This window comes from Centroberyx gerrardi, chromosome 11, assembly GCF_048128805.1.
Source record: "Centroberyx gerrardi isolate f3 chromosome 11, fCenGer3.hap1.cur.20231027, whole genome shotgun sequence".
Lineage (NCBI taxonomy): Eukaryota > Metazoa > Chordata > Actinopteri > Beryciformes > Berycidae > Centroberyx > Centroberyx gerrardi.
In genome coordinates, this window is record NC_136007.1 from 30199475 (window position 1) to 30271563 (window position 72089).

The following is a 72089-nucleotide window of genomic DNA, read 5'->3' on the forward strand; positions in this document are numbered from 1 at the left end:
CGTTTGTGAGTCCAGCTTTCTCTGGACGAAGCGCACTCACTGCTGTTTAGGAGACACTTTGTATTTCACTCTTAAGTTTTGGTTCTTCACTTATAGCGTGGAGAAAATTTCCCACCAGTGGCCATACCAAAACCAGATTTTCATTTGGGCAAATAGAATCTACGGCGTCTCAAGACCAGTATATACTGTTAGTTTAAGGTTCCATATCAACCCACATAGTGAAAGATTTTGCCCTGAAGAAGACTCACCCAACTTGTGTCTCTGTCTGTGTGTGTGTGGTGTTGTGTGAGCTGTAGCTTGGTCTAATGCTTCAGGAGGTGTCTCAGTAGTGATGAATAGTCCAGGCCAGCATGGCTCCCAAAGACTAAAGGAAATCAGCACCCAATCAGTAGAACAGAGCAGCACTGCAGTTCATGAGACCCAAAGCTCTTCATCTCGATGTCGTCGTGGATCTCGGACCTAATTGAATATGTGGGTCTTGTCTAGGTTTCTGGTATCGAAATTAGAATTAAACATGCCAATTTTTGTTTTATTCATTTTTTATGTCTTTTATCAGTGACTGCCTGCGTCTTGACATCTTTCCAAAGTCTGAAGAGATGGGAGCTGGGGGAAGATTGTCCTCTGTAGCTGGTTCATTTAGGTTGACGTACATTCCTTGGCAGCAGTATTTAGGCCACATTGTGTACCATATGAAAAACTCAACACATGCCTTTTAGTGTACTGTGTAGCAATTTTAAAAGTTCTACTCTGAAAGTTCTTTTTTAAAGGTACTATTCTTATACTGGGCTCAGAAAAGACTCATAAATGTTTTAAAGGCCTTCCCCTTCTCTGCGAGCTGCAAGACTTTTCCACAGCTACCATTCCGCATCAACGTCAAGTGTTGTTTCTTCGCTGGGGAAGGTGTTGGCCTGAGTGAATCACTCACTTGCACCCAATTACTCACTTACCCATCTCTGTCATTTAAAGTCGGTGTGTGCGCAGAGGCAGATAAGATTGCTCACCTCACCCTGAGTCACGTCGATTAGAAACCTCTGCGACTGTCGCCAGCTTTCAAGCTTCATGGTCAATCTATGGGGTATGTAAAGATTGTAATTCCACTAATGCACTGTTTCCTCTTTTTCTCTCCTTCTACCATGCGGTGGACCTGAATGGCCTTCCCCTTTCGTCATAATAAGGTAAGGGAACTATTCTGTAATGCCAGTTAGATTCTTGTAATAAGGGATTGAAAGTTGCTGCCCGGTGCTTTTCTGAGAACACGATCGATGACCTGTCACACAGTGAGAAAACTGAATACCTCACATTCTTCTGACAACCAAAGTCAAGCACGCGTTGCTCCGAGATGTCCTTGAAAACTACACAAAAGTCTACCGCGCATAACCGTACAGGCAAGGGCGAGTTCAGTACTGTTAGGGTATTCATTGAGGAAACAGGTCATTGTCTCTGTTGCCCAAAATATCTGCCTGTAAACCTCATCAGACAAGTTCAGAGAGGCATTGATCCATTGCCGGGGTTAGACTTACAAGCACACCTTCAGCATCTTCATCCTGCTGGCTCTGTGGGAATTTGTGATGTTCAAAGGAGTCCTATTTTAGCTTCTCCTACATGACTTTACACAGAGAGAAGGGGGGGGGGGGAGGGGGGGGATCTATCTTCCTCCTCTATTTTTTCCTCCACCTGTGAATTACTACTATTTGACTGTGAAAGTGGATACTGGATGGAGGCAGCGATAGTGATGGTGGTGTGTTTGTTCTTGGACTTTTATCATTGTGAAGACCAGTTTGAGTTTGAGACCTTTTTAGACAATGTTTGCGAAGTGTGGTTATTTCGGCCGGTCCTCTCTTCTACAAGGGGCTAGTGTAGGATTAGGATGTGGGTTTAGGGTTAATATTAGAATTAGGATTGGGGTTAGGGTTAGGTTTAGGTTGAGGGTTAGGGTAAAGGTTAAGGTTAGTTGGAGTGAGCCTGAGCATTAAAAAAGAGAGCATGCAATTTATAGAGAAGGGTGTGTCCATGTTTGTGCAAGTGTGTGCGCATGTGACTGTGTGTGCATAATGTGTATGGCCTTGTATGGCCTGGTTGTTTGTCCTTTCAATTCTCAGAAGGTTAGATTGAAATTCAGGAGAGGTTTTCTTTTTGCTAAAGGCAAGTGAGGATTCATTGTCTTCAACGGGACAGCGCACGGTTCACGGAGGGCAAGGCCGCTGTTGTTTTAATAAAATTGCAACTCAGACTGGGCAGCCCCCGCCGGAGCACGTTGCATTACAAGATCCCCTTTAATTTTCCCTACATTCTGATTCCGTTTTATCCGCTATTTTGTGGTATTTCACATGTATTTCTTTTGGGTTCTTTTTGTTTGCAGTTTTAAGTGTTTTTGCATTCAAAATAATCACATGATTTTCAATCTTCAAGTTTTTCGGCCATCATGATGTTTATACGGCAGCGCTCCTGGGAAACTGAAGCTACATCAAGCTCTACAGTGAAGAAAGTAATGAAATTCTGAACACAATCAATCGTCATGATGGCAAAAACCTCAGGTTGAAAATTACCGGAATTATCCTTTAATGAATCACTCCTTATAGCAGGCACACAACATGCCTTTCTTTTAATATTTGTTAAGTGCCATCGCTGTAATCTGACAGAGCCTTGCTGGTGACTTTGGTGGCACACAGCCTTGTAATTCTCCATTCTCTTTTCAATGTGTGGCGAGGGAGGGAGAGAGGGGGAGCCAGGGACGGAGAGAGGAGGATAAAGGACATAGTAAATGCAGATATCTCTGCTGTTGGGAGGACTACTCTCTTTTCATCTCCTGTTCTCTTGGAGAAACAATAGGCTTGATTCTGTTTGACATGGATGAGTATACATATTCTCTTTCTCTCTCTCTCCCTCTCTTTCTGCACGTTTTCTTTCCCCTGAATACATTTCACAGCCGTCCAAGCAGGCTGAAGGGACCTCACTGCAGATGTTAGCAGTCTACTGCCATCAAGTTTTAGAAGATCAGATAGACATGTAGACCTAGGACTAGGTAATTAGGACTAGGACGGGATGTTACAACTTTGAAGTGTTTAACTTGTTGGATTGCCCACATCCAAAATCATTTGTATTTATGAATCAACCATGAATGAACTACCAGCATCGGTGTATTTGCTGCCGTGTTTACTGCCTGTGTTGATACACTTTCGCATTTGACGCCAAATTGGAGATATCGGAGCCTACAGAAAATTCCCACATCCTACTTGTAATCACCACTAGGAGGCTGACATGAACAGTTTTTCCCAGTTGGCAGCTCGAATTTATGGTAAATCAGACATGAGGTGAACGTAACTTTAGATCCTATCATTACAGATATATCAGAGTGGCATTCCCTCTAAAGCCAACCATGCCTAACCGTACAGGCAGACCAAGCACAACCACTCTATCAAAAGTTGTCGGTCGTGGGCCTTTCACTGGGTGTGTTCTGGGGTCAAGCCTCTGAGCAATTTCTCAATTTCTTTATGTAGACCTATTTGTAAGAGGACAGAGACTTGAATTTTCAGGCCTCAAACTGCTCAGAACGTTTGAAGAAGCTGTTCGGGTCCGAGAGGTGCGCATTTTTACTGACGTCACGTTACATGATTTCTGGCTAATTAAGGCCTTCAGAGTTTTAAAAATTCATTTTTATCAACCGTTACACTCTGTCAGTTTGTCGACACACGCAGTCTACACCCATATCTACCCACCCAGCAGCTGTCTAAGGACCTCTAGATGAAGGAAAGGGCGGGGAGAATGCATTTGACAAAAGAGCGGAGAAAGAGAAAAGAGAGGGGCACAAAGATGTCTGTAATGCAATAAGAATGAATTAAGGGCTTTGTGATGAGGAGGCCTCCCCTCCCTCTGACTCTCTCTCTCTCTCTCTCTCTCTCTCTCTCTCTCTCTCTCTGCCGTTGGCCAATCCAATTGTTACATTATTCCGACTGGGGTAGTAATAGCAGCAGGGCTTCAAAAGCTGAGGTTCGGACTCGCATATACAGCAGAGTAGAGAGGGTAATTGTCCCTGCTTTTATTGCTGGCAGGTGAGGATAGTGGATGGTCGGAGGGGGGAGGGGGGAGGGGGGAGGGGTGGGGGTTGGGGGGGGGGGATGCCCACTAAGATTGATCGCTTCCATAGGGGAGTCCAATCATCTGAAGTGAAGGTTAAGAGGGTCAAAGCACAATCAAATGATCAGTCAAAAGGACATTTTTATGCATTAATGTCAGCTAAAGGTCGTGCCTAACCCCTGGTCCAGCAACATTCACCTCATTGTTTTTATCCTTTTTTTCTCTATTTCATTTTTATTTATCCTGTAAAGAACTTTGTCACACTGCTTTGGTAACTGCTCTATGAATAAAGTGTTAACATAGCGTTCACATTTCCCATGTGAAAATGACATTTTCACCTGTGAACCGTGACATTTAGTTTTCACAAATATTTTCATATGCAACGGCAGGTGAAAACGTGAGTAAAATATCACGTGATGTCAGCATAGAACATGGAAAAAAAACAAAAACTTTTTCACATATGAAAACCAACGTGTCCAAAAACCACATGTGCTTTGAATTCACACGTGGGTTTTTCATCACCTGCGACTTTTTTTATAAGGGATAATAAACAGAATTTGCCTTGGCTGCTATTCACTGGACTCATTTCACCTCTCAGTAAAGAACATGGCCAGAGGTGCCTCGCTTGTCCAGAGCTTCACAGTCAAAATACTACCTTGAAAGCCCCCAACTGCTATTGTTCTTCTGTATAGAGTTTGGGGTAAAAACACATAGAGAGAGGGTATGATTTGCGGTTTGAAAATAAGCATTTTTGTAACTTTTTTTCCCATTCCATCACATACTGTAGAGATCTATTTTACTCCAGTTCTATCAATTCAATTCAACAGAGCTTTCCTTCTCCCAATTGTTTTACACAGAAATGCAAATGGCAGCCTTCGCAATTTCCTCAAAATAAAAATACTCTCACAAATGTGGCTTTTGAATTGTTTTTCAAAAGTTTCAAAATCAATTACACATGAATGATTAGCTGTCACATAGCCCTCAGTCAGTACTTGTATCAAGACCTCTGTCAATCCATTTGAGACTGAAAAAAACATTTCCAGTATCCAGTCGTTTGGATTTAAGATCCTTGCTTTAAAGCTGCAATAGGCAACTTCACATGTTGTCAGTTCCAAATGGCAGCGAGAGGTAACTGCTTGAAAACTGAACATCAGTACCAGGGTCTGAAATGAACACTCACCACCCGCCAAATGCAGGGTACATTGTTGGTAAAATTGTCAAGTCACTGTTTTCTATCCAGCCTGTTTCCTCAACATTGCAGTTGCCTCTACCAGTTCTGCGGTCTTGGGGCGAACCAGACGTTGTGGTCGCGTTCGTGCGGTGAAAACGACGCCGCTGTCTGTGGCGGTTTATTAAGATCTTATGGATAAATCGATGCCTCTGGTTACTGGTGTTCTCATCTACCTGCCACAGTGGCTGGTGGAGAAAAAAGTTAATTTCAGACCCTGGTCAGTACCCATAAATTATGTAAGGTGACGTCAGGAAACTGCACACAGAGCGCTCATTTATTACCAAACTGGTCGTTCTTTGATGATTTAATACCAAGAGTGGGACGACAGAGGCAAAAGATCTAATGTTGGTGACACCAGACACCAGAATTGAATTTGGGCAAACAGGCCAATCTATGGTGTCTCAGTTAGGGGGGATGGGACGCTCTTCTCTGCTGCAGCCCCACTTTGTGCTTCAGGCTGATAAGACGGCTACATAAAAATGTTGCCTACCGCAGCTTGAAGGTGTTTTTAAGGTAATAACTCAGTAATCACAACCCTTCTGGCGCAAGTCGCTCGTAACACTCTTAAGTTTTTTAGAAGCGGTTAAGAAAAATCCCTCCTCAGAGAAGCTTGCCCCCAGAGCCCCCTTAGCATTTCTGTAGATCTTCACCCCCGCCGCAGACGGGGGCCTATGCATTCACCTCACATGCGGTGGGGTTGTTTGAGTTTGTCTTTACCGCTCACAAAGGAATGAAGCGTTTCATTTTGGCGGTGAGGCCGCAGGGCATGGCTGCCATTCAACTGGATTGAGTTATCAGCCACCTTTGCCTTGTTGCACACCGCGGAGTGAGCAGTATGAATCACTCTATCGCACACGCTCCCCTCCCAGAGCGTACAGGCGAGTTCATCACGTTAATTGTACCTTGTCTTGCTGACCCATTCTGATGCGCTGTACTTGCAGTTGTGTCTGTAGCCTATAGCTGTATATCTGCGAGACCGAAGGGAAAATGAATACATGGCCGATGAGAAAAATCCCAACGCCGCAAACAAACCCAGTTATCAGATGACTATTGCATGTACGTATTTGCTGACAAAGCAGGGCCGCTTGGCTGATCTGAGTGCTGCTTTTGGCTGGAGCGAAACCTACCAAATCTTTGCCAATTTCGCTGTGCCATTATTCCCCGTGAACAGTTATTTTTATTTCACCTGAACTTTCAGAGGGTCAATTTGATTAGAATTGCTTTTGTGATTACTTTTTGGGGATGATAGCCAAGCATTCTTGAGTAGTTTGAATACTTTTACCGTGGTCATTTAATCGTTGCAAAGCTTTTCAGCGCTCAAACGTCTTTCTGTGTTTCGTTTTGGATAGTTACAATTGTTAAATTCATCATATTGGCTATTTCTGACATAAATTGTGATTATGATCGTCATAATTTTAAAGTGAATCAGCACTAAATCACATTTTCTGAGCGGTAAACATGGTTATATGGCTTATATATAGTGAATAGCTTTAATCCTGTACTTAATTTAAACATTTTTTGAATTAAGAAGTCCTGCAGAAAATTATTGTTGCACTGCTCTCTGTGGGCTGAAACTTTCAACCATGTTGCACTTCTGGCCACACCTCAATCTGTGATGTCAAGGCAGGTATTTTGCCCCTGGCAGCGTCAAATGCTTTTCGATCAGAAAATTATTACTGCCCTCAAGTAGAGATGGGTGATCCATTATCACAGACACACCCCCCGATTCGCTCTCGCTGCTCATCCCAGCTTTCAAACTTGTGTACTAGGCGGAGGCTAGGCTGAAAACAGTGTGTTTACACACCCTTTAAAAAGGAAAATATTCGATTTCTGAGATGAGCCAGATTCATGTCCTTGAAAAATTGATAACACCACTGCAAAGGAGATCTACTTACTGTATGGGGAAATTTATTGCTTTTGTGGTAAATGATTTTTGGCTGGGAACCAGAATAAATTAAGCTCTGTGGGGAACATATAGTATCCGATTTATGTAGCTGGAAAAGCAATATTGTGTTTATCATTGCCCTCCCATTTGAGGTATCGCAAGCAATAGGTCCCACTGGATATGCATCCTCTCCTCATAAACAGAATGCATAAACAGCAAAAATTGATAGCCACTTTTGTTTATGTATTCATATCCAATTTAGGTCTTGTTTTTCTAGCCGCCATTTGTTCAGACAGCTCACTACAAACCACTCTGAGGGATTTTTGTTCCCAAGGTTGAGTTCTACATGCAGATAAAATTCCTTACTTGAGCTCTCCAAAGGTCAGTGAGTGTTTTGATGTTGCTTGATAGCGGTGTGCACGAATAACCCCTACCTGTCCTAAGCAAGTACTCTTGACATTTTCCTCAAGCAATAGTGATGGATTGCCCGAGAAAGCAATACGCAGGAGCATATCATTCCTAGGTGAATGTGTGATCATGGCTGTGTTTTGGCTGCGGAAACACTGCAACCTGGAATATATCATGAAATGTAATACAGGTTCATTTCCACTCTGCTCATGGTACAAAATGTAAAAACACACCGTAAAAATGTTATTTACTGCAATTCCCTACTGTCTGATTTGCAAAAAAGAGAACCCCCCCCCCCCCATTCCATACATCTTTCAAGTCAGATTGTAAATGAACTGTAAATGTAAATACCCCATGCAGTGGATTTATTGCAGGCACCAAGGCTCCAGCAGCTTCCCCCTGCTATCTATGACTAGCAAGAAAAAAAAAAGTCAATTTGTAAATTCTCAAATCCTCCTCCTTTAGAGGAAAGCTACATCTGAGAGGGATGAGCCTGCTTTCTCTTCCTTTTATTATCATTCTCGTTTTTTTATCTGTCCCCGTGCCTTGCATCCTTTCCCTCCCTCCTATTGCTCCATTTTCTTTCCGTCTCTTTGTCCCTACCTTCTTTCTCTATACTTTAACTCCTACTTTTTTGCTGTTCTTTCCCTCCACCCCTCTTCCTCCTTCCCTCTCTGGGGGAGTTTTGGATCACAGAGGCATTTTGGTACCAGGCTGCGACAATACGTCATGTTAATAAAAAGGATGGTTGGAAGAACGGGGGAGCAGCACTTGAAGAAATTTGTCCGGCGAGCTTGCCGTAGCTTATTTTGTGTTAAAAAAGAGTCCACATCGTTAACAGCGCTGCTCCATCATCATCAAAGACAAGACTTTGTGATAGCACCGATGCTATTTTAGGTGCTCTGGAGTTATTTGTGAACTTGAAAATAACCTTTCCGGTAGTAACATGACGATAATGAAAGCAAGGTAAAGTGGAAATGGAAACAGAGGTAGACAAATTCACAAGATTGGCCTTTAACAGCCCTCATTTTGAGAGGAAAGGTACCTGCTAGGCAGCTACCTGCAAAATTGCACCTATTATCCAGTTTGTTCAAACCAATGTTAGAACATGTAGAGGTAATTCATCAGTCTGGTAAACCAAGAGTCAGTCTTTCAAACTTGAGTGAATTCTTATTAACCTAAGTGCTACCTGACACCGTCCTCGTCACAAGTCTGTTGGGGTGTGTCGGCAAGGTAAGAACCCCTCATTCCTCTGCCCATGCAATTCCTCACATCTTCCCCCACCATTGCCATAGCTAGGCTAATCTGCAATTCCAGCTCTTTAAAAGTGTTTCACCCATAGCGATGGTTTCACCATATTGGACACATTGGCCCAGCTCTCTACTACAAGCTCCTTTACATTTTTTAGTCACAGAGGAGCTTGTGAACTGAAAACAAGTGACAACTAGCTTAGCGCTATAGCTGCTAACTGTGAGCATTGTGACTAACGACTACAAAACCGAAGACAAAAACTGTGGCAACCGGCTACAGCTGACACTAACCAAGCTGAACACTTACAAACAAAAGCACACAAAACAACAGTCACCGCATTTTCAAGTTTTGAAATGTGATAACAGTGAAAAATAAAATCAAATTACTAGCTCACTACTGAAATTTAAAATTACAGCTAACATACACTTAGGCCTACTAGACTAATATCACATCCTCAACAAAGGAGTAAGCCACTTAGAATGAAGCTGCCCAACAAACAATATGCAAAACCTAAATCAAATGTTGTAAAATTACACGACTTACCTTATCAAGAAACCAAGGAACTTTAAATGAATGTTCTTCTAGCTAGCCAAAAGCTTCCACAAGCAATTTGAATTGTAGAGGAATATGAAATGGAGAAAACAATCTTCCAATGCAAGCCCACTGAAATAAAGCTACAGAAACCATCAGCTGGCCTACCACAGGCATTTCAGACCTGGCAGTTCAACAAGGACCTAGTGAAAATACTAGTCTCTTCTGGCTAGCACAAAAAGAACAAAGGGTAGATTGCCTTTGTTTATATCTTCAGTGTGTATAATTGAGGATGTGCAATCACACTCAAAGGCATTAATAGGTAAATAGATCCATTGAAACATTTTGCACTCAGATTGTAGGTAAGGTGATGTGGTTAGGTTATGCTACTAGTTTTGCACAGAATTCAGACAATATGAATATACATTAATATAGATATACAAATGGTTCTCTGTAAACTTTGAACTGGAAACATCCTTCTCAAAGTGGATATATTTAGGGGAGAGTAAAAGTCCCACGGTCATTAGTTGAAATAATTAGTCTTGTGGAAAAGGCTGGCCTTGGCCATTCTCTGAAGTCAGCGGCAGCACCAAGCCATATTGTTATTCACAGAGTGTGTTCAGCTGCTGAAGATGTCGTCATGGCAACCAGCAGACCTGTTGTTGCTGACGTTTATCAAGACCAATCTGTGTCTGTGCAAGGTGAAGCTGATCTCTAATTGTTGGAGCTACCCGACCCCAGGGGCTGGCATCCAAACCACCAACCGCACACTGAATCACAACACTGATGTCTTCAGTAATCTTTTTTTCTTTAGTCGGGGTTCCCATAGCATAAAAAAAAATCACACCGAATAGATTGGGATCATTAATTCTTGAAAAGGGAGACGTGGTAGAAACAGAACAGAAGCCTGTTGTCTTCCACCCCACAGCAGAAATGTGTTTCTGATCTAAAAACTGACTCGCTAAAAAGTACATCAGGAAAGAGTTTGATGTCTTGCATAGATTTGCATTCTAAAATCTTATTTGTGCTTGTTTCATAATCTCTAGCTGAGCCGCTTATCTGGAAAGCATTGCCAGCAGATCTCTTTTCGTATAAGTTTTAATTTGTTGTGTCTGAACCAATTAGCAGTTACAAACAGGAATACGAATATTTTAAGGCCAGTTTGGCGTGATTGGTTATTCCATTAAGGGGACAATAAAAATGTAGCACTGACACTGAGCCAACTGAATTCAAACTAGACATCAGGCCTTAAGGCCATCCGCAACTCTTTAACAACATTTAATGGAGAGGGTGCTATTTAAGGGAAAACTCGACTACAAAACAACACTAGGCCGATGTAATAAGGTAAGTGTGAGATACTGATAACACAGAAGGTATCCTGGCTAAAAACCTCATAGAAAAACAAAACAGTGTGAAAAAACATACTTCTAGTGTTAAAAGGTATATAAATCCAGATCCAGGCACAACTGTGATTTGAGTGGAGGGCAAATAAATATAGAAAAAAACACACACCACCTACGTTTTTCTGTTGACGCCCTCCTCAGGGTGTACAACAGGTTTGAAATTCTGATGCACTCCGAGTGCAATTCTTCACCTGGCTTCCCTCATGACAGCGACAGGAGTTTGAAAGAGACTGATGGCTGAGTGACATAGCCCTCTTCTTCCAGATTGTTTTCTGAAGCTACAATAGCAAAGGGAAGGGCCGTTTGCATTCCCTGCTCCCCCAGCCTTGAAAGATTGAGGAGTGCGTGTGTGTGTGTATGTGTGTGTGTGTGTGTGTGTTTGGGGGTGGGGGGGCAAGGACACAGCAGTGAATATGTGAAAAGCCTGAGCTCAATAGAGGGCATTTGTTACTTTCCATTTGTTACATCTGGTAATGCAATTTCAAAATGAGGGGAAAGCATATTTTAGAAGAATAATTATGGACAACACCATATTCCATGAAGAAGTAACTGAATTGCATATAGCTACACTGTGTTTATTGTAAACTACATCAACAGATTTTGTGATAATGACTAACGTGACTAACTTGATCGTGTCTAAATTCGTAATTGATTGTCAATTGATTTCCAAGTTACTCCCAGTAGAGGGCAGCAATTTTAAGCGGTAATTGTGTAAAATGTAGCTGTAATTTCTGTTTCATTTTATCGACAATATCTGGTGGAAGCATCTTGCTTTGGTTTGTCTATTGGCTCGACTGGATAGTGAAGAACTTTAGCTATTGATTGAAAGATTTATCTTGGAGAGGAAAAAGCGGAAATCGGACATGTAGTGAATCAAAGTGAATCTTGCCTCCTCTTGTTTACAAGCAGAAAGTGTCAGTAAGACGCCCCGTCCTGTCTCGTCTCGGCTCTCGCTGTGTTCCCAAATGCGCGCATTAATATGAAACAGTCACTGGAACTTCTTTTAAAATGGAACAGTTTTTAGCCTTAGTTTGATGCTACTTTGCAAAACGCGACTGGCGGCTTCTCTTTCACAGTGATGGATTACCTTTAGCGACTGAATTAAGTCTTTGGAGTTGTTTTCCATGCTGTTTGGAACTGAATGGGAGTGAGTGAGCCCAAGAGGTATAGCAAAACTGATTTTAAGATATCTTTAACCCATGCATGTAAAAAACTGTCAGAATTAACATTATAAAGGTTGTAAAAATGAGCAAAAAACTCAAATCATGCTGGAATTGTCTTTTAAAGGATGAAGTGGGTAGAGAAAATACATGAATGAACATTTCATCGGGGAATCAAATTTGCAACAAAAACTTATGTCGCATTACTACAATCGATTCCCACAGTTTAATAAGTGTCATTTCAATGTGTCTGAGCCATGGGAACTCTGTACATACTGTAGTTTGCAGCAACATAAATGCATTATGGATTAAATGTAATCCCAGCTTCTTGGCAGTGATGAGACTAGCTCTGAGCTTTGGGGAAGAGCCATGCGGAGGTCCTATCACTCTGGCAGGATCACTTTACACTGTGTTTATCACCGACATACAGCGGACATACCCACTAAAACCAAATGGGAAAATAGATTAGAATTTTCTGTTTACGGATGTCAACTCAAAATGATCAGGTGGCAATTGCAAAAGAAAAAAGCACACTATCTGCACCAGATAGTCATTTCATCTGATCTGGCCAACCCTTATTGTCCACTTCTTCAAATGAACAATCCACCTTTGGATCCTCTTACACTGACTACCTTCACATGCACACTGATAATGCGGTTATAATGCAATTAAGGCAATAATGCGAGTAAGGCAGAACCCATGTAAACACCCTATTCTGATTATGATAATGTGATTATGCTCAGTCGAAGTAAGCATAATCGCAGTGTGGAGAACTCCGATCTTCATCACATTAATAGGACATGTGTACACATTCCCATTCATTTGAATGAGGCCACGAAAATAACCTGTAAACTGACATTTAACACGTTGGTGAACAGATTCATCAACAGATCCTGCTACTGTGATTTTCAATTGACTGTGGGTCCAAATAGCATTTTTACTGATAGATGAGAACATAGCGAATTGTATCGCGAGATAAGCATATCGTCCCATCCCCAGCATATAGGCGTATACATAACTAAACTTTCGGGATCTATATCCATCCTCCGTCCCCGGCATTCTCTTGTTTCGGAATCGTACTATGGTCATTAGATATTACATCAAACGTGTCATGGATAACGCATATCAAGAAAGACTCAACATGTCTTGTGGCTGCATTGCATTCTGGTCTATTAAAGGTGCTGTCTGCAATGAAATTGGTATCTCTGCCTCTTCTACAATGGGTTTAAGATTGTTGAGGTGTTCTGGGGTGGATTTATATTGTGTTATTGCCACATGTTTCCTTGTCTCTGGGATTAGCATTATGGTTTTTTTTCCTGGCAGTGCTGGTGGGTTTGAAGCTTTGCAATTGTGTTCACAGAAAATAGGAAAACCTCGGTACTTGCTGGTCCACAGTGCACACAGGTACACAGAACTTCACACTGCACAGAAACCTTTTCAGCGGCGGAGGATGCAGAGATTTTGCATATCCTAAAGCGAAAAAGAAGAGATTGATTTCTTCTCACTGTGAGAAGCCAGCCTGGCAAGATGACAGTATCCGCCAGATAATGAAAAAGAGATGGTTTAGCCAGTAAATCAAGGTCTCTGTACTGTAAACACAAATACAGTCTACATATTTTGTACTTTTTCATTCATTCATTCCAGTCATGTTTACCCTCATGACCACCAATATGTATTTTATCACTCACGGAATTTGCTTTCTGCCCCAGTTGGAAATTGCTCACTGTTTTGTTCCAGACATACAACTCCATGTAAAATGACAAAACACATTTATATTCTGTTACGCAGAGGGACATCTGGTCTGGTCAGATTTGATTTTGTATTCCTATTAATGATGCCAGGAGAGTGAACTCTTGATTTTGTATTCCTATTAATGATGCCAGGAGAGCGAACCCAACAACATGTTGTCTTTCTAATTGCATGAGAGGAGCGGGGGGTGCGTTGGAAGTGGTGGTCGTGTGATTAAAAAGCAAATAACATAAAAGCTGAACTGGTACCTTGATTATCTAATAATTGAGATGTTCGCATATGGGGCTGTTTTGAGGTGTTAGGAGGTTTAATGGACTACCGTAAACGCCGGCGTCTGTGCTGCAGGATATGGCTCATAAGCCATCGGCAAGCCCTCCAATGCCTGGATCAATGAGGAACAAGGCAGCGCAAGCCCATTAGTGGATCACTGCAGCTTCAAGCTACCGTGAAAGTGTTTCTACCCTCATACACACACACACACACACACACACACGCACGTCTCTCCTCGCCAACTTTATTTATCTGCTCTGTCAGATGAATCAATAGCTACTGATTTGATAGCAAAGCTGCACTGATCATCATCCATCCACACAAACACTCAGACACGCCCACACACACATCCTCCATCCTTTCATTTACCAAAACGCAGAAGAGCATTTGAAATCCATTCAAAAGAGCAGTGGATCGTGACCGTTTCTGGTTTTCTGTTGCGCCTTGTCTTTTCCGAACCTCAAGTCGGATCACAGCTTAGGAGGGATACCTTGACATTTTGAATTGGAGTTGGTTATTTTTCCCCCTCACCACTTAGTTGTGCCCCTCGGTTTCGATGAGGAATGCTAACAAAGTTAAAAAAGCCATTTTAGGGAAACAGAAGGACACAAGTTGAAACTTTTCCCCGTAATATGAAGAAAAGAAAAATGAACTTAGATTCAAAATGTCAAAGTACCTCTTTAAGGGCTCTTCAGCTTGATTGCCGTCTGCTTTTTCGCTCATTACGCCTGAACTTCATTATACCCCCAGTAAAAAGAGTGAACTTCATAACCTCTGCTGTCTGTGAGAACGGTAGATGGACACAGTCTATATTTGCAGCATGGCTGTGTATCACTTGTTCCTCCCTCTTCAATGTATTAAAAGAGAAGCCTAATACCTGCTGCTTAGCATGCAGCCCCTACAGCTATAGTATATAGTGTACACTGATGATTCTCTAAAGTAATACTAAGATTTGTAATGCTAATTAAACTGAAGCCTAAACTCTTTCAAAGAGGAAAGCCAGCAAAAAGATGGTTCCCACTACTCCCATTGTCCATTGAAAAATAGGAATGCAGGCATATACCCTTTAACTCTACCACAGGAATGAATGAAAAGGTGAAAACTCATTATGAAATGTAAAGATATGCCTTGAAAAACTATATTACTCTGCATTATTTCATTATTTAATGCAGCTAGTCTTTTGGAAACACTTTACAGGAGACCCAAGTTTGTAATATATTCATAACAGCTGACCAAGAGTTTCATAACAGCTATATGGCACATTCATGCATGGTGATCTCTAGCTCCACAAGGAAAGATTTTTGATCACACACTGGGGCTGCAACAGAGAAGAGCGTCCCCCCCCCCCAATTGAGCCACTGTAGATTCTCCATGTTTGCCCAAATTAAATTCAGGGGGTGCATTCATTACATAAAATTTTCTCCTTGCCTCGCATCTCCTCCTCGACTCCTTGGCGAAAGGTCACGGGACAAACGAGGAGAAGATGCGAGGAGGGGAGGAAGCGAGCAAACCGTGCCCTGTCAGTTGGAAATTCCTCGCACGCGCCGCATTGACGTGACGTTTGAAGCGTGGCGTTGACGCTCCTTCAGTACAGGATTCCCTTCCCCTCCGCGGACGACAGCTGTCTAGTTTTATCCACACAGAAACGTTTCACAAAGTTAAGATTAATGTTTAATTCATCAAACTATTTCAACCCCTAATGAGCCTTGTCTACCTCATGGAGGTGCAACACCTAAAAGAAATTTCCAACACCTAAAGAAATTGGGTTAGGCAATGATCATGTAGGCTATGTGACATCTCACTATCAAAGAACCAAAGTTTTATTCCCTTAAATGACCATAGATCTAGCTGTGAGATCATAATGTGCAAACAATGAAAGGCTATTAATGAGGTTTCTGATGTCACGTCACATGAGTTCTGGGTAATGAAGTCCTTCAAACTTTCCAAAATCTCTTATCTCTCACTGCCACTTGGGGTCACCAAAGTGTGATGTTGCCTAGTGCCGTTTTAACATGTCATTTTTCTTGAGGTATTCATGTAGCAGTCATGTCACCATGTGTGCCAATTTCTTCCATAATTAATTGATACTGTTTTAAACTCCTACCTTGTCTTCAAGCTGTTTTTATTTGTTTGGTTCACCATAACTACAAGCTGCTTAGAAACCTTTGGGGTTGGGTTGTTGAAAGGCATCTCAGTGGTTGTTGTTGAAGGACTTCAATTCCAATTCCTTGAAAAATGAAATGAAATCCTTCTAGGTAACTATGTCCAGAATCAGAAAGGTTTTTGTCCAGATAAAGGTACTTTTTGTACCAGTGACTTGCCAACAACAACAATATATCAGCAACCAAAATACTGGCATATTTTGCCTCTGGGATGAAGCTGAAATGACTTCTGGTTCCTGATAAATCAGGTAGTTTTCCTATAAACCCAGAGTGATAAAATCATAAATCCCCCTATGGTATGAGATAGCCTATCTAGACAAAAGGACTGATTTTGAGGCAGAATGCCTCTTATCGATACTAGAATATCTTTCTCACACTCCAGTATTGATACAAGGAGCTGACAATTCTATTTCTTATTGGTGTGGGACATTTTGGGTATTTGAAGCTGGTTCCAAATTAGAGCTGGGCCTTTGGACCAAACCCTCTTAGGATACCACTTTATGCAGCGGGCTCTGCTCAGATTGGCAGTGGCAAACAGAGACATTATTTCCCTACAACAGCACACCATGAGAACACTCTGGCCAAGGCTGATGTGCTGCGCCCCATACTGATCATGTTTTTCTTCATATTTGAGATGCTGGTGACACGGTAGCGATGTAACTCCCAGGACCCTCTGTTGGCCTTTGGTCTGATACATGGCGAGCTGCTGAGTCAAGGATAGAGCCTCTACTGCTGTTTTTCCTGTGAGCTGATTTTACATTGGAGGTGGTTTAGTTGTTTGATTTGTATGACACATATCTGTACCAAGCATTTTGCTTTTCTTCATTATTCAATCTAGAACTGGAGGGATTTCACTTATGCCAAAACAAACAACGTTGTTTAAATTGAAATGTTCCGATTTTGGATCGTCCCTAACAATGATTTCATCCGCTGAAAAATCTGAAGTGCTGCTTTACTCGTTTATGTTTGCCTAACCTGGACTATAAACTGGAAAGCAATGTAGGAACCCCTGAATCATCGAGAAGTTTGATACAGGTATGAACAGTAGTGAGCACAGGATCTACCTATACAACTGTGTTCCTGAAGAATGACTGGGTCTGTTTGCATCCCAGTTTTCTCCAAATAGGCCAAGTGCATTGTTGGTGTCTTTACTTACCCACCAATAGACCAGTCAGTGCAAAGCATGGGGATGAGCTCATACAATCTCTGTATACTCCCGCATTCATAAAAGTTGCAGCAGATGGATATGTGGTTGTTCTCACCAAAAATAGCTGCAAAAATAAACCTGGCTACATCAGCTGTGTTTATTTTTTTTTTTTAATTTATGAGAAACCACTAACAACTTTTTATCAGTAAAAGGTCAGTCTTCTTACATTGAATAATGCTAGCCTATCACTCAACATAATATGCTTGTTAGTGTAGAGCCTATCACTTAACATAGTGTATGCTAAAGTGTTAGCATGGAACCTTCTATCACTCAACATAGTGTATACTAAAGTGTTAGTATGGAGCCAACTATCACTCACCATAGTGTATGCTAAAGTGTTAGTATAGAACCTTCTAACACTCAACATAGTCTATGCTAAAGTGTTAGTATGGAACCTTCTATCACTCAACATAGTCTATGCTATAGTGTTAGTATGGAGCCTACAATCACTCATAGTGTATGCTAAAGTGTTAGCATGGAGCCAACTATCACTCAACATAGTGTATGCTAAAGTGTTAGTATGGAGCCTACAATCACTCATAGTGTACGCTAAAGTGTTAGCATGGAGCCAACTATCACTCATAGTGTATGCCAAAGTGTTAGCATGAGCACATGGATGGTTTTGGTGTCTGTGTTTTCATCACTTAATAGGGAAGTTGAGCAATGGGACAAACTACCAAAAACTGTGTATTCCTTTAAGCCCATGATTAGTAGTATTTGTCATGTATTGGAGACTTGAGCTTGAGCCTTACCGCTCACACTTTAGAACAGCTTTGAACAGATGACATTAAAAAAAAACCTAAACTGTGATGTTAATCTGTGTATATCCCTTTTTTTTTCAGACAGCTCACTTCACACATATGGCAAGCAAATAATGCCTTCTCTGAAGTCTCGACCGCAGTATCGATCAGCCCTCCCACTCCTCTGTGTGCTTTTACAGCTCTTTGAAAAGGTTACTCTTCTATGACAAACTGCCCCTGAAAAACAGGAATGCCAAGTCATGCAGAAAATGTTTAGCAGCTCAGCTAGTGCCGAGGTCTGTTGGGGACAATTTAACAGTAGGCTGATAAGAACATTCAAGGTTAAAAAGATTCTCACTCCATAATGAAAACAACTGTTTCTCAATGTTGTCTCCTGTGTAAAGCACGTAGGTGTTTTTGAACCTGAAGCCTAGTCTGAGGCCTTTTAGTATGCTGTAAAGGTCAAAATATGTTCCAAATAACAGAATTATGTGAAGGAAGCTCTTTTCTCTTATTTAAAAGTACAATTTTCAATTTATTTGGTATATGCACATTTGTCCTTCAAGAGTTTGGCTTGTAGAAAGAAAATAAGCTCTTTGAAACGTTAATAATACAAGTTAAGTTCTGTCTTACTTCAACACTCACGACCATTACAGATGTAAACAAAACGTAGAAAGTCTTAAAAAGACACATAAACCTCATGTTTAGTACATTTCAGAGTGAAAGGCTATCTTTAATCGAATAAATCCCTATGTAAACGAAGCTAGTAGTGGGGGGACATTATCAAGTCAAATCAACTTTACTTCTATGGCACTTTAAACACAAAACACTTTGCTCCAAAGCACTTCATCAGGTTAAAAGAACAAGTGCAAATCTGAACAGTAGCGCGCTGCTTTCATGCATAATTGATGTTTTTGCAGCATAGCGAGATAGTGATCCATGACGGTTGCCATAGAACCAGTGTTGTAAGATAGTGATCCGCCACCCTTAGACCTCATCTAGCCAGCATCAATCATGATTACAGCTCAGGGATTTCTTGCTGCACAATAAAAAAATATCAGAACATGAAACAAGCCAAACAATCTTAACCAGATGCCGGACAGACTACAAAGCAAAGAACAAAGTTAGAATCCGCACACTGTAAGCTACCCCAAGAAGCTACCCCTATGAATTCATTAAAGAAATGATCTGCAACACCTTTGGCAATAAACCGTTATTGTTTGGTGTTTTGTACTCAATGTCAGCACTGGCCCAGCATAATAAAGACATTCAATGTAGATTGTGGCTAATAAACTTCTAGCTAACATGGAAAGGACTCCATTATGGGCCTTTGCTCTTTAGATGCTGCAAAAGTTTCGTGCATGGCATGGACATGAAAGGACAGGAAAATGGCAACGGCAATAGATATACTTGCTGCCACCTCTGTCTCAGATGAATGACGCAAGGTTTACTTATTGTCATGACAATGCTGACTAATTCCAATTTGGCAGCTACCTCAACAGTAGTCTGGTAGAAATAATATGTTCCCGATTTTGTACCACTTATCCATGTGGTCCAAAAAAATTTGACAGCATGCAGCTTTTTGTTGTTCACACTGATTAGAAAACATGAGAGCTGTGTCACATGTGAGGGCCAAACTCTGAATTGAGACACTTTTAGCTGCGGTGTGAACATAGCCTCAGGGGTCATTCTTTGAAACAGGTGCCATTTAAGTCCCCCAGACTTACTTCAAAGATTTTCAATTAAAGGAAACCACAAAATGCCTTTTAAAGCCATTAACTCATAAATCCAGTTTTATTTGCATTATAATGCAAAACAAAATCAAATAGTTTTTATTTAAAAAAAATAAAAAAAAAGGGTAGTCTTTAAGTAGACAACAAATATGATTGGGATTTCACGCCTGAGGTAGGAAAATGTATTTTCTGAAAGGTTTAACTAGTCCCCTATCAGATGTAGTGATCAGAAATTATTTGAGGTATTTTTTTTTTCCAAAAGATTCAGATTCAAAACAAGATATCTGCTTCTTTTTGGAAGACTTAACGAAAAACATTTGCAGTGTCGTTTAGAATGGGCTTACATGAGAATTATGCCTGACATGATGTTGACTTGGGCTGCCTGTACTTTTGGCTTACAAATCTCAAACTCATACTCCCTGTCCTCTAGACTATAGTACTGTACATCACATCAATACCACCATCTGTCAAACCAAACTAAAGCAGTGCAGCAAATGCACACAGCATTGACTGCTCCACCTCTCTCTCTCTCTCTCTCGCATGTATTTTTTTTTTTCACTGAATATGGAGCAGCCAGGATCAATATTTTTCCATTAGCAACAGCGTGGAGATTGGATGGCTTGCATGGTCACAGATGGGCAAGCTGCAAAACAATGGACAGTGGCCACCGCCACTTAGTTAATTACCAGATATTTGGTTTATTTCCCCCCTGAGGACCAAAGAAGGAGGGGGGCTGTGACTTTTACAATTAGATTCACTATGGAAAGCCATTTTAACATGTTCCCCTATGCGTTACTAATAGTTAAAGGTGCTGCACTTTCAATATGACCTTCATGGGCCACTATTCAACATGTTACTCCTCATTCATGATCAGGAGTTAGAAATGCTACTGAATCACAAGTTACTGTTGCTGTCCTCCTCATCGCAGTGATTTGACTTCTGGGTCTGAATCAAGATCTATAAATCACAAGGTGTTTTAAAAGGTGGGGTGAGGAGGAGAGGTGGGTGTCAGGGGTATACAGTGTGTGTGTGTGTGTGTGTGTGTGTGTGTGTGGGGGGGGGGGGGGGGGGGGGTAAGTACAACTGGGAGTCATAATGAGCAGCTGGAGGGAAAATAAAGGATGGGATATTAAGGATAGTTGGATAACTGGGATAAGAGGATGAGGTTGTGCTGCCTGGCGGCCATTCTCAATTCATTGTCCGTCAACAGCTTGATTTCATGCAAAGTTACTAAAAGAGCCGAACGCCAACCCATGTTATCCAGCTGGCTGAATGAGGAGTGGCAGAGGGGGGGAGGAAAACGGAGGTTCTTGAAGAGTGAAGATAATCTGATTAGTAATGTGATACACCGCTGGAGGGAGAGAGGAAGCAGTAAGGTCTTGTGAGGATAAAAACTGGTGCAGATCGCTCCTTATCATTTTATAAAGGAGGAGGCACCATTTAAGTAGGTAAGTGGTGTATTATGGGAATTGTAGTCAAAGGGCACAGTCTTGTAGGGACTTCTTTTTTTTATAATATTGATCCCCAAGAAAGGAAGGGTAAAGCCACCCAACTCATTTTACTCACTCATTGATTTTTCTTTCAATTATCTTTGAGCACGTCAACAGATATCCATAGACAATGATATAACGCTCTTTTGTAACAAATAAACATATAAGTAAGTGCATTGTAAATACATTTTAGAGAAATGTATGTATATATGAATACATAAATATACAAATAAGTAAGAAAGAGAAAAAATAGGGAGAGAACAAAAAGGAGAACAATTTGATGGTGATTGGACAACCCCCTTTCACGCTCCCCCCCCCCCCCCACACACACACACACACACACATCGCTGCCCATCACACTCCCAGACTGATTCACCAAAACACATTGAAAACATACAGCCGGTATCAAAAGGCTACACACCCTCTAAAATGTTCTTGTTTTTAGTGCCTGGAAGCCCAAAATGAATACCCATTAAATCAAGACTTTTTTGCTTTTAATCTGGATACAGTAACCAGCAAGATCAAGGTAAACCCATCAGGCTTTCACTTCAGGCCTCAAGGCGATAAAAACTAAGCAACATTTGAAAGGTTGCGTAGACTTTTGATATTCGCTGTGAATCCTAAAATGACATTTGGGTTGATTTTTGCTCTGTATTGGAGGCAAGGAAGCTGCCTGGACATCCAGATGTATCGAACAACTTTATTTATTGTGTCTTTTATCAGCTTTAGCTGGTGACCGCGGTGGAAGCCGATGGGACGGCAGAATGTTAATCCCGCCCGATGGCTACGAATAAGATGTAGCTCCGATCGGGCAACTCTCTTCCCCATGTAAATCTTCTTTGTTGTGGATGTTATCACCTCCACACAGAGGAGCAACACCCAGGTGTTTTCTGATGGATTATAGGGTGGCGGGGTGGAGGGGTGGAGGGGTGGGGGGGTTGGGGGTTAATCTTGGGAGGCCCAAATGGCTCATTGCCATTTGATACCATTGATTAGTTAAAGGATCCATTTTTAAATTGTCAAATCCTGTGACGTGAACTACATTTTATAGCTTGGCAGAAAATACTTTATGCAAAATATTGGTGTGCCGATATATTAGGTTGATATTAAATATATACTATTAAATATAACCTCCAGTATGATGGGGGATCCTCCCTGACCACAGCTACATAAAAACAGTTTATATAACCTGCAGTGAAATTTTATTTTCTTGGCACAATTTATATATGGAAATTCTTTATTAGGAATAACCCCTTGAGATGTACCATCTCGTTTTCAAGGGGGTCCTAAACGACAAAAATACAATATAAACATAATTAGACAAAACATTTAACAAAACAAAACAAAACTAAATAAAAATAATAAGACATACAAAATCAGGAGATCATACTCCAAGCAGAGCATGAAAAATGGATCATTCATTCATAGATTATAGAAAAGTATTAAAGTATTTAATTTATTATTTAATTGTTTTGTGTAAATGTATTCTTAATTTAAAGGCAGTAATGTATCGCAGAGTTTTCCCAACAGTGAATAAGTATGGTGGGTCAGCCTGCCTTAAAGAGCTGCTGACACTAAAAGACTTTCATTAGTCTGGGTTTCAATGGATAATTTTAGTGTCCCATGATGCTTTCAGAGGCTTTTACACCATGGAGAATTTCTAGGACAAACATTGAGACATTTTTTGGAGTGAAAACGGACAAATTTAAAGATATTCAATAGCTGCAAAAAAAATGCAGTCTAAAAATACCAGTAGTGGCCTTCAAAACACCCATACGGGTTGAACCCTACTGCAAAGCAGATGAGAGCCAACTAATGACTTCTCTTGCGCTGTCTCCATCTCTCTCCATTAGCCGAGCACAGTTCACCACTGATACCATGTTATTAGCTTGACACTTATCAGTTGGTGGCAGGAACACTCACTGATTACCTTCGCTGATGAGCGATACCACTTTTAACATCACTTCCCATCACACGCTGTCTGTGCTCGTCAACTAGCCATTGCATAAGGCTTCATCATTTTTCGCCAGGCAATCAAGGTCAGGAGTGCATTGCATTTGCCTTTTCCACCACCCACTTTTCCTCATACAAACTGAACAGCTGTTTACATTGATACAGTAATTAGCACAGAAAAAAAGTGAAACATTATGACAAAAAATAGATTTTTAGATGTTGCTAAGTCTAGCATGAGGACCAAGGATCAAGACTATGCTACAGTATGTCAGCTGCAAGCCAGTCATCTCAATAGTGCCACTGACATTCCCACTGTAGATTTAAAGGAGCAATAAGTATGATTTCTGCTGCCCTGTAGTACAAAATGACCATAATATATCTGTAGGGGGTTTATAGGGTTGCTGATCAATACCAATGACTCAACGATGACTTCATCACGCTTTCAAATCACACTTTTCATCCCTACATAATGCACCTTTAAAATCAGTTGGATAAGGGGGACTTTTATTCTGACATCCTTTTTTTGTTAAAGATGATACGTTTGGCCATTTTGCCTTTATTGAGAGAGAGAGAGATGACCAGCGACAAAGTGGTCCAGATTTGACCCTGGAATAATAATAATATTGGAATAACAATAATACCGCTTTGTCATTTGCTTTTTCAAGTGCTGAACTGCTCTCAGAGTGTCTTGAAACTCTAATATATGTGATTGTTTGTTCCAAAGCAGAGCGAAGGCTAGAAAGTGAGTTTTCAACACTTTTTATTTTGTCTCCAGACCTATCAAGCTTATTTTGTGATATTTTTAGTCAAATTATCTCACCAATCAATAAATTTCACTTCATACATTCCAACATGAGTCATCATAAAACAATGAAGAAAATCTTGAAACAAGAAACTTTCTCCGAGACAATTTCACTTTTACCAAGTAAATGCCCTGAAACAAGTTACATTAAACTGAAAAAAAGTCAAATTTGTTGAAACCGGTAAAATTATTAAGTTGATTTCACTAAAAAAATCCTAAAATAAGCTTGATAAGTCTGGATGCAAGATAAAATGACTTAACAACCCTATCAATCCTCCAAAGATGTACATTATGGCCATTTTGTCATATGGGGTAGTACAAATCTTACTTGTTACATCTTTGAAAGTATGCATTCCATATTTTATGCGACAATCGTGAGATGTGCAAAGGATCTCTAAATTGGTGCGTGTGTATGTGAGGGCCGCAAATCCATTTAGAGGAGCAGCACTTCAAAAGAATGAGAGACCCGAACGGCTTTGTCCAGCCGTGAACTCGCAGGAATCACAGCAGAGGGAAATCATTTCACCATCTCCAGATACTGGAACACAGTGGCGGCGAAGAAGCCCGAGAGTCTTTTCAGAGGCAGTGTGCTGATGTAAATGCATGTTGGCATTTGCTGACAGTGGGAAAAAAATCGGCCTCTAATGTTGGCTTGATGAGCCATCCTGGGAAAAAAAAGGAGAGGTCGCAGTCTGGATTTCAGCAGTGCAAGCAGCGGCTACACATGCTCTCTGTTCATTGCCCCGAGAAAGCATGATTATCTCCCCCTCAGTCACACCCCCCCCCCCCCCCCCCCCCCCCTCCCGATCTCAATTAAAGTTTGTCGCTGAAATGAGCACAATTGGGCACACACCATTTTTTTTTAGCAGGCTGTATTTTAGTGATCTGGTGTGAAAATAGGGGGATATGCTCTTCCTCTCTCTCCCTCTCTCTCTCTCTCTCTCTGGGGCTTCTTTCTCATGTGTCAGTCACAATGTACTTTAGCGCAGCGGTTCTCAACGTGGGGTCCGGGGACCACCAGGGGTCCTTGAGGAGGTTCCAGGGGGTCCCCAGCACTTCACCATTATTTAATTTACAAGAAGTTAACACAATTAGAGAATGTAGAAGAATGACTATTTGGATCATAGTTTGACTGTTATTTCTCTACCTACAATACAGACAGTCATGGAATTCTGGACAAAATCGTATCAAACAATAAACATATTCTCAGATTTGGGTCAGAGAGTCAAAATCTCATCAAATGGGGTCCGTGGCCCTAATGTGTAGTAATTTAGCGGTCCTTGATATGAAAAAGGTTGAGAATGACTGCTTTAGCACAGTGGTTCCCAAACTTTTCCACATTAAAGATCTGCCATATAGATGCGCTTTAGACCACAGACCTCCATTTGGTAAAGGTCTTGTTCCAGCGATGCCCATTTGAGATGATTTTAGATGTCTGTCTGTACCATAGGCGAGTGGATCACAGTGGAGAGAGTGAAACCTGTGGTCAGAATAGTCAGGTCAACGCTTTATTTTCTAGGTCCACAATTTCCAACGTTCCTAGTCATTATACATTCTCTCCCTGTGCAAACAACAAGTGAATTCAATAATACCGAAATTAAACGAATCCTTATTGTGCCGGGGACCCCCTGGCACCATCTCAAGGACCCTGGGCCCCACTTTGGGAACCGCCGCTTCGACACACGAAAACAACCATCTGTTAAAATACAATGCTTAGAGATTTCGGAGACTTCTGTTGCCCTAATGCCCACTCAAAAGAAAAAAGAAAAAAAAGAAAGAAAGAAACAGATGCATTTAATTAGAAACAAACGGTTGGTGAAATGCGGGGGTGGGGGGGGTGAGCTCCCGTAATCCAGGCTGTGATGTGAGAGGGGACCCTAATCCCGAGGAGAGAGAATGGCTTTCATTGGCCAAGGACAAGTAGTTGAGAGGTGGGGGGGGGGGATCTTCTGTTTGTATATGTTTGCTGTCTGTCTGCTGGAGAAGGCGAGGCAGGCTTCTCAACACCATTTATTTTTCAAAGTGGGCCGGGTCGGCTTTATTTCCTGCTGCTGCGAACACATGTAGTCCATGTGAGGTATGCTGTTTATGAGCCACATCTGGAGATTTCGGCGCGTCTCTTCTCTTTTGTCCGTCGTTTTTTTTCCCCCTGAAAGATTCAGTCTTAATGGACTCACTTTCCCCTCTATCTCTAAACGTATGAGCTGATTCAAGGATGGCTTTTCTGTGATGCTTTACGCTAAAAAGGGAGGCAAAGCGTCACATCAGCGAGTGCGGCTTTCTCTGGACGGAGCTGCTTTTTCACTGTAAAGATTTCCCACCAATCGCCATGCCAACACCAGAATGCAATTTGGGCAAATAGGGTGAATCTACAGTGTCTCAATTAGCTAGGATGGGACGCTGTTCTCTTTTGCAGAGCCACTTTGTGATTTAGGCTTATAAAATGGGTGTATTTTTACATGAAAATCTTGCCTCATGTAGCTTTAATCACAAATTGAATTCTGGAACCCCAGGGCTGGCAAGGCGCAAGAGTGAAACTGTCAGAACATCACCGAAAGAAGTTATCTATACGAAATTGTATGATCTTGACTCTCTATTTAAAAGCATATAAATGCTCTCTGCAATTAGTGTAATCTTATTTGGTCTTGCATGGATAATTTTTAGATCACAGACAAACTTTACTCATTTCCTTCCCTCAGCTTATTGATGATCTCTTTGAGTTTTGCCAGAACACTATCTCGGCTTTCCTGTTATTTATGCCTGCTACAAAGACAAAGAAAGTCCGGTAGGCCTCAAAATAACTCTTTAGGTCCCAGACATAATATTGTCAGACTCAGGTCGGGTTCACAGGAAATTAGTTCGGACCGGTGCCGTATTTTTTGTGCCCTTACTACTACCCAAGGCGATTTGAGAAAATGCAGGAGGGAAACTTTTTGAAGGGCTCTGCGGCATGGAAGCCAGGATAGCATTGTGATCTCAAACAGCTTTATTCAGATTTGCTTCGGGCAGATATTGAATTTTCAAAGTTTTTTCCACAAGCAGCACTTGCAATGTAGGGCTAAAACTTAAAATGTTCAGCTTCTGCAGCAAAGGGGCTGCATAAGTCTGTGAAGCCACAGAAGGAGTTGAATAGGAATTTCATCTGGAAACACCTCATCTTCGATTAGAATTTCCCCTTACCCCTTTTATGCTGTGTTGACTTTTCCAGTCATAGAGGGAAAATGAGTGCTTTCTGGAAATTTGAGGATTCCACGTAGTTACCACAAGTGGTCGAACCTTTCAGCCAGAGCTAGTGCTCTCATCATTCAGCAATGTGCAGTTGCATAAGCTAAACCTGTTACAGTCTCTCTGTATGAGCAACCATTAGAATCAGCATTCGCAGCAGCTGCTAGGGGCTATTGTAGTCAAGGGTTGAAGCGTGTTACCACATAAGAAATGGTCTCATCACAGAAACCCAAACCTCTGTTCCACTTTAGGCCGTGATCACATTGGATGGGTTTTTGAACGCTCCTGCGCCTTTTTTCAATTATTTTAAATGGTTTGATGGTGGCAAGTGTACATCTCCTCCAAACTATGCGCTTTGCGTTTTGGATACGGTGTGTTTTGTATGCGCTCCAAGATGAACTCGTCTCTTGCCTTTTTCGCACACTATGTCAGTGTCACACAGAGAAAAAACGTTAACATTAGCTGCGTCGCAAACTATGTCAACTTCAGACAGACAAAAAACGTAAACGTTAGCCAAGTCACACACTATGTCATTGTCAGACAGAGAAAAAACGTTAACGTTAGCCACGTCGCACACTATGGCAATGTCAGACAGAGAAAACAGCGCTAACTTTAGCCGCACCGCACTATGTCAGTGTCAGACAGAGAAAACGTTAACTTTAGCTACTTTGCGTACTATATCTGCGTCAGACAGGGAAAAAACAACGCTAACTTTAACTACATCCTTCATACGGAATGGGCTCATCCTCTTCACGCGCAAGCAGAGCTAAAGCTAACTTGCTCTTGTCCATTTTTGTTTTCAACAACATTATCCCCTTTTTTACTTCAGGTTAGCTAGCTAACACTAGTTATATAGTTGCATGGCAACAAGAATGCGATCACAGCCTAATCTGGAAGCCGATCTTGACTTCCTCAAATGTGTTCTTAGCATCAGATTTTAGTTCCTTTGCCATTTAGAGTGGACTGTGTGCCATCTGTAGACTTGTTAATGTGAATACGACGCACATTTGCACATACATTGCTGTAAATTCACATGCTTCGTCATTTTCACGTATCTACCTCTCCATTGTTATATTCTTATATTAATGGTATTTTCATATCGGTTCCACTATTTCATACTGTATGAATCCTGATATTTTAATATTTTTATATACAGTATATATCTCACATTTCTAATTTAGTAATCCATATTTAAGCAAACAATTGTGGCTGCTAGTAACTAGTACCAACAACTGTAACTGAATCCAAACGTTAGTAATCCATACCCTCCCCCCTTCATATTTATACTTAATATGTGTTTAAATTGAGACCAGCATAGGTTTCTACTGTTTTTATTGCTTACTTTCTAGCCTATTTGTTTGCTTATGTTCCATTTGTCTTTTTCCCTGCTGAATCCTGTTACTATTTGCTTCTGCAACAACCTTATTCAGATTAACACTGCTCTGCCACACCATATGCCAATCATACAAGCTTGCCACAGTATCACTTGTGGGAAATTCCTATCAGCCCGCCTGAGTCTGAATTATGTGCCCCTAGTCTTATGTAATGAATGTGCAACAATGTATGTGATTGCAAATGAGGGGGAAGTCTGGAAGAATGCCACCATAGAAATGTGGTACTGAAACTTTTCTCATCGGCTGCTTTCCTATCACTGCCTGGTTCTTAATTCAGCTTCTTATTCATGGGATATTTACTGTACCCTGACAAGACTTCCGGGCTGTCAAAGAGTGCATTGCGAGTTGTTTTCCAATTAGTTTGTGCATAAATTTATTTATAAACCACAACTGCATGTTAAATGAGGTCCAATGTACAATCAGACAGTTGCATGCGAAAACACAGCATTCTGACCTTTAAAACTCTGCTTTATTGCCAGAGTTTAGAACTCCTCCTTAAATCAGTTCTAACGTTCCTATGATCTTTTGCCAAATTCTTCCTATTTTCTTGCTCAGAAAAGAACAGCCTTTTGGGTTTGCAAGCTTCTCTGAGATCTTTGTAGTAGATCATTTTTCAGGTCGTTGACCTGGCAGTTGATATTGCTGTTTAAATCCCAACATATTGCCTCTGCAACATCATGCCAAAGATGTATTATGCAGCTGTCGGCTGAGAATGCGTTACCCCCAGCCCCACTTTGTCCTTGATGGCAGTGCACTTCCTTAAACTGTAATGTATTTGTTGTTCACTTGTCAGTTTTTTCCTTCATCAGCCATGCATTTTACCTCTAGCAACGGCTCATCCATTTAGCGTTGCTGAAGTAAGAGAGATGTTAGTCAGGGAATATTATCCCTTCAGCCTGCGCACCATGAAATGGCTTTCAGAAAAAAACTAGGGATATTTTTCTGATGAATATGAACTATACAGATTATACCATGCTGGCAGCGAAACAAGAGAGGAAGAGAGTAGGTACATGGTTTTGGGCAAGGATTTCTCAAACAACAAAAAGCCTAGCGGGACTTTGAATTAGTCCGCTATCGTCAACAGTAGAAGTTGCACAACGGTTAATATTTTCTGGTCAGCAAACCAACAAAGACATTCAGAGCATCTCTCTCATTTGCATCACAGCGTTTTAGAGGCAATCAATAACTGTTCTGCTCTCTAGTCCTTCAGCAGTTTGTTCATTTGGCAGATTTGGACTAACAGACATCACAAAAGTATCCACAGTCTGCCCCCAAAAAACAACTATGCAATACATTCAGCAGCAATACATCCCTTGCACTGTAGTTTTGGAAATTGAGAAATGGAACAACCATACTGACATTGACTTAAATGCGAAGTGTCTATTTGTACAGCACAGTTTCATAATGTATGCAAAAATGAATAGGGCCACTTTCACCTCCTCTGTTCTCAAAGTAGTACCTTAAACTGAGTCCGTTTGACACGATAGGCACTGCGTTGTAAAAAAAAAAAACATGGTTGGATAAACAAATCTGATGCAATGTTTTTTCAGTAACTAAAGATGTTGCACTATCCCTCTTTTTGAAAACCGAAACGTGAACAGGCCTGAAAGTGGAGGGAGTGAAACCTCTGTGAAACTCCCATTTACTGTCATTCAGCTTAGTGGAAATGATCCATCGGTCTCGAAGTGACGCAACATTGCTGTTCCTCACGTGGAGTATTGCCAAACAATGTCCAGATACATTTATTTGTGTAGAACGCAGGAGCTGGAGACGCACATCTAAAAACTTTAGACGAACCAGAGACTTTCGGAAGAAGACGTTACACACTCCATCATACTCCCATATTTTAATAAAGTTGTGACATGATGATCAGTGTTTTTGTGCCTTCATCAGGGTTACAGAAATGAGGATTAACAGGTGATTAGTGCAATTGACAACAGCTGTGTGTGGGTGTGGAAAACTCGAACACGAATTGGCTGTTAAGAACAATTAGTAGCCTATCCCTTCCTTCTCATACATTAGAGATTAGATTAGAGTCACATCAACACAAATGAACAGTACAATACAATTTTTAGCTCAACAAACTACAACACATCACCACTAATGAATTTGGTCATGTAAATATACATGGAAACTGCATGATATGAATAAAAAAACAATGCTCATAGAAAAGACCTAATGATCAAAATCGACATTGAGTGCATTAAGTTCAAGTTTAATTCATTTAAAGTGCATTATCACAATTCCCAACACACTTTACAAACAGTAAAAACAGCTCATATCACATGATATAATGTCATATAAGATAGTACAAAACAAGGATGAAACAATACAAAGGAAATACCACAGTACATAAGGAAGGAGAATGTTACGTGATATTGGCTATTGGACCAGCTAGACTCTTTAGGTTACACCAAGTATGGGCCAAAGTCCTCACGTAAGACACCCAGAATGCCTCCCTCTGCCTCACTACAGAGATACACTATCTAGAAATTACCTGGTAATCCTCATTTCCATGACCCTGATGAAGGTATGCTGTGCCGAAACGGTCATCATGTCACAACTTTATTCAAATATGCGAGCATGACAGAGAGTGCAACTACTCCATTTTCTCATCCGATAAATTTGTTTACTCAAGGGCGTTTTCGTGTTTCATGGCTTCACGAATACACATTTCCTTTCTTGTGTGTCTTGCGTGGGCGACTAGATGGCATTTTGCAAGTGTGTCACCTCATGGTGTTACTTGATTTGTCAACTTTTCAGTCTAACCCCGACATAACAGTTGGCTTTCTCTCTCCAGAATTGCTCATTTCTCACAAATGCATTTCCCTGTATCAAATAACTGCTTTCGACTCTCAGGGACACTGTGGATCCCCGTGAATGAAGCATTTCAATGAATGGAGTCCTTAAACATGATGCATATTCAGGGCTTTTTCCCCTGGGTTCGGGCTTCCAGGCGGTGATAGCCACTGAATATGCATGCCTCAGGCCGAGCCGGGAGAGCAGTGATCATTCTGTATTATTCTGCCTGCTAATGAGTATATTTTCACACAGTACTCACGCTTTTCTCGCTCTCCTTATGTCTTTAGGTGCACTTAGAGGTCCTCAAGCCATTGGGTGATTGCTAGGACTGTTTTTGGAGTGTCCTCTTGTTGGGTTCGACTAATACGGATCATTTTGTATTGGCGCTTCAGATAGCATTAGCAGATCCTTAAGGCGTCGTGACCCAACGCACCTATTCAGTGGTAGGGGAAACTCTGGGATACATTACTGCCTATAAATGAAGAAAAACATGACTTAACAATTAAATGGATAAATAAGATGTGCAAAGAAAATCAAATGTCATGTCAATATTTAAAGCAATATTCCACTTAGTTTTAACATGGGGGTTATTCGGCATTTGACCATCATGAAAACTGAATCTGTTCATCAACATGTCCGAACACTACAAACTCGTCCAGCTGCATCCGATCTTGGTGATTAGTTTATATTCTGGTTTTCATGGTGGTCAAGTGCCAAATAACCCCCATGTTAAAACCAAGTGGAATATTGCTTTAATAAACAGCCAATACTGTATATGGGCAATCTCTACCCTCTTGTACTGCAGCCAAAAAGAGGCAGAGTGAGTGAGATGGCCTAAGAGGACCCTGGGAGGAAGTGATGGCTGTTGTTTGGCAGCGTCCGGGGGTGAATAACGCGCCCCCATCGCGACGGGGCAGACGGCTTCTGTTCCGTCCCAGTCTGTCACGGAGGCCGTTGTCTCTTCTTCGCGGCGCGGAGGCCCAGCAGGGGCGGAGCACTGTAGATTCACCCGGGCAATGGTTGTGTTCGGCTGAGGAATGTATAGTTGACACCCCCCCATCACGCCCACCACCACCATGCCTGTGCCCTAGGACAGCTCAGTTGTCATTAAAAGTAAACCGTCATTACCGTCTCTCTTCAAGAGACAGGTGTTGTCCTGGGCCCCAATCAGATATGTCACATTCATATTCAGCTTAATAGAAAATGAATTGTTTGGATTTGTCTGCTATAGGTCATAAGAATTCTTAAGCTGAGCAGCAGACTATATATATATATATGACTAGTAGGAATCGCAACAACATCGACAGGTCTCTGAGCTACGGTGGCCTGTAATGGACACAAATGATAACTAGAGGATTTTTTTGTACGGTTTTTATGGTCGGAAAGTAAGTTTTGAAAGCCAGAAATCTCAGCACCTGGCCAAGTAATCATTCAGTCATTGGTATTGATCAACAACTCTATCAGCCTCCATAGATATATACCACAAAATATAACACATAATATACCACAAAATGACTCATTTTGTGCTACAGGGCAAAAACGTACTAAAATGTAAGCTTCAAAACGACAGATTAAAGTTATCATCAAAAAAAAATGAATGTGAATGAATCAGAAATTCAGAAGCAGTCAAAAGAGACATGTTCTGAAATCTTGCTGCACCCTTGATTCAGTTGAAGAACATTGCACTAATTTTGCCTACGTAATTGTGTTTTGAGGTCTTCTCAACGGTTTTGTGTCAGATTACATAAACCCCTGTGTCCCCTTGAGAAGTAAGAGGGAGCGGAGTAGAATCCCACTGGCTTCCATGAAAGACTGTTATCACAGTATTCATTAGTGCAGCGGGCAGCGCTCTGCCACTCCGGGTGGACTGGTGCCGCTGCTTTTTGTGACTCAGAGAGCCCCCCCCCCGAACATTTGGTCGAAACCAAATGTTTCTTCCACTCAGGGCCGATGAGGACCAGAGACAACTCGTTCCGCTATATATGGAAATCTCACTCACTAAAAATGAACTTAAATAGGTTAAAGGTATTCTGGGAGCTATTACATTATCTCTCTGTTATTCTGAGGTCTGTCTGTCTTTCTCACCCAATTGAGGTTAGCTAGGAGCTAGTTGCTAGAGTCAGGCACTGCATTACAATAGCAACTAATAATGTAATAATTGGTCAAAATGTAAAGGCAAAAAACTTTGTTTAATGTAATAATGAATGATTACATTACCAGGAAAAAATGCAACAATATCACTCTGAATTACATTATCCAGCGGTTTTTACATTATCATTTGCTATGAGGCAATATGCTGCTCCCCTTAGCCTCATGTTATGGTAAAGAAGGGAGTCCTGCATGCAATCCTGTAACCGTGACAAAAGCCACCGCAGCTGAAAGACATTGGCTTATAGTATTGAAGCGTTGTCAAATTGTTCTTCTAGTGTAGCTGAATTTTTCCATTCTTATGGTAACATGGGAAAATGTGAGTTGACCAATCCCCGGCTCTCTGAACACCTTTAGTGGATGTTAACGCCATTAGGCCTGCTGCTCCACATCGTATTTCACACCCGGGGGTATATTCGCTTTATTCGAACGCCAATACATCCCACTTTATTAAGGCTCTGAGGATTCTCATTGTACTATATCAAAATGACTGTAAGGCTATGACACTGCCCAGGATGTTTAGTGCCAAATCGAAAAATAGGGAATGTGGAAAAAATTGCCCTGTAGTCCCAAGCCGCTCGAAGCGTGAAGTGAACTAAGCAAGCATAAAACTTCAGCTGCAACTCATGAACAAATAAAGAGCAAAACTAAAATGAGAGATGGAATGAGAGATGGACAGAAATGTATCCACACCGTTGATGACGCTAATCAAACTGAGGGTCTAACTAGGGGTCTCCACTTCAAATTATGAGCTCAAAACACACCTGATTGTTTTCTCGCCGACAGCGGCAGCGAATCGATTTGCCAGGTAATCAGACATATTGTACAGAAGATGGTCCCCGTCATTCATCATTTACCCGAAGACATCCTGCACCAATCTTGCATCATGTCATTGATTTACATCATAAATAGAGCATAAGTAGCCTGACAAATGCAACATCACATAATGGCTTTGTCAATAATACATCATGTGCGACGAGTACATCGAAACCACTGTTTGGTGAATCCATTCATTTTATGGATAGGAATCCATTAGTTTTTTTTTGCAGAGATTACAGCTTGTCAAAGAAATGATACAGCCTCCTTGCCTTGATCTTACCCAAATGTCTCACCCTGCCACTGAAACACATGTCACTGTAAGAGTGTAACAGCTCTCGACAGAATCGGCATTAAAATAAGGATTCTGTCACCGCTGTATGCTTTCGGTTGCTTAAGCGGAGTAGCCACTTTCTGTTCAAAGTCAAATTACGATGACAATTCACAGTCGAGTGGAGAAGACACTTTGTTTGCGGTATGGATGTACTCAAAACACGGTCAATGGAAATACTTCAGCAGGACAACAAACTCTTAGTCCGACAAATGAAAAAATAGCAGTCTGAGAGACGTGATCGTGAAGCTGAAAGTCATTTGTCACCTCCGTATTTGCATCCTCTCAGTTTTTTGTTTTTTTTTGTGAAGGAGCTATCTGTCAAATTGAAAAGGAGGTGGTCACGAAGCAGAAACAGGAGAGGATGTCTCCTTCCTCTAAGCACTAAGGTTTCACAAGCACTGTACTGATATTGGAATAATAGCTATATTCACCTTATGGGTATTGGGGTCTCTCTGTTCCACTGACTCTAGTCAAGCTTTTCCTCAGTATTAAAGTGGTGGTTCTCGAGATCCTTATCCTACCCAATTTGTCCTCTGTTTATTCCAAACAAACTGGAAATGCAAAACGCATCACTTCCTGTGCGCCAGAAGATTTTTCCCGGGAAAGACCTACCAGACACCAGGTGTTCAGAACAGACAATGTAAAACCTTTCATGAACCGGCAATAGGTTGAATCACTATTGTGTTATATCAATGGATCAAAATGGACATTTATTTGTATGTAAATATCTCATTATTACTTTAAGGATGGATATATAGCTGTGGGGTCAATGGAAATAAATAGACCTTCACTTGACAAACCCCCAAAAGAAAAATGCCACTTCCTCATTATATTGTAACGACTTGGAGCTTCACTAGACTCAACAAGAGCTTGTCTTGCCCTTCATCTCCCTAGTTCCCCTCCAACCCCCCACCCAAAAAAGTCATCTTCCAGTTTGGTAATTGGTGTTTTTGTTCTTTTGCACCTTTTATGATGGTCTAAAATGCTCTGTTTCCTCTGTGGATGAATGGACGAATGGACTACCACAGTGGAAAAGAAGAATAGTGCTCTTCTGATAATGGACCACTCAACCAGGGCAGCACTCACACTGTATAGTCTGTCTGTCTCTTCATCAACCCCGCCTCCCATTACTCCCAGCCCCTCATCTATGAGTGTGTGTGTGTGTCGGAGGTGGCGCTCAGCTGGCTGTGAAGCATCTGTATCTCTGTGATTTTCTTCCTCCCTATCCCTTGTTGTCTCCTCATTGATCCCTTTTCTTGTCACGTATCCAGCCTTGCTTATCCCTCACTAGCACAAACCCCCTCCACTTCATATCCTTCCTTCCCTCCATTCCTCAGCAAAATCCACCTGCCTACTGCCTATCGAGACAGAAACGATCCTAAGCTTTTGCTGCTAATGTGGAGACAGGGGAAAACAAGCAATGAATTTGGGTACATCTAGAGCCAGAGTTAACAACCTACAAAATATATCATGCTAGCTAATAAGGACAGGATGCCATAACAAAGCCATATAGTATGTAGATATACAGTACTATAGCTCAAATGAAGCACTAGAGTATGTGCAGCTAAAGTTGCTTTTCTTAACTCGGAAGATACTTTAATGAGAGAAATGAAAACGGACATGAGGTGTTTATCAAATCCAAGAGCGCCAAGTCGATACTTCCGTCCTTGCGGAGAAAGTTCTTCCCAAGTTGTCTTGGAGAAAACGTACTTCTCAAGAAAGTGAGCAAAGACAACATCTTGACAGTTTGAGATGGACAGTGTGCTTGACGTCATGCGATCAATTAAGACACACAGCTGTTCATTTCCCCAGCTGTTCCAACCATCTCTGATGACTAAAGAGCTGTTTGGATGTGATGTGTTGTTCGGGCGGTGAAGCTTTTAGCTTCCCGTTCGTTCTTGTCGGACCATCACGTTCTTTTGTTTTAGAATTGTACTTTGCCGGTTAGATATTACGTAAAACGTGTCATGGAAGACATACGAATGCACAAGAACACATACCAAGAAAGACCCATGGATTTGGGAAAAAATATCTTGTGTGAGTGAGTTAGAAAACTATAAAATATATCATACTAGCTAATGTAACAGGCTGAGAAGTTATCATTATCTGTAAGTGTAAAATGTAAAGTGTTTTCCTTATTGTCCGTTGTTTGTTTTCGGGAGACAGAATTATGGTGCTATATGCCCTGTGTGTTATGTACTGGCACCTACATTGATGGCAATTGCTCATGCCTAAATCAGGGTTTACCACGAACATTCTTAAGGCCAAAACACACCGGCGCCGTGGCGCGTCATACGACGCGTGTCATGTGCCGCCCCTAGCACCAATAGGAAGCGTCGCTGCAGCGCGTCAACAGGAAGACGACCGACCAGACACAGCGCATTTTTGTTTTTTTCAGGGGCAGCGATGCTGGAAATAGGACAGTGGCGTGAAGTGTCGTGGTGCGCCGCCGCACGCTTAGCCGCCACCAGTGTGGGGGTTGTACATAGAAAATAATAGGGGCGGCTGTTTTGACGTGCGCCGGTGTGTTTTGGCCTTCAGGAGCATACCTAGGATGCAGCTAAAGTTCATTTTTTTTACCTTTGAAGATACTTGACACTAGATATGCACCAATAATGCATCAATTGAAGGCTGTTTTCAATTTTACAATTGAAATATCTCAGCTTTCAAAATGTTCTTCACTTTCTGTATAAACCAGTGTTAGATTTTCAAAATCATGCAAGGAAATAGTAGTTATAATCATACTCACCCCCTTCAATTGACAGTTTGTTGGCCGTCTGACAGAAATACCAGTGAAAGGAAACCCAGTGTTCAAACAGTTACCAGACTAATTGGACAATCATTTCTTTAGAATGACGCATCTGTAACACATCAAGCAAATTGATAGCGTATCTATTTTACCAAGAATCTATTTCACGCTGAAGGTCCTGCAGTTCATAATCTCTCACAAAGGTGGGAAAATGCAAAACGCTATCGACCGGTAAAAATACATATGAGCTTGCCAGTGCAGATAGTCTGAAGCACCTGTGGTGGAGCGAGGCCATGTGGTCAAGACCAGGTCAGGGATCTGTCTAGCGAAATTCGCCAATGCTGCATTCGTGTCTGACGTGGCATGTGTCTCAGCAGGGGTTAACCACTGTTCATATTCATGAGAGCTATCTTGGGGAGCTGTTTGGGAGCCTACCTCTCTGTGAAGCCACTGGAAGTCTTGTGCCCCGGTACTTCCCGCTGAACATCTTTGACAGCATGTCATATCTCCGTTTCCCCAGTGATCCACATTTCAAAAAACACAACCACACATTTCACATGTCAGCTCTCGAAGGAAATCAACAGCTCAGCAACTGCATTTAGAAAAGGCCAAATCAATAGTTTAGAGTTGTCACAATCTCATATTTCATTTTTGAGGCTGATGTTTCACCATCAGGGCCTTACTTTCTGTGGATACATGGGTTTATTTTGGTCTCCATCTGTGGTGCTAAGTGGTCAGCTGGCGGCTAAGCTGTGGTGTTTTTGCATTTCCCAGAGATCACCTGTCAATCAAACAGTGTGTCCAGAACTGTGACGTCTTTCTCTGTGGATTTTCTGTTGATTAAGTTTCTGTAGGTGGCGCTCTTTTCTTTGTCTGTTCAGCCATGGTGGCTATCACTGCTCATGCTAACTACCCAGTTCTTCTTCTGTTCATTCCAAACAAACGGAAATGTACACCGGGTGTTTAGAACAGCAAATGGAAAAGCTTTCATGAACTGGCTATACGTTATAAAGGCCCATGTTTGCTGTGTGCCAAATCACATCTACCTGTGGTGCCACTGCTGCCACACTTACAGTCTTTATGTGTATCTCTTGCAGATTTATTTTACATATTAATTAACTAGAGCTTCCAATACAAGAGCAGACACCATGAGGCAACTAAACATGAGTTTTTAATGTGTTTGGAAGCAATGTGTTTGGAGCAAATTCAACCTGTTACAATGGGATTTGAGAGTTGCAAAAACATTTATTTTCTGTGAGCAACTCCTAATCCTTCAACAATGTGTGTGCATAATGATAACTGCAGAATTGGGCCATTTTAGTTCCATCCATCCATCCATTCATCCATCCCATGCATCCATCCATTCATCGATCCCATGCATCCATCCATTCATCCATCCCATGCAAAACACATTTAGAGGTCCAACAAGGAGGAGACATAATCAAAACCAGTACAAGCCTTCTGCAGGGGGGGGGGGGGGCACTTGACATTTATTCCTAAGGAGTTAGTCACTAAGTTATTTTCATTCAAGTAGTCTGAAAATCACCCTTCTATAACTGCAGCAACTCATGCAGAGCGACTAAAATAGTTATTCTTTTCTGTTTTAAAAGGTGACTTTATCGAGTAATTTTAGCTTATTTATTTGCAGTTATCAATAAAGAGTCAGAAAGTCAGTGAATACACACTCCAATGGACATGGAGGGCAGCTGAAAAGTCATACTGGGTGCGCATATTGAAAAATGACAACGTGACACCAAAGTGAACTATTGCTTTAATCCTGAAAATGATGACTCATGCCTTGATTCAGAATGGCAACTGCAACTCAGTGGGACTTGAATGTGGTTCCTTGATTAAAAAAAAGGAAGAAAAAAAATAGAGTACAAGAAATACGTGAGATATTGGAGGCCTGGTTGCTGTATTAACAGGCCAATCAAGCAGACTGTGCTTGAATTGTGGAATTCAATAATTCAGAGAGAAATTACTCCTCAGAGGGGGAACATGAATAATTCAGGATATTATGACTTAAAAGATCTACCAGCTGCATACAGAATGGAAGGGAATGATGATTAATTCAACATCTGGACTAATAGAGTTTCAGTCAGAGTGTTGATTTACATTGGCGGGTCTCCTCTCTGGCTGTCTGCTTTACCTTTTACCTACTTGAAGAACAGAGAAAAGAAAGGGATTATTTGCAGCTGGAGCCCTTTGCTGGCTTTTGGGCACGGCGCCCGTTCACTTGCTACGCCATGTGCCAGCGCAAGAAGAAAACAACTTGGTGAGCTCAAAGTCTAGGAGTTTGACTTTTTGCGGGTAACGGCGCAACGCAGTGAGTGCAGTCTACTGTTAAGTAGTTGAGATAATTGAAGGGGACGCGCACAGTGTGGTGTCCATAATGACTTGAAAATGTGGGAGCAAGGGAGAGCCGTAGCAGCCAGCTCGGCAAGGCAGCTGCTATTTTTGATGCCGTATATCACGGAGGTAAATACGAAGGAGCACTTCCGCGATGAAAACGGAGACAGCATGAGAAACAAGCCCCGAGGTTAGAGCAGCGGTTCTCGACGTGGGGTCCGGGGACAACCAGGGGTCCTCGAGGGGGTTCCAGGGTTTCCCCAGCAAATTGATGAATTGTTAAACTTCAGCATTATTTCATTTACAAGAAGTTAACACAATAGAATAGTAGAAGTATGACTATTTTGATCATAGTTTCACTGTTATATCGAATTCTGGACAAATTCACTCATTCACGCTTTCAGTTTGTGAATGTTCCTACCGCTCATATATCAGGCCTTTTAGTGCATTCTATGCACATTAGGGCTATGGTCCAGATTGGTTGAACAGTGCCAAATAAATTGTTAACTTACTCAATGACTAGTTCAGAGTCTAGCCAGTGCAAGGCATCCAAGTGCCCGAAAGCTAAGCAGCTAAACAAATCACCCTCTTCTCCATCTGCTTCAAATTGCGCATGGGTCCTTCATTGGTATCGTTTCTCCAGCCTAATACTCCTGCTGAGGTCAACGAGCATATTAGCGTGGCAACACATTGTCAGAATGTGGGATGATGGGATTGCTTGCTCAGGGCTGCAACATTGATCAGAGCCAAACATGATAGGAGTTGTACATGATTTAAGGCCAAATTGGTCAGCTGTGGGATTGCTGCTGGGCATCGTGAGAGACCAGTTAACGCTTGAAGGGGAAATTATCCAAAAGTTGTAGCTTTTAATCAAGATTTTGGCTATTGTTGACTTAGGGGTATAAAAGGAATTCATTTTTTTGTGTAAATAATGTCTCTAAAATTTATTGTAGGGATACACCAGTGATGATTGGAGCGTGGACGCATATTGCTAGATGCATTCCAGAGGAGATTTTTTTTTTGTACAGCAGGGCATCTGGTTTGGCCCAATTTATTGATATTTCGGGGTGAGAGTGAGTTTAAGGGTTGCATTTGTGTACAAAGATTCAATTGGCAGATTTTGTTTACTCCCTTGAAAAATCAATGCCCTCCCTCACCCGCTGGCAGACATGCGGTTTGTCACGTCCAGAGCTCAGCCAATGATAAAGCACTTTTCCACATTTCCAAATGGATCGCCTGCTTGTGCCCAAGGTCACTCCAAACCACTAACTGCCATCTGTGTGTGTGAGAGCGTTATGTGTGTGTTCACAGTACATGCACAAGTGTGAGTGTAAGATTCTGTGTGCGTAATGCATTCATATGTACATGCATAAAATATATGGATGGATTACTGTCATATATATATATGTCTCTGAATTTTGAGCCAGAATTCCCTCCATAAAAAGGCTCTTTCTCCCTCTCGTTCACATGTAGGTCAGTTTCATCAGACTGACCGCTGTGTTCTGACTCGCTTCTCTTGTTCCATTTTCTCACTGTGCGGTTCAAAGTTGACATATTTAGTGTGACAGTTTGGTTCAAAACAGATTCCCAAATGGACAGAACTGCACTGACTGTTTTTTGCGACTAGGATTGCAGCACCAAATCTGCAGCGGCAACAGAAAGCATATGAACTCTGTCAATCTTTTGTTTTTTTTGCATTTTGATTCAACATGATAATCATGTAAATTTACACAAAAATGATTATGTGTAAGCCACATGAAGTATTAGCCACAACCTTTTCATGATTTGCTTCTTAAGAATATCAAAAATTTTGTACACAATTTTGTGTAAAAAAATAATTCAACCTATATTTCAGCAACAGGTAAAAACTCCAGCAATAGATGAGTATATTTCTTTCCCGCTTTAATTCATGTGTAGTTCAAGTTTGAATGTCAGGAACTTTGAAACAGAGGGCTGCATCACAATTTGGAAAATTATGGTGTAAATGGTACAATGATTGATGCTGCAGCCCAGACTACTGTTGTCACAATACCAGAATTTTGACTTTTTTTAATATCTCAAAATTCAATACTACTATGATACCACAGCAAACAAGAAAAAACATCAACCAATGAGTTCCCACATTGACTTGGATAGCTTTGTAGCAGCTTTTCCATGTTTTGATGTCGGTTTGGTTCGGTTCGGTTTTGTCAGTTCTGGAAGTGAAATAGTTCCATATTTGGCTCCTGGCACCAGTATTGTCAACCAGTTTAGGTGGACTGGGATCCAGTCCAAGACATAGTGGACTGTTTGACGCTTTCAGCTGTTTGACTGTTAAGATCCAGACTGGCACTCTGTCTATTCCAATCCTCCTTCCTCTTCTTTTAAGTCTTCCAACCGGCTCGTATACGCCCTCTAGATGTGACGTCGAATTTCAGCTTTAGCGATAGCGTCGACTGTTTATAAAATTAAATATTAAATTCAGCCTCTCACAATACTATCAGCGTACTGCTAACATTTCGGTTATCGTGACAACACTAGCCCAGAGCAAAGCAAAGGAGCTGCTGACAGCGGCTAATTAATCAGCACTAATTTGCTATATTAGAGAGAGAGAGATTGCTTGTGGTGGTCGATGCAGCCTTTCCCCGTCTTGCACATTCACTGGCCTTGTCCTATTTTGTCTGCCTCTTCTCTCTTCCGATCTGCAGTGTCTCCCCCCATCCCTCCCTCGCTCCCTCGCTTACTCGCATGACATGCATGGCTGCTGCAGTACACATCTAGTCTACTGTGGGTAACATCCAGGCTGTTACCACATACATCATTTTCACTTTTAGCCTTTATTTATCCAGGGAAAGTCGGCTGAGCTTCATGCTCTTTTCCAGCAACACCCTGCTGCACATTCATAGAAGAAGATTCACACTGGGAGCGGCCCAGTGTGAATCTTCTGCTGGTGGCCACTGAGCAGCTGGAGGTTCAGTGTCTTGCTCCAGGGATTCGAACCAGCGACTTTCCAGCCACAAGCCTGCCTCTCTGACCTCTAGGCTACTGCTGCTCGATATTCAGGGCTTCGAGAGGAGTTTCCTATGCCCCCCCCCCCCCCCCCCCCGCTGAGTGTGTTTGCCCTCATACTTTGACACGCAGTACGCCTTTCCTACACACACCAGATCCCACCATCAATATCCGCTGCTCATCTGGAAACAGAGGCGAAGGTCTGCGAAATATCCGAGACCCTCGCATTGGCTCAGAAGGCAGACGCTGCTCCGCAATTGTTTTATCCAAGCAAATAAATAGCTGTGCTCTTAAAGTAACAAATGAGGTTGCCCCGGGGTTCACAATACATTCTGATGAAGAAAAAGGGGTTGGATTTCGAGGTACGGCGTTCCTTGGAGGGACGAATGTTTGAGTAACCTTTTATTTTGTTTTCATTTACTCTTTCGTGAGGTTATTTATCAGCTAAATTTATCTTGGGAAAGCTTTGCCCCCTCTGTTTTCTGCTTTTTTATCATTTTGCTTGTTTGTTTATGCCTTTGTTGTATTTGGATTGGCTACGTAAATGCTGTATATTCTGAGACAATCGTAACTCTAAACTTGCCTGAGACTGAACTGAGAAATGTAGATTATTGCTTCCATTTGAATTGAATTACCACCCAGTAAGATAGAAAGAGGTGAAGGGCCAGTTTTAGAATGGAGGACTGTGGCAGTACTGGAAGCCAAAACAATATAGGGTTAATTATAGGAGCTTCCTGATACAGTGTTTCTCAAAAGAGTCTGGATTTGTGATACTTTTACTAATCTAAAGGTGCAGTGTAAAAGTGCAATGCTCTTATCCTGAGTGACATAAAATGAATAGAACACGTAACACATGGTCAGAGTATCTACAGGTTTTCAGAAAGCCTTTGTAAGACCTTTTTAATGCTTTTAATTAAAAAAAAAAAGGTGCAAATGAAATAGACAGTTTAAGAAAGACGACAACAGGAAATTAATTGTTAAGGGACATGAAGGCCATTTGTGTTTAGTAAAGCAGTGGACATGCAGCACAAATTGCATGGTGGGGGAAAAAAGCCTCTAATGACTGGATTTAATACCTTTTCAGGTTTTTTAAGGACATGGCTATTAATAGAGTCACATTGGCTGATGCCGGGATCTGTAACCTTCCTGTCACTGGACAACTAAGCCACCCTGCCTTTCTCTCTTCTTATTCCCTCTTTCCCAACCCAATGATTAGCCTATGAATATCAAAAATCCTCAGTATCAGTGTGAGTGAGGGAGAGATTGCTTCACCGTTTTGACATTGGACCATCTGAAGCAAGACCGCAGAAGACGCTTTGAGACCCGGGGCCTTTGCTCCGCTGTGGCTTTCGTGAAAACGCACTGGTGGTGTTTACTCTCATTTCCCAATCTGCAAGGAACCCGGCTCGTGTGTCGCCAGTCTTCTTCGCCTGTGCAACTTTGTGGGCTGTTCTGTAACGGCGCCTCAAATCATATTCCTTCATCGCCAAAAAAACAATCGCGAGGCAGACCAAACACTGTGGTTCACCTCTGCGTTCGCTGAATAGATGAAACGTCTTCTGTGTTGCATTAACGGGTTCTCCCTGCTCTTTTTCTCTTCCCCTGTCCCCTGCTCTCCCTCTCCCTCTCCCCTCCCCCTGGCTGCTGTCTGCTGATTGGTCGTCCCTCCTCGTGCGGCATCACCCTCCATGTCTACTTAAAGGTGAGAGTTCTGTCCTTTTAAAATCACTGCGTAGATACAGTAGTAGCGCGCTTGCATCTCGAATATGTCTCGATACCATGGGGGGAGGGAGGGAATGCAACAACACGGTTACCCTTGTGAGTGAAATGAACTGCGTATGTAAATGATATACCTTAGCCGAGGTGATAACTGCCCAGTTAAAGGAGTATACCGCTTAATTTAAGAATTCACATGGCATTGTTAACGCAGAGGACGGTCACATCAGCCGTGGTGGGACATGATTAACTGTCCTCTAATGCTAGAAACCAAGACTGCTGGGAATAATCCTGGGCAAGGTGCCTCTTAATTTCAGATTGGTACCGCACTCCGCATGAAACACCAGGACAGACGGCGGGGAAGGTTCGTTTTTGAGGCACAGCTTATGAAGAAGGGGGGGAACATTCTTCTATGACTTGTGGATAGGGTTGAAGTGACTCTCCCTTACCCTCAAGCTCCACTTACAGCCATTAGCAATCAGCCGTCAGCCACTGAGGGAATGCGTCCCTTGAAAACAATGCATGCCGCTGTGCTGCTTGAGTCGCATTAGCATTGCATCAGAGTTGAGTTCGCGTCCGATGGAAGCACCCAAGCTCAAAAAGTGCAGAGGTTCATGATTGTGGTGCTGATGTATGGGTTAAATGAACGGCGTGTGTGAGCTGAGGCTTTTGAGTTTGGTTGCTTTCTTTCTTTTTTGAAGATAACTGCTCAGTTAAAAGGGTATACCGCTTAATTCCAGAATTCACATGGTATTGTTACAGCACAGGGCAGTCACATCAGCCTCTGGTGAACATGATTAACTGTCCTCTAAAGCAGGAGACGAGAGAACCAAGACTCCTGGGAATAATCCGGCACACTGTCACAGTCCCCTTGCTCTTCTTTCCTTATTCATTCTCCATGGAGCGCTACATCTGTCACAGATCATGGGGCAAGACAAAAAAAAAAGGGAAATGAATGTGAAACAGAGAATGCTAAAGCAGACAAAACTGTCCCAGCGAATTGGAGCAACATATGTGGATGCTGAAATTCAGCTTGAGATCCTTTTAAGATAACAACATATTCTTAGCACTGACCCGCTACATATCCAGCATAACTCGGTAATTTGCGGTTGAGAATGACAGGAAGTCATAAACAAAATAACTGAAGCACTAACTACCTCTGCCAAGTACAACAGTCCTCCATTGAGTACAAGCAAACACAGCAAGTAACATCACATAGCGCGTTCCTTTCGTCACGGGCAGAATTACACTTTTAAGCGTATTTCCCCTCCTGTTGGATCCGACACCGTTCTGAAACAAAAGCAGATTCAATTAGCCAGATGCAAGAGGGTGAATAGGAAACAGAAGAATGCGACAATATGGCTTTCCTTTGTGCCTTATCTCCTCGGAGCCTGCTATTGCAATCCTGGGTCTAATCTCTTTTTTGTTTTGGCACTGTTGTTGTCCCTTCTGTCCATCACTCTTTTCTACTCCAACCGTTTGTCTCAAATGTAGGGAAATGCACACAAAAACACCTTAGAGTGAGCAAAGGAGGGGGGGACAATTGGGACAAAAAAGCCTTTGGCCCGTCAGTATGTCTAAGACCCTCCCCTGCCAAAGCTTTATTGATTTTTTTTGAAGGGCGAAGAATGTGGTAGCTATTGCAAATGTTGGCACAGGACCCCCGCATTCTTCCTTCACACAATCGTAAAAATGACATTTATGTCAGCTTTGGGTAACAATGGCATGATATCTGCGAAGGCAGCAGCCTCTACTCGGAGCCTCTTACTTCACACTGGTACTGCACTCTTGATTAAACACCAGGACAGACCCGAGGGAAGGTTAGTTCTTGAGGCACCACTTATTGAGAAGGGAAAACATCCTTAAATGAATTGTAGGCAGGGTTGAAGTTAATCTCCCTAACCCCCGAGCTCCATTACCGCCATCAGGCATCGAGCATGGAGGGAACGCTTCCTTTGAAATCAATTGAAGCTGCTGCACTGACACATTGCACTGTGTTGCATTTGAACTTAAATATCACCTAGGTCCAGTTCTTGACGGCTGATGCATGTGTTTATTGTGATTGAAATAATGAGAAATAATGTGGTTATTGGTCGTTTTCTGGTGTACTGACTCACGCAATCCACACAGGCTATGATGTTCAATTGAAAAGGCCTGTATATTTTTCAAAGTGACAAACAAAAAAAGCACTATACTAGTGTCTGCTGTAGTTTGTTTCAACTCAACTGTTGTTCGCATTTGTGCTCATAGTGGACAAAATACCCAAGCTATACTTTTGTATATTGATGAATATGGCCCTTCTGCTCATCTTTCAAAATAAAAGCCCTCTGTGCTAGAGCACTGCGTCAATGTGACGCAACATTCAGTTGAGTTTGACAGTAATCCCCCCTATACCAATTCAGTATGGAAATAGAGCTTGTAATGATGAGCTGTTCCACTTATTTTGAATGATAATGTGTCTATAACATCTCTTTTAAGGCGATGCATAGTATTTGCGTATGCTTTAGCTTCTCTGTCTCTGCACATAAGGCTCTTATTGAAAAGATAATTGGTCAGCACAAGGATTGTTTCTATAAATAAAGCTTAAATTAATGTTAAACTAATGAGAATGCCCCCTTCCTCTGTGGCTCTTACAATAACTTCTGCATGTCTGATGCATCAGCAGGTGTTCAGCAGGATGGTTGATTGCTGTCGTGATAGCAAGCAGTTAGCACAGACTACCTCCATCTCCATCCTCCTCCTTCTTCCCACTCTTCTTCCTCCTCCATCTCCCTATTCCATCTCCGCCCTGCTCCTCTTCCTCAGTCTTCCCCCCTCGATCCTCCTCCATCTGCCTCTTCCTTCTCTATCCTGTTCTCCTCAATCTGCCCTCTCCATCCACCTTCTCACCCTTCTCCCTCTTCCCTCTCCATCCTCCTTAAAGGAAGAGAGAGGAGGAGGACAGAGAGGGAGAAAGACGACAGAGAGGGAAGATTGAGGAGGAGAAGGAGGAGGAGCAGGATGAAGAAACAGGAGGATCGAGGCTAGCAGATAGCCAAACCAGGCCAATACAGGAAGTAGACAAGCAGAGATACAGCTGCAGCAGAATATTAACAGCAGCCACATTTCATTTCTGTGTCTAGCCCATTGGCTTGTTCCATAGGCAGATGGAGACAACATGACAGCGGTAAATTATAGCGGCTAGGTTCTAATTTGTAAATCTTTTTCATTGCAAAAGAGTTGTGTTTGTTTATAGTGTGTGGAATTTTTCTGCTGGTACTGTGCCAAAGGTTCTGGGTCTCATTTGAACTTTTTTTTTTTAGAGATGAAAAGAAAGAAAACTGCACACTGCACTACTTTTTGTAAACTCTTTTTGGCCTGACGGCAACAGTCTTGCAGCCGGACTTTTGCGCTGGCATTCACCCCGTCGATCCGAACGGGATCGAGAGTGGCGTAACCTTTAGTGAGGAAAGCACTGTGGCGTGTCCAAGTTTAAAAGGTGATTGGCTTTTAAAAGCATTGAGACTCAGAGGAAACCAAAGCTTACACTGTAGACACCCCCGGTGCCAGTAAACAAGACAGGGGCGGGATACTGTACCAGTGGGGAAAGAAGAGAATAAGAGAATACAACTCAACACACACCAAAATCCGTTTTGTGCCTCCAACACTTTTAGTCACCGTCTCTGCCTCTTTGAAGTATCGGCTTTTGTCGCTCACGGTGAAATCGGGGGCCGCGATCGCCTCGTTCATTTGTTCATCCATGTATCACACAAGATATCTCAGATAGCGCTAATTGGAATTTGATGAAACTTGGGGGAATGATGCTTCTCGCCACTGCGCTGCAACAGGACGGCTGCAATTGCAGGTGAAAACGATACGACATGTTTGTTGCTGATTGGCCCAGAGGGGACTGCAATTACTGAGGATGGGGACACTGTTCTGTATTGCAGCCCCACTTCCCGATTGAAGCTGTATTTGTACATACAAATCTTGCATAATGCGCCTTCAAAATCCAGCTTTAAAAAAAAAAAAAAAAAGAAGAGTGAGAGAAGAAGAATCCAATGTCCTCTTGAGCGACATGCTTCAGTTTGCTGCCTCCACCCGCTACTGTGTTAAGCTGTTTCCCCCCCCGAAGCCTTGCTCTTCGCATCCTATTCATAGGATTACCAGAGATGCAGGTGTTTCCATAGCAACCGCAGTGCAGGCGACAGCAACTGGGCTATGGCGGGCCTGGTGGCTGCAGTGTGTGTGTGTGTGTGAGAGAGAGAGAGAGAGAGGGAGAGGAACACATGGACTTGTGTTACAGTAGTTACCAACAACTCAAAGTAGCTATGTAGCCTATTTGTCCCCACCCACACGCACAGGCACACTCTCCCTCTCTCTCTCTCTCTCTCTCTCTCTCTCTCTCTCTCTCTCTCTCTCTCTCTCTCTCTCTCTCTCTCACACACACACACTCACACACTCACACACATACACACTCCACCAAGTAGTAAAATTAACGATAGGTCAATATGATTGATGGCAAGAAAAACATGGAAAATTACATACTGCAAAGCTAGATCCACATCAGTGTTTGGGTTTCTGAACAGATCAAATATAGAACCATAGAAAACAGTCCTATTGCCAACACTGGATGTAAGTAGTATGCTAAATTTATGCAGCATTGTAGATGCTGTTGCATTCAGTGTGCGAACTCAGTGCGTAAAGCTTTTTGCACATGGTTTATTTCTCTGCCATTGCTACAACCGCTCTTTCTCTCTGCCATGTGGCCGCCGATGACATTACTACTTGCCGGGATTATCCTGAAGAACATGTCAGTGCTAATCACCTTAGCAAACAGGCGGCATGTCAGGAGAGAGGTGTACTCGCTGAGACAATCCCCTTCGTGAAAGCGCTGCGGTAGCATCCAGGGAATTAGCGGTGGGTGACATCATCATCGCGGACAGGGGCTTTATATTTGCCACGCAACTGGTAAATTCCTGCCCCGGCTTTAATTGAGGTAGAAGCAGCGTTGTTCCCTTTCCCAGACTCTGTCCTTTTATGTCTACATTTAATTTTTTTCAAGCATCCAGGGTGAGGATTTGCTCCCATTTGACGTGATTATGTATCGAAATGGCCAAAACAAACCTGTGCACCATCTGTCCTAAATAACATGTAAAGAATCCCAGAATAGACGGCAGCTGCCAAAAATGATCAAAGCGTGTGAACCCAATAATAGCAATTTGTACCACATCTCCCAGTGAAGACAGTCATTCAGACAAATGACTTATCGCTTTCGCATTTTTATTTCAGACGCCTCCGAAGGCTACACTATCAGGAATGAATGCAGTGCATATTTCTGGAACACATTCGGAAACAGCGGGAAAGCAGATATGAGCGAGGCACGTCGTCTCCCCCAGTGAGATGGATGAGGTGGATTCTTCTTGACACGAGATGATATCCGCTCTTAACCAGTGGATTTACAGCAGGGGAGACTCTCAAAGAGAGAGAGAGAGATTAGATGCCCCACCAGCAGATAGGAAGTTGAGATAAGTAAAATAAGGGCCTCGTTTTTATCCTGCGTAGTAATGTTACATTATATTTACTTTTGCTGCATACAGAGTCGGACGGAAACTGCAAATGTAATCAGATTTCAAACAAAGGAATGGTAATCAGGCTGGGGGTACATTTTAAAATGAATAATCTCATTAGACTTACATTTTTGGGGATCAGAGTTACAGATTTTCAATTTTTCGGAAGTTTGAGCAGTATAAATGGATATCAGAATATGGCTTCACCTTCCCTAGGTCTACTGAAGACTTCTGAAAGATAGTCGCAGAGGTAGGAATAGGAATCATTCAGAAGACCAATACTGCATTTTCAAAGAATTCAGTGGGATGAAAAAAAAGGAAAAAAGAGACTTCAAGGCAGACAGTCTGTCTTTCTTTCACCATTGCTGGCAACGCAGCGCTAATAATATGCAGAACCAACACATTATATCTGTGTCTGGTCAGCCTGAACTTGGAAAACTCTCCGAACTGGACACAAGATTGTTTAAACATCCATTGCACACGGAATCTGGTTTATATTATGTGATTCAGGCTCACTCTGAGCAGTAAATCAGGGTGAAGAAGCCGGTGAGCAGATGCTGCAGGGCTAACTGGCTAGCTAGCTGCATGAAAGGTGGAGGTTGGCGGCCGGAGCTGCTTAGTGAACAGGTATTCACTGAGCAGCTTCTGAGGGATTTCAATGGTTGTAAAAGTACTTAAAGAGTAACTAAACCCCAATCTGTGTAAAGCCTGACATCGAAAACTAAACTAAAAATGCCTAGTGAAATGGCAGATAGCCATTTCAGTAGCATTACCATTAGATGTCACGCTTTACACAGATTTGGGTTTGGGGTTTAGTTATTAAATGAGCATGAACACTGAAGTACAGATTACATGTTTTGGACACAATAGCGCAAATTAGACACACCATTTTCTAGCTAACGGTTAAGTTAAGGCAAGTCTAACAGCTTTGGTTGAGGTTAGGGCTAAGGTTAGGTTTAGCTAGCTAAAACTTTGGTTAAGTTACCATTAGTTACCATTTTTGTGCCCTCTCAAGTAAAGTAGTGCATCACCCACTCAAAGGTAATCATGAAGTAATGATGCATTATTAGTAACCACTCAGTATGATGCGCTACTTTAATTGAGGGGACACAAAAATAACTAATATGGAAGTAATGATTTGTTATTGGTTATGTGCCATTTAGCAGTTAGAGTTAATCAGCAACGACTTATTAAGTAAGTGGTCATTATCCAGATTCACAGATATCCAGGAACTAATCATGAGATACTGGTTCATTAACATGATATCTATAAGTCTGTTAAGTAACTTATTATTGTAGTACTTGATTCAGAGTTAATCAGGAACTACTTGGAACTATCCGTTAACTAGCAGTTCGTTCCTGATTTGTTCCTTGCTCGTTCCTTGCTCGTTCCTTGGTAACTACCCAGGATTTGTGTAACGTATTGTAAAATGCTACTGTGTATTTTTCTGAAAGGACACACCATTGACAAGTTGGGTGCAAAAGACATTTTTAGAATCAGACTCACTTTATTGCCAAGTAAAATAAAAGTACAGAAATTTGTCTTAGTGGCATTGGTGCAGACGCAGCGACAGCTGGCATAGTAGCAAAGTCCTGCACACTGAGACACATATTGCACAGGGATAACAGGACCTCAAATACAATGCAAAAGGACAGTGCAAGACATATGTTAAACAGCAGGCTATAAATATCACCCTCAAAATATTCATTCAGCATTCAGGCAGCATGGCATACAGTGTGGTGGCAGCTGTACACCACATTGAATTTTCATAAGCATTTCTTCCTGCATGTGGATACTCTACGCTGAAATAACAGTTTATTCATGTAAATAATCATCATCATAATTTGTCTAAAAGGTATTTTTAGTACTCAGTAATGCATTACTTTTCATTGACAGGTACATTTTTTCAGTTATCTGCCCACTGCTGGTTGGATACAATATCAGTAATGTTTTAATAATAAGCTCCTGCACTTCAACTTTGCTATATACCGCACACATATTCTGTATACGCCTCTACTATGTAGATCCTGAGTCTGTGAAGTTCTGGCATCCCATCACAATGCCCCGGGAGGCTGTGGCTGCACTATGCATTACTAGCACTTATTTGAACATAACAGATAGCTGGGCCATATGCTGCAGTCGGCAGTGTTAATTATGGAAAGGCCTTGTTGCCATGTTCTACAAATACACTGCACAGAGCAAATTCTCATCTGGGCATAGGTACACCACTGTGTCATGTCCTCATCCATGCTAAGTGCATCTTCATGTCTATTTGTTCTCTCTTGGTGCCACCGAAGGCCGTGTGGTATTTCCAGTTAACAAGCTTTTGCAAACCATCAAACATAACATATGGTATAAATGGGAACCCCCAGTGGACTCGCTAATTGGAACAAGCCTAAGTTGTATGGATGAAGTGTCATTTTAATTTAAAGCTGCACTAGGCAGTTTTGTTGTATGTTGGCGGCCCTAAATGTCAGCGAGAGGTAACTGTTTGAATTTTGAGGACTTCATTACCCAGAAATCCTGTCCCAATTAGGGGGGACAGGGCTCTCTTCTCTCTTGCAGCCCCACTTTGTGATTTAGGCTGATAAGATGGGTGTATTTTTACTTAAAAAGTCAGTATTGTTCATGTAAAATTTGGCCCGATGGATTTTACTCATGAAACATGTAGTACCACCCTGCAGTCCACACTGGGCCAAACTGGCCGCATCTTCACAATGGAGTTCATTTCCTGGTCATATGCGCTGACTTGAAAAAAAAAAATCATCTCAATCCCCCTTTCTTTCATCTGTTGGAATGTTGACTCAGTCTAGAATAACTCCTGTGTCAGTGGTCGTTGTGTTTCTCCTCCCCTCCCCTCCCGCTGGGAAGTCCGGCCCTCCCTTTCAACAACTCATAGAAATGCAGGAGGTGTCGTCGCTGCATTTGCACTCACCACATATTAGCAGTAACTCTTCACATTGAGTATATGAGAATTTATGACCTCCTAAATGGATTAGCTTTATTATCGGAAGAGCCACAAGTCAGACGGGCCATGGTTTATGCATTCCGTATCCATCCGGCTAATGTTTCTCTTCCAGCGATTGTGGGCCAGAATAGCTTAAAGCAAATGAACAGCAGCCACACTTTTTTGCTGCCGATCAAAGAGAAACTTTGGCCTGGGCACAAAGGTTTTTTGGGGACAAGACCAAAGAAAATCGAGCAACAAAAGGAGTCAGCCTCCTAAATAACAAACCGAACTGCGCAAGTCTATCAAAGTCTTTTCTGGTGGGTTTTAGGTTTCTTCTCATCCCGTCTCTTTGAAATGTAAACCTTGTCAAGAGGGTGTACATGGCAGGGCATATTCTTGTCTGGGGGGAGTAACGATTTGAACAGCACCAAAATTCATTTCCCTTTTGTTTTATATGCATACATACATAATTGGTGTAGGGGGTTGCCATGGAAACCGCTATAACTCAGATTAATTCTTGACAGCGGTCGGAGTCAAAATAAATGGCTTTGGGAATTGGGGCGCGCTCCACATAAGCAGGGAACTGGGGTAAATTTAGCCTCCCTCCGAGAAGAGAGAGCTGCTAGAGGCTGAACTAGAGAACGGAATAAAAAAGAAGCAATGAGCGCTCTCGCCGCCGCTCTGAATGAGAAAGTGTCTGTCACCTTGTTTATTGGTCTGCTAACAGGGCGCGAGATGCAGACGGACTACTTTCCATATAACGATGACCTCAACTCGCACTCCTCCGGCTCGGCTGCGGAATGCGGTCGTTATCGCAGAAACGTAGCAGATAGCGGACCTCTCTGCTCCCTGCTAGACGTAGCGAGGGGAAACTGTACTGTGAGCATAAATGTTCCACTCAAGTGCGCAAGCTGCCCTGCAAACACAGAGGAACAAACAGTAAAAGCACATATACACACATACGAACCCCTAAGTTGCCGATGGCATCTTCCATACAGGTCAGTGGTTTGCGTACAAAACCGTTAAAGTAATGATCTGCAACATTTTCACATGGATAAATCTCTGTTTTGCTACTGTCTATTGCCATTTGATCTAACACAGAAGGGGTTCAACCCATAGCCAGTTCATGAAAGCTTCTACATTTGACACCTTAGGACCAAAATAAAAGCGAAAGTTCTCTTACCACTCAACTATACCATGTTACAATCTGCCCTCGCACCTATTAGGCCATCTCCCCTCTCTACATTATATACAGCAGACCTACATACACCTACCAGTGAATAGGTGTGGTGGAGCTGCTAACGCTAAAAGAATTTCATTAGTCTGTGTTTCAATGGAGCCTTTTAGTGTCCCATGATGATCCAAATGCTCTTTCAGAGACTTTTCCGCCCTGATAACAGTACAATTCTGGGGGAAACAGTGGTACACGGCACTGCCCAATAAAGTAGAGTGCCCAAAAAAGATGAGGCCATCTACTGACCATGGCCACCTCACACTTATGACCCATTCTTCCATCAGCTACTGCAATCTGGGGTTGGTTTCAGACGCATTCTAGGCAGCATTCAACAAAAGAAGGCGACACAGGGACAGAGGTTGAGAGAAGAGAGGAGTGCAGAAGATTGGGCAGTGCTGGTGAAAAGCTCTCCAGCTAAATGGAGCTCCAGATTTCGCTCATGTAGACCCCCCGCCCCCCCTCCCCCCTCCCCTTTGGCTGCTTTTACTATGTACATCTGGACGAGTGGAAGCCTCCTTTTGTCTCTGCGGCCAGAAGAAGACAATAGACACTCGGGTTGTAGCACAGTACCAAAGGTCTCTATTTACCATGACAAAGCTGAGGGCCATGCAACGGTCAGCGCCGACAAACCAGGCAAACCAGCCCGCCGATGTGTAAATCCTTCTCCACACACACACGCGCGCACATACACAAATATAAATCCACAGAAAATACAGAAACGCGCATATACTGTACTGCAACTAGCCGGCCGGCCACAGCCAACCACAGATATGCAGCACGCAGAGTTAGAAAATTGGAAGCATTTGGGCGCCCAAAAAACAGCGTCCCTTTTGTTCTTTTCTGTTTGTCTTTACGAAATGTGACATTTATAAGCAAGACTTTTCTGCAAACGGTGCAGAAAGGGATGTTGTCGAAACATTCGCTCATCTCTCGCTCGTAGAAGCCTCTCCCACGCTGCAGAGGCTACATTTTCCTTTGAGTCATATCTGATGGGGGCTAATGATACCATCGTTCCTACCTTTCTTCTCCTTATCCCATATCTCCAACTACAAGGCGTGCTTGATGTGGCCCGTCATTACACTGATTATGTCTTTGGTTAAGGAAAAAAACAGAGAAGATTTAACTAGAGTCAACAGGTGACCCGCACAATGGTTTTCTTTTTGTTTTTGCAGTGTCTTCTTGTTTAAGTAGGTGGAAGAAATTAGAACAGGGATACCAATGTGCAAAGCATATAATATCCCCCCACCCCTCCACCACCACCACCACCGATCCACCCACCCACCCACACATAGTACGTGCATAAAAACATGCCATCAGTATTTGAAACATAGAGGGTCGGGTAATGTAGAACAAAAAAAAAAATTGCAGCTTGATTGTCAAATCATTCTCCCTCAAATGAAACCTTGAATCATCCTCTTAGCTGCGACGCGAGCTACAGAGAGAGAAAGACAAACTCCCCAAATGCATTGGATCAATTGATGCATTTTAGGTTAAACTGGCCATAAAAATTGCATTGCACACAATCACAATTCCTTAAACTCCTAGATGGAGTGAATTGCTTTCCTTTCCATTTGCAATGCTAATGCCGTGTTTTTGCAAAAAAACGGCGCACAAGATTGAATCCTATTTACTGCGGTTTGGCAGACGATCCTTGCATGGGATCAGTGCGACCGCTCACTTGATGTCGAATTTAACTCACCTTAGGACTCTTCTTCAGACAAGCTGGCTGTACGGAGCATTAATCGACAAGAAAATAAATTCTCAATATCTTTAAAAGAGAGCTTTTTCAGGCCCAGAATCACTGAAGGTTTGCACAGGGAAGAGTGTGCTATATCACCAAAATGATCAAATCAGAATGCCATGCAATTCACTTACTGTGCATAATGAGTGGAAAAGCTGCCTAATAGCACTGGTCAGAAAATAAAGCCTCTTTGCGCTTGTCATGGTCACACATATGTAAATTAAATGCAAATGTAATTATTTTGCCCACATAATAATTATTTGTAGGCGAGGCTATGCAAATCAAGATTCCATCCAATTCATTAACAATGCGCAACAGCACCTCCCCCCACATTATTATAGCACATATAAGATCCTTTGAAAGGTGTAATGACTTTGTGCAGGTTGTCCATTCTGACTGGCTGCTATCATTGCTGCGAGACACAGGCATCATCACCAGCAAGCAAGGCAGAGGGTTTTCCATCCTAGAATCACAGATCAGATCAGAGAACACTCCAATTATAAAGGGGCTTTAGGGTGCAAGAGTGCCAGCCTTGGTGGATCAGTCTTACAGCTGAAGCACAATTTGCGCTTGCAGTTGGTGATGCAGGGGCTATTTGCTTGTGCAGTGCTCTTTTCAAGGGCTTGTTTGCGCCATAACTCCATGTGCATAAATTTATTTTCCCTTATTTTCCATGCCGTGGGATAATGTTTTTTGTTTTTTTTTAGAGACACTAACTTTTTTTTAGCTTGTTGAGACACTTGATGCTATTATACCAAAATAAGAGCATTATACAATGTAAGATGTGATGTAGGATTGTCTTTCCAAATAGGTTCACATTTCCGAGTATGCTCAGGCTTTCTGTGCTGTCATATAAACATTAACAATTCATTTCATATAACCTAACTGATGTGATGACTTATTGCCCTCTTTACTTCACATTTGATGAAGTCTGTCATTTTTAGGCCTACAATCCTATTCCAATATCCTATTTGTTGTTATGATGATGCATCTCTTGTTCTCTATTAGTAGTCACGTGACCTACCTGTTCTACCTGTTGATGCTCTCATGGGACCTCAGCTTGCTCTTGCCATCAAAAGTACCATTGTACACATCTTTCAAACCACTTTCTGAATTTTGACGCTCTGAATAGTGAAGTATTTGTTTGCAGTATGAACACACAGTTACAATCCAGTGAGCGTCCTTGGGATTTCCAATACGGCGTATGCTAACAGCATTAAAATATGGCTTCCAGCACTGTTGTTGTGATGCAGAGAGCATTGCATCGCAGTAATCATTTGTTCAGAACATGTATTGCTGCTTAATTGACTGTTACTGTATTGAATGTTGCTGTACTGCAGAAGGTCAAGGTTGCTGAGAGGGGTTATAATGGGAATGGATTGGTTTCTAGGATTATTTTCATTGACATATCAATCCATGTCAAGCAGACTCTGTAGCTCTCCCAGCGAAGCACGACTCTTGGGTTTCAAGTGGAAGGAAGCAGAAAGGAGAGGATCATTCAAAATGATGATGTATATGTATGCATATGTTCCCACCGGTCATGGAATATCTGGAATATCACGGAATTGTAAGAGGTGGATCGCAGACAGGGGGAAGTCAGGAAATTTGAAAAATTCCCAGGGGAAATCAGTTTTTACAAATGGGTCACATTACAGGAAAGATAGTAGAAGATATTTTCCAACTTGTTTCACACGTTCATTGCATTAGCTGGTGGTTTTTCAGCCCAGCTGGAGTGGAAACCAGACTGTTTATCCCTTTAGAAATTTTCTGAGCAGCAACAACATTAACAAACCAGGAAGGAGGAACATTTTTAGGCCATGGAAGTGCTCCAACTTACTTAAGGGAAGTCATAAAATAGTCATGGGATGTTACATCAGGGCCACAGTGGAAACTGTGGTATATATATCATTATTCCTGTATGAATATCTAGGCCTATACCCATATATATATATATATATATATATGTGTGTATGACAATATATATATATATATATATATATATATATATATTCCTTTTCCTAATTTTCCCTTTGGGCCCAGTGTGTAATCACCACAAGTTAATGGCTCTGTATTGAATTCTGTGGAATCGGCATACAGTATGTTGAGCCATACTGTTGTTCTAATACTATTGGCTTTGTTTATTCTTTGTTTTATTGGATTGAAGGACTGGACACAAAATATAAAAAAAAACCTCCAGCAACAATGAAGATGGAGACAAAATGTAAAAAAGCTGATTAAAAATAATTAATTAAAATGAATTAAAATGCATTGTGAAGCTGTAAATAGTTAATAGGTTTCGACGAGCAATGCTAACACGTCATTGTAGGGAAACGGACAGACTAAGACCATTTTTTCCCCCCTCCACATTGACAAGTCTCTGGTGCTGAAAAATAGCCAACTAAAATTCAAAATGTCCAGTTATCCCCTTAAGGCACGGTGCAGGCTAACTGGTAAATTTATCACAACCCCTCCCCCCCGTGAGGATGAGCAATGCGATAGTGTGGCGCTTTGTTGATAACGCCGGCCGAGGGAGACAGCCGGGGTTAGCACTCTAGGCTGCAAACTCCAGATTGAGGAGATGAGGCAGGCAGTTGCAGAACAATCGGTTTCGGGGGCAAAGGAGGGCACTCGTATTTAAATGTTTCTTTAGGGGCTGAGCTGCTGCATTTTGAGAGGTTGGGTGTGCACTTGTATGCGGTTGCGTGTGTGTACATATGCTTGTGGGTGTGTATTTTTGTGTGCATTTGGTAATGAATCTAGATCAGTCATTCTCAACCTTTTTCATATCAAGAACCCCTTGTCCACATTAGGGCCACGGACCCCCATTTGATGGGATTTTGTCTCTTGGACCCAAATATGAGAATATTTTCATTGTTAGATATGATTTTGTCCAGAATTCCATGACTATCTGTATTATAAGTGGAGAAATAATACTAAAAATATGATCGAAATAGTCATTCTTCGACATTCTCTAATTGTCTCAACTTATTGTGAAGTTTAACAATTCACCAATTTGCTGGGGACCCCCTGGAACCTCCTCAAGGACCCCTGGTGGTCCCCAGACCCCACGTTGACAACCACTGATCTAGATACACCAGAATTAATTGCGGTCTCAGGGTTTCTGCCGTACGTTACCTCTGCCATGTTATCATGCTTTATGGATAATATACAGATATGTCTTGATAACTAAAGCTACAATATGTCCACTTGACACAAAAGGCGAACATGATCCATGTGTTTATTTTCAGTTTATTTTCAGTAGAATCAGGAAAGTTAGTTACTCAGTTTCTCATCTTACAGAAATACGTTACAGTGCAAAAGTCTTAGGCACCCTAGAGTTTTTATAAAAATTTTGTCTTAGATGTTTATGTGTTTTCTGCATTAGTGTGTTTTTGATATTTAGAAACCTTTCATTTCATTATTTTTGAAAGCATCTTCGCTTTACGGATTTTTTTTTTTTACATGTGCCTAAGACTTTTTTGCACAGTACTGTGTATATATAATAAGAATATGAAGATATAAGAAAGGTTGAACGGGCAAAACAGTATGAGGTCTCCAACACGCCAATTAAACTCTCTAATGAATTGAAATCACGCGCTCTTTGATGCACGTGGGAACAGTTATTGATCATATTGATCATCTCCCCTCGCTAATTAGGATGATAGCTTGGCTCGTGCGTCGCTGTCTTCTCAATCTGACGAAAAGCAGACGCTAATTAATACACAGCAGCGAATACGGCTGAAAAATGGATAGCTCTATATATGAGTCAGTAGCATTATATGTGCTTGCTCACTCGGGAGCCGGAGTCAGCCTAGTTCTGGCTGCTTGTCCTCCTTTCGCAAGGGCAAGGTAACTCTTTTTTTCTGCACCAGCTGCAGTCACCACTGCTGCCGCTACACTTCTTCTCCTCCTTCTCCCTCCCATGTCTATTCTTGTCCTCTGCACTCCTTTCTTGGCACCGGGGCTTGTCTTCCCTCCCCGCTGTCTTATGTACATACATTATTTAACAATCTGAAGGAGGGGGGGGAAACGGTATAATAGAGTGTCTCAGCATCCAGCTGGACTACAGAGACATGTTATTTTTACCAATCTTTTTTTTTCCCATTCAGATTGTTAAATAATGTATGCTTTACCGGCACATCCACTCGGTCGGATTGCAGTAGGATACAGACGGGAATCATCAGTATGCCAAGTGTGTCATTAGGATGGGCACACGACACCGGCCGCTGACGGCTCGCAATTGCACCATGGGATGCTCGCATTGAGAGTGGGATGCGGTGGGGGAATGGGAAGTGGAGCGGGAATCTGATTTCATTTGCTGTCTACAAACCCCCCCCCCCCCCCTCCCCTCCCTATCTATTTGTTTTGCGTCTGGCTGACACTGTTGAGATTGTATTCTTCCATCCCCGCGTGTTTCTATTGAATCCTAGGAAATGAGAGTTCAGTCATCGCTACTTACTCGCCGCACGAAGGCGTACGCTTACTTCAGGAAACAATCTGATTTCTCCATCTCAGGAGAATCTCGTGGGTTTCGGGATGCACCTCGCGTCACACCGATAATCTTTGATGTTCCTATCGCCCACCCACTGTTATCCATCTCCAAAGAGCGATTATGACTTTATCGCTTCCTTCTTTCAGCAAATTAGCAAAAAAAGTCCCCCTGCTCCAACAGCTGCATTGTGTTGCATTCATATGGAAATGGCTTTCAGCACAAAAACAGACAATACACGCAGACGCATTTGTATATTGGCAATAAGCTCTGGATCCAAAATAAAGGCTTGGTACAAAGTTTTTTTTTCTGTCAGTAAGGAATCACCAGAGTTGGCTCTCCTCATTGATATTCATGAAGTCGCTTTGAGCCATTTTCATTTACTGTAGCATGCAGTCTAAGGATGTAAGGGGCAGCGTGGCGGTACTGAACATTAGAGGCCCTGTATAGCACCCAGTCAAGGGCGCTGTCACCCATTTGACTCCCAGGTACACCGGGTGACAGACGGAGTTTGTTAACATATTTAGCACGACAAGGACACTGCCGTTTGTAGAGATGCTGCTTTTGTTGTTGTGCACTGCATATGGCTGCTTAATAACCTCAACCCTTGCTTCTGTAATGCATCTTGACACTGCTGCGTCTTTGAACCACAAACAGATTTTGTGGTTTTGGGAAATGGAAGCATTAGAAGTATCCCTGCAAGCGTTTCATGGATCAACATCAACTCAAACAAGCACAAAACTTTGACAATATATTATAGCGTGGCACAAATTCATCTTAAAATAGCACTGGAAACTGTTTTGAATTGTTATCAGAAACATATTTTAAGTCACAAAACTATGCAGGTAGCAGCTATAGCTTTCATTTTGTCACTGTATTTACTAGTGTTGGGCAGTTCGAGTCTTTTTGGTGATCCGTTCATTTCGAGCCAGTACCAGTAATTGAACTTTCAAGGTTTTGGTGTTTTCAATAGAGGAACGAACATACTAATAATTTTTGCTAAAATTGTGAGGGAGTTTATCATTACATTTTTTAATTGACTTACAACTTTATTTTTTTTATTTTTTTTTTATTGATTCTACTAATTCATTCTATTAATTGTAATATGGCTTGAGACAAATTAAAAGATTAGACCAACTTTGTTTGTGAAGGTGAATTACAGTTATTTTTTATCCATTCTCTGCAATTCGTACCTTCACCATCAACTGTGATGCATTCACTGCCACTCTTTTGGTCTTTGATCTTGGAATGGGACCATTCAAAAACGAAATCAGATTAGAGTAAAAAAAAAAAAAAAAGAAAATAGGCATCGCCATCATTCATTTTCCAGTTCATTACTTGATCTCTCTTGTTCCAGAGATGGCCCTTGATATCAGAAGGAGGCGGGGGGGGGGGGGGATTTGCGGGTACATTTTTTTGTAGCACATGAAAAAAATCCTTTCGACCCGGATGGAAAGATTGGACTCGAAATGATAGATTCATTCAAGTAATGTTTCATGTCTGATGATTTTCCTGAAGTAGCATCTCTCTCTGATTAAGAAGAGATTTGAGAAGATAATGGAAAACGCGACCATCGCAGGATAAAAAGGGCAACAAGCACCAAAAAATAAATCAAAGGAGCCACTTTATTGCCTCCCGCATTAGAATGCAATCACAAGCCTTAGAAAGCTGTGCATTCTGAGCGGAGGCTAGGGCCATTGCCTATTTCATAGATGGGGTCTTGGGCCTTTGTTGATGATGACAAGTGTCAGATCAGGTGTCCTTTTTGAGGAAGATTTATTCCAGAAAGAACTGGGAAGAGAAATCCAATTAAAATAGAATCTGTCAGGGGCAAAATCTCTTTTGATTGAATATGGGGATTCAGACCCTCTTTCTCTCTCTCTCTCTCTCTCTCTCTCTGTCTCGCTCCCTCCCTCCCTCCCTCCATATCTCAGCCTTGCCAGATAACTTGCAGATCCCAACATGCCTCACCCGACAAACCATCTATTCTGTCTGTCCTCCCTTCCAACCCCTTCATAAGCTGAGCATGATGCCCAGCAGCCATCTATTGAAGTTCAAACAGTAGATTCTTTAGCCAAGTGAAAGAGCGATGCAGTTTCAAATGTTCACATTCATTTTTAAACCAGACAAATTTATTGGGTGACAGTGAGGGTGGAATGGTTTGGGGGGGGGGGGGTTGTGAGAACTAGGAAATATGTGCCTAATGCGCTTTAAGCACCGTCATAAATTAGTTAGCATATATTTCATGGAGAATACATATTCCACTTTTTCTCCTCTGTGGTGAGTGCTGGCAAAGTTGATTTTAAGGCAGAGGCATTCTGAGAGGATCTCTTCGGATAATAATGACGGGAATAAACTGCTGCGGCCACACTGATTACACAAAAGTTAAGTACAGCTGCATGGCTAATGAAGTTGACATGGCGCTAATGCTCTTGATACAGTCCCATTCAGTTCAGTTGTCAATGGCTTAACAAGCTTAAGTTCATCATACTACTGTGTTCAGCTAATTCCAACCCTTGAACTGCCGCACAACTGAGGGATATACTGTACTTTTCAGAGCAGTGTTTTAACTCGCAAGGAATTGTGGGAATGCGCGGTCAATACAGACGACTCTACTGAGCCATCACTTGATAATGTAATTCCCTCACATAAAGCAATAATTTGTGAATGACTCTTGCTCCAGCGCTGCTGCTTTTTAGTAAAGGGCATTTGATGAAATGCTGTACAGTAGCAATGAGATCAATATTCTTGCCGCTCCGTTCTCATTTTATCATAATTTGAAATGATGCCTTGTCATTCGTGCATCGGTCTCCCACACAGCTACATGGTGCTGAAATACCTTATACATACAGTATATATATATATGTATATATATATATATATATATATATCACTGGCTATATATATATATATATATATATATATATATATATATAATTTTTTTATTTTATTTTGAAAAGGGCTGAAGCAAGATTGATTCTCTGTGCTGATTACAATAAGAGATCAGACAGCATGGAGATCAACATCAGATAAAGACGGATTGTTTTTCTAATGATGCCAGTACGTGAAAGCAGGTGTGGTTAACAGCATGGGATAAGAAAAAGAAACTATTTTCTCTCATAACACCACCATGTATTGCTGCTCCTAATGTTTATATAGGCCTTGCTTAGCACTAGCAGCCTATGCACCCCTGTCATGAAAATGATCTCTTGACTTGTAAAGTCAATGACCCCACTATAGTGAGTAAAAGGATAATGGCTGGATGGATGGGAAAGTTCAATTTGCGCTCAAGTTTGAAGTCACCTGACACCTTCAAAGCAAGGCATTTTTTTATTTCTTTATCATTTTTGTTGAAGTAGGCTTCTGGCTCTCTTAGGAATGAAGCAATCACTCTCTAATGCTTTGGCAGACACGCACAACAACACCTGCCTGCATTGGCTCCAAGCAGCGTTATCCTTCTCAGAGCAACATTGCCCCCTTCGCACCTCACACCGCCTCAATAGCTCATTAATGAATAATAACGATATGGACATATGGCTGTTCATATTCACAGGCACTCACTGGCTTCTTGTTCTTGCCCTGAAATGACTGGGATAGACTGGCGCTGATGGGTGGGATCACTAATGTGGAGTCAGTTTTATATTGGGGACGCGATAGCTCACAACACGTACAGTTTAGTGCGTTCCTGTTCCTGATTACCTACACCAAAGAAAGTGAACGCGGATTCACTTAGCGAAAACACAAAATGTGACGGCGTGAATCTGTTGAGCTTTATTCAATACCATCGATTCACAGAGACTTTAAAAGATCAGCATGGCATTAGCGAAATACCAAGCGCGCAGAGGAGGCTATTATTGATATGACAATTTTGCTGGTTAGGAGAATAATAGCAAACGACCCACGAGAATATTGCTGTATATCTCTGCCCTACTGGATGAAATGCGGTTCCCACGTTGAGCTGAGAGCGGCATAAGTTTGCTTTAGTCATATTCCAATCGAACCCCTTTTTGTTTATGCTGTTGTTTTCGAATTTGTGTGGCGTGGAAGAGTGTCACATGCTGCTCAAGGCCATGTTTGGTGTATTCAAGTGTGATGCAAAGCCCCGTAGTTGATAACCGATTATGATCAACACGCATGCACGCTTTGTCTTTGATTATGTATGTCCTTCTGAAACTCTCCGTTCCCCCGCCGCCCCTCGTTCTGCTTAAACACACATACAAACACTCATTCTCTACAACCAGATTGATTGTTGCCGGTATCCAAATATTTTCGCCGAATTACAGAGTCTGAAACGAATCTGGACGCACAGGTTGACTTGTGTACGTGCAATTTGTTCTGCGTTTACGTTTCTTAACACCGCGTTTCCGGCTTGTTACCGAATCTGCATGCGAGAGCAGGCATCCGCCGCCGTCTCGCACGGTGGTCTGTTTGATGTTTGCTGTTGTCTTTGATTGAGATTACAAATGTGCCGCGGAGGCTCAGCGCTAACACTGAGGGGAGTTAGTCGGGAGATGGATTAAGGTCTCCCTAGCAGCTGAAGGATATCCGAGTTGCAGCTGTGCGTGAGTGATAGACAGTGTCTCAGCAACAAGAACAGCTCTTCTTTTAGGGGATTGGTATCATCACTCTGCAGAGTGATAGGGCAGCGCGGGGTTCATTACAAGCATCCAACTCCCCCTTTTAGAAAAAAAAAAAAGGCTCGAAAACACCCTGGCGATGTAAATAAATGCTTACAGATTAATGTCCTATTGGTGTTTGGGAATAGCTTGTGTATCAGGGTCTCATGTGGAAGCCTGAGTCACAGCAAAGAGTGCGCGGTCAAAGGGAAAGGCTCGAGAGAAGTGAATTAACAAGCCACTCTCAATTATGTAAAAGAGTTTTATCCTATCTCAAGCAGCCAGTGTGGAATCCCCATCAATTATGAACCCACGACCGCATCCCAGTGGTTGTGGTTTCTGTTTCTTAATGCCATTCCTGGCCCCCTCATTATTTCACCCGCTGGTATGTCTATGAGAGTGTCTTTGGCATGCACTCGAGTCTGTGCGGGGATGATATTGAAACTGCTTACCAAGAGAAGTGTCTTTGGTGTCCTCTGAGGAATGGTGTGCAGAATGAGCACAGAACTGGCCAGAGGCTGCAAAGTGATTGGAAAGATTCAATCGGATTTAAGGTTAGCACCCTTCATGGATTCCACCGTATCCAGTCCTCACTGCAGGCTCAGTTTGATTCAGTGTAGCAGGGGCAATATGGGCTGTGGCGCCTGTGCCTTGGACACACGCCACATGTTGTCCTCCCCCCTGCGCCATAGGTAAAAGTAGTCTATAGACAGGCATGCAGGCTATGCCCAATTCACTTTAAAGGTGCTACAATCAAGGTGCTACATGTATTTAAACATCAATATGATGTTTAAATATCTTGGTGTAATTACCGTAAACAAATGAGACCATGGTCGAGATGATTGGTAGCCTTTATCTCATGCCAGTGGTACTGTTAATGCAAGTATTTCTCAAAATTAAGATCGCGTTTCCCATAAACCCCATTGCTTCCTGTTGAAAAGAGAATGTTGATACTTGTCCCCCCCCCTCCCCCTCCCTGTTGTCACTGCGGGTCCCTTTGCTTTGAAGAGCAAGAAGAAGAATGTGAGCTATAGGCTTGGGCAATATCCCAAATTTTATATCTCGATACTGTCCCGCCAAAATATCGCGAGGGGGGTGGGGGCTTTTTTTCCCCCAGGATCTTTTGGGGGGGTATTTTATTTCTTCCAAATTATATCAAATTTCTAGGGCTATAATAATAATAATACTAATTAAAAGCCTAGAAATGTTATATTCATGAAATATCGTGATATCCGATAATATCAAATATCGGGTCAAGCCTAATGTGAACTGATAACAAACTGCATTCTAATGAGGCAAGCTAACATGAAGTTGAAACAGTTTTCTTCCTGTTTTGTGGCATAAAGCAATTGCCCTTCATGCCGTAAAGCAATACAGCAGATTTCCCGCCAAATCCAACCTGGTGACACAGTTTAAAACACATTGTAGAGGCCGGTTGAGGCTGCCGATCTTCTTGGCAGTAGTGTTGTTTGTGTTTATGGTAATGAAACTAATGTCTCAAAATGAATGTGGTAATGATTTACTGATGTTAAAATGTTAGCACCTTTAATAGTATCTTTCTCTGCTCTGACCCCTCTGTTTTTTCTCCCTCTCACTCTTTTACTCCGTACCTCCTACTTGTTATACCACCCACCGCCATGAATACTGACACAAGCATCACACACAAACGCCTGCTGCGCTGCATGGCCCATTACCATGCAGTAAAGATACAAAATTGACAAGGAGCTCATCGACCCAAAAGGGCACGCACTAACAGAAGGCCATCCACTCTGTGGATGTGTCAGCCTGATAATGGTGAAATCTTCTCTAGAGGTCAGCTCCTCCTCTCTGGAAAAGAGAAGATCAACCGATTTGGGCCTGATTCACTTTCTCCCCTTCTACCTTCCATAATCTATGGCATATATTATCCTCCTTTTGGCAGAGTGCAGAGTTAATTCTGTCATTGGGATGAGATGCTGTACCTTAGTATTTACTAGACTACCACATTTATATCAGTGGCTTGATAAGCTTTCGGAAATGTTTGTGCTAAGAGAGGCAGCCTAAGTCTGCAGACTTCTGTTAAAGCGACATTGCTTTCTCCACTCAAAATCTCCTATGGGCAAAACTGGGAATTGTTACGAAACAAAAGTTATTTTCTACTTTTCTATTGTCTACCCCTTGTTTTTAAAAATAGAACTTAAGCAAAGTAATGTTAAAACGCTGTATTGTTTTTGCATAGGTGAGCGTTTCTCAGAGGAACGCGGTCTTTAATAGTGGATTCTCAAAAGACTGGTTATGACACATTCTCTATTTAAGATTGTTGCTGGAAATTCAACCCAGGGTTGTACATTATATGCTCACTTCTTGTGCTAACACTTATACCAAGACTGACAGGCATCTGGAAGGTTGTTTTAGAAGTGAAGTCGGCGATAACCGTTCAACCCTGGAGTCAGGAGGCTCTGTCACTAAGGTGCCTGGAAGGGAAATTCTGACTTCCTCTATTTCAGCAAGTTTATCTAGACCACTTGCTGCCAAAAATGCCTCTCGGGTCATTTAGCCACTGTCAACAATTCAGATGGGGCTGCTGGCCCATGAAGGATAACACAACAGCAGTTCTTCACACACTTATCACGCTAGGAAACCTTTTAGCAGAGAAGCTCATGTGAATTGGTAAAGACAGAGGACAAAGCCAAACTTGCTCTGTACCATCATTTATCTCACTCATGCTCTATTCCTGGGAGGACACAAAGGTCATCATGTAAAGTGTTGAAGAATATAAAATTAGTTATCTATGCTCTCCAGGAATACACAGCTAAATGCAGTCTACTGAAAACATCTGGCGCCTCCATAATATAAACTTGTCTGTCTTAAAGCTGCTATGAGTGTGATTTTCAAATCAATTTAATTGTGTGGAATGATTTTGTAAACAAATGATATCATCACTACAAAAACTGTAGCTTGTATGGCTTGCTTTCAATTGGGTTTACTGGTTCGGATTATCTATGAAATCTTTTGACTTGCTCTCCAACTGTTAGTTTGGTAAGCTTATCCAAAGCCAAAACACAAAGAGTCATAACCTGGTGTAAGGAGCACAAACCCAAGAGTCATAACCTGGTGTAAGGAGCACAAACCCAAAACCTGGAGCCCTGAACAATGGAAAAAAGTTATCTGGTCTGATGAGTCTTTCAGCCCTTTTCCTCCAACCAGACAGGTTCACGTTTGGAAATCCTCATGCTCAGGACTGTTCACTAGGCTTTCATGCAGTCAACAAAATGTGCGAGGAAAAACGAGGAAGAAAGAATGAATGCTAATATCCTTGAAACAGTGAGATACAGCAACAAGGATTATGGGAAGTGAGGTCTTAATTCAGGGAAACCATACCACATGCTGCCTTTGGAACCAGCAAAATCTAAACAGGATGAGATATGCATAACATCTCAGTGGCACATACTGAATATGTTTCCTCTGAAGTAGTAGTAGTAGTAGTAGTTTCCGCTTTTCTGAAAAGATTTAGGAAGAGGAACAAGACCTAAAAGATACTTTTATGATCCAAGCTGACTGCTGCTGTGCTTGTTATATCAGCTCCTGTCCCATTAATATGCCAGTGAGGTTCTCTATGGCTCTGCAGTGATTATCAGGTTGGGAGATGCAGGGCACCTCAGGGTCAAACCAAGAAAGAAGGTGGGGGGCAGTGGTTTAGTCCTTTTGCCCTCATTAGTTAATTAGGGTGCAGACTGGTAACTTCACTCATGCTGGCCCTTGTGTGAGGTTACAACGAGAGAATAGGGAAGAGAACCGATTTGTGCAAGAACAAAAGCAAAAACTTGAGAGGAAAAATGGAAAAGGGAGATTCACTCTCACTCTCAGTCACTCCCTCACTAGTGATGTTTCCATCCGACTGTCAAGCGAAGTGTATGCAAACTTTTGAAATGTCGCCAAACATAACTTAATAGTAATGAGCGGCGTTTCTATCAGCTGGGGTGAAGTGAATAAATCTGTTTCCTGAAAGTCAAAAAACAACCACATCCACCTTCAATAATTGATTAGTATTGGGCAACTGAATTTCACCATTGATGGAACAGTGAACTTCCTCAGTGTAATAACATTGTAGTGTGATCTTTCTAAGCTATGCATGCACTGATACATTAATAGCCAAATCACATATATTTTGCAATTCCACATAGATTTATTATTTAACATTGGGTCACAGACAAGGTCTCCCTGCTAGTTTTGAACATCAAAGCATTGTAGGTATCCTTCATAATTTAACCAGGCAGATGTATACGCACATCCACCAAGTTGCTAAAGAGCTAGAATTTGAGTTATGTGCTGCTCTTCCTTTTTAGCACCAGTTAAGATAATGGCTTCAGACTCGAGAAGACATTTAACTAAGGCAGGACTAGAGGAAATTGCAGTAGTCTAAATGAGAAGAGGCAAAAGCATGGATGACTTTCTCCTTCTCTGGCAGAGGTAACAAATGCATCATTTTAGAAATATTTCTCAGTTGGAAGCAGCAACAGTGTAAGACTCTCTTGAGCAAAGGCATCCAAAGGCTTGTTCTAGCAAGCCAATGCCATCGCTAGAAAGATTTGTGTCTCAAAAATAAACATATTTCTGCTGTCATACTTTGTTATCTTATCTTAACTTTTATTTATTACATTGTATCGTGGTTGTATTGAATCGTGAACCCTATATCTTGTATCAAATCGTATCGTGAGATAAGCATATTGTCCCATCCCTAGTCAGGGCCGGACTGGGGAAATCATTCAGGCCAGGAAATATAGTGCGAAATATAACCCCCAGTCAGGCCACTTTTTAAGTGGGGGGTCTGGGGGTCCCCCACCAGGAAATTTCAGTTACAAAGACTTCATTTCCTGAAAAAAAAAAAAAGCAAGAGCACAACATATTTTTCAATGTACTATTATAATACAGTTAACCACTCTCTCCACTTATTCAAAGAACAGAGCAAGAGCACAATACCCTATTCAGTTTACTGATACACTACCTATCAAAAGTTAAAATAGCCCTTTAACCAACACAAACATTAAATAACATAGACCTTTAAGTTTCAACAATACAGTAATTACAGTAGCCCGAATAGTGTGACACATGTATCGCGTGTGGCGCGCACACGCATGCACAACGAAGACAGAAGACGTTGCGTTGCCTCAATAATTTTAACAATAAAATTATGAGCTCAAAGTATGAGCTCACTGACTGAAATTTTCAACAAAACGCACGAATTGTCAAATAATATTTATCACATTAACTAGACTAGATATGCCAATTATGCCACCAATGTTTTTGAGGAAATTAGAAAGGGAACAACCACTTTTATTATTGATTGTCCAGTTTCTTGGCAGCTTTAACATTGGGCTTTTGACAGGGGAGGATGATGATGCATCGGTAACGTTAGCTACGTTAGCTAGCTAGCATGTTTATTTTTATCACTGACTAACCTGGTGGTCCCGGCGTGCATGAAAACATTTTGTCGATTTTGCCGCATTTAGCGGCATCTCCTGCAAGAGCCTTTCTTCTTTGCTCTCTCTTCCTCTCTGCTCCACCCTTCCTTTTTTCCACCATCCATCTTCAAGCGGCGGTGCTTGAGTAGAGCCAAAATTACAACAGCTTTTAGCCTTCCATGCCCCTGCCTCGTTCCTATTGGCCACGCGGGTATTCGTCACAGTGCGCAGCGTTCACAACCATGGATGTATGTTCACAACACCTCCAAACGAGGTGGAGGGATGGGGGGAAGAGGCGACCGCGCCCACTTAGGAGACAGGTGTATACCATTTCATACCATTGGCGCAGCTTGTAATGCGTCATCTTGTGTATAGAGCATCTTTGCTATCGCGCCACCGCAACTAGAAACACTTGCCTGGCCTGGCCTGGCCTGGCCTGCTTCTAAGTTCAGCGGCCTGACTGAGGCAAAATAAAAATAAAACATTTAAAAAAAATTATATAATATACATATATACATATATATATATATATACATATATATATATATAATTATTTTTTTTTTTTCCTTTTTTATCTGTGGCCTGCGGGCCATTTAGCAGGCCAGGCCACCGGGAAAACTCCCGGTGCTCCCAATGGCCAGTCCGGGTCTGTCCCTAGTACCAACCTGCTCCAAGGCCAGGCAGTTAAAACAAGCTAACATTAGCAAAAATACACATGGGGTGACTGCTTGCAACATGTCACTGTGGTTGTGACTGTCAAATCAATTTAATTATGTAGAATGATTTTGTAAACAAATGATATCATCACTACAAAAACTGTAGCTTGTATGGCTTGCTTTCAATTGGGTTCACTCCAAGGGCAGGCAGTTAAAACAAGCTAACATTAGCAAAAACACACATGGGGTGACTGCTTGCAACATGTCACTGTGGTTGTGACTGTCCTTGTAAAAATAAAGCACACATAATCTCATCTCTATACCAATAAAATACGTGTCCGCTAAAGCAACGAAAATCTTCGCATAATGGCTGAATCGATGGAGCGAGGGAGTAAACTTAGTAAACTAGTAAACTTGCTACCTACCACTTCACTTGTCATTGTTTGTGGCACACGTAAACTTCAGTGAGAGAAAGGCCTGGCAAAGCAAGACTGGTAACTGGGCGAGACTTCTCTGTACGTAAAGTTAGCTTAGCTATTAGTCTTTATGCACTGTGCTTTGCAATGTTTCTTCTTGGCTGGCCTCCATAGCGCAGTGGCCGTATACATTTTTTGGGGGGAGCGACAGGAGGGAGAAGAGTGTATTTGCAGTTTCTTCAGTTTCCGAAAATGTAAAGGCATTGGTGTGAGCTCTTCTCATGCGTCCGTGGGTTTTTGGTATAAGTTTCTGCTTGGTCCCAGTCAAGAATTGAGCGTCTTGCTTTAGCTCACGGCCAGTGCATAAAAAGTGGAAGATTTTCCCATTTCACAACCATGTTTGAAGGATCCCTTTTAAAGCCGTTAC